The 66,843-nt window shown below is 58.5% G+C and overlaps 4 protein-coding genes and 1 long non-coding RNA gene across 10 annotated transcripts in view; 3 read left to right on the top strand and 2 right to left on the bottom strand.

The window, feature by feature from the left end:
* NT5M (5',3'-nucleotidase, mitochondrial) overlaps positions 1–1,920 on the bottom strand; it is a 15,498-nt gene extending 13,578 nt beyond the window's left edge. The window contains exon 1 of the mRNA XM_070061761.1: positions 1,567–1,920. Coding sequence (XP_069917862.1) covers positions 1,567–1,815 — 249 coding nt within the window. The 5' untranslated portion in view covers positions 1,816–1,920. The remainder of the gene's footprint in view (positions 1–1,566) is intronic.
* Positions 1,921–10,545: 8,625 nt separating this feature from the next.
* COPS3 (COP9 signalosome subunit 3) lies at positions 10,546–35,885 on the top strand. Of its 3 annotated transcripts, none has more exons than XM_002723323.5 (12): positions 10,546–10,773; positions 14,584–14,713; positions 17,301–17,413; positions 17,531–17,580; positions 19,589–19,681; positions 21,990–22,169; positions 24,774–24,914; positions 27,734–27,907; positions 30,738–30,824; positions 33,820–33,933; positions 34,528–34,608; positions 35,583–35,885. In XM_002723323.5, exons 1-12 carry the CDS (start codon positions 10,719–10,721, stop codon positions 35,634–35,636), a joined length of 1,272 nt encoding a protein of 423 aa, XP_002723369.1. In that variant the 5' UTR covers positions 10,546–10,718; the 3' UTR covers positions 35,637–35,885. The 3 variants fall into 3 exon arrangements, with proteins under 3 accessions (XP_002723369.1, XP_069917837.1, XP_051687008.1); XM_070061736.1 differs by having other exon boundaries at positions 10,635–10,773; positions 19,521–19,681; XM_051831048.2 differs by lacking the exon at positions 10,546–10,773 and adding an exon at positions 11,837–11,978.
* LOC127486810 (uncharacterized) lies at positions 35,358–39,458 on the bottom strand. The gene is made up of 2 exons (XR_007913394.2): positions 38,633–39,458; positions 35,358–35,785 (listed from the first exon to the last, which is right to left on the bottom strand). It is a non-coding gene; the product is annotated as an uncharacterized lncRNA (long non-coding RNA).
* A 156-nt stretch (positions 39,459–39,614) lies between these two features.
* FLCN (folliculin) lies at positions 39,615–56,838 on the top strand. Of its 4 annotated transcripts, none has more exons than XM_008251599.4 (13): positions 39,615–39,750; positions 41,975–42,167; positions 43,222–43,476; positions 44,887–45,033; positions 46,187–46,408; positions 46,845–47,005; positions 49,638–49,729; positions 51,409–51,599; positions 53,381–53,494; positions 53,735–53,858; positions 54,742–54,873; positions 54,977–55,082; positions 56,005–56,838. In XM_008251599.4, exons 3-13 carry the CDS (start codon positions 43,228–43,230, stop codon positions 56,204–56,206), a joined length of 1,740 nt encoding a protein of 579 aa, XP_008249821.2. In that variant the 5' UTR covers positions 39,615–39,750; positions 41,975–42,167; positions 43,222–43,227; the 3' UTR covers positions 56,207–56,838. The 4 variants fall into 4 exon arrangements, with proteins under 4 accessions (XP_008249821.2, XP_051687007.1, XP_069917831.1 ...); XM_008251600.3 differs by having other exon boundaries at positions 39,738–40,332; XM_051831047.2 differs by lacking the exon at positions 44,887–45,033.
* Positions 56,839–60,040: 3,202 nt separating this feature from the next.
* PLD6 (phospholipase D family member 6) lies at positions 60,041–66,175 on the top strand. The gene is made up of 2 exons (XM_051831049.2): positions 60,041–60,533; positions 60,638–66,175. Exons 1-2 carry the CDS (start codon positions 60,110–60,112, stop codon positions 60,880–60,882), a joined length of 669 nt encoding a protein of 222 aa, XP_051687009.2. The 5' UTR covers positions 60,041–60,109; the 3' UTR covers positions 60,883–66,175.
* The last annotated feature ends 668 nt before the right edge of the window (positions 66,176–66,843 follow it).

Genomic DNA, 66,843 nt, shown 5'->3' with positions numbered 1-66,843 from the left:
TCCCTGCTAATGCACCTGGGAAAGCAGTGGAAGATGGCCCAAGTGCCTGGGGCCCTGCCACCCATGTGGGAGACCTGGATGGAGTTCCAGGCTCTTTGCTTTGGCCTGGCCCAGTCCTGGCCATTTGGAGAGTGGATGGAAGATCTCTCTCTCTCTCTCTCTCTCTCTCTCTCTCTCTCTCTCCCTCTCCAATTCTGCCTTTCAAATAAACAAAATAAATATTGTTTTAGCCATGCTCACTGCCTCTGCCCTACTCACCTCCCTGAACAATGGGAGAATCAGGGAGACCCGAGAGAACATTCTGTCTGCAAGCCGGGCTGCTCCCTGCTGCTTTGATGTGACCACAGATACTGGGCCAACTTGGCCAAGAGGAACCCCCTCCCCCTCCCAGGGCTGTCCTGCTGTGACCCGTGCCTTTGGCATGGAAGCAGATCAGTAGGTCACTCCCAGGGCACCCTCCTCACTGCCCCCTGCCTCATACTGAGAAAACAGGAGCCCATCTCCTCAGCCCTGGGGTCCATAGGATCGTACCAAGGGCTGGAGAAGCCACAGTGCCTCTCCAGGTGGAGACGGAGAGAGGCAGGGGCCAGAGAGAGAGAGGGAGAGAGAGAATCTTCCATCTGCTGGTTCACTCCCCAGCTGCCCGCAACAGCCAGAACAGGACCCGGCCAGAGCCGGGAGCCAGGAACTCCATCTAGGTCTTCTAACACGGGTGGTAAGGGTCCCAGGTCCTGGAGCCCCCGGCTGCTGCCTCCCGGTGTGAGTCCTGGCCGGGAGCGGGAGCCGAGATGCAGGCTTGGAGAGTGGGACTAAGCACACTCCAGGCAGAGAGGGGCCCTCAGCTGGCTCCTTCTCTCACACCTGTCCCTCCACTGAGGCCGGAGCCAGAGAGCGCAGGGTTCTGGGATGGGGAAAGCCAGCCCCCTGCGCTCGGGATCAGGCACCCTGGGGTCTGGACCCCTGACTGCGCCCCCTAGTGGCACACTCAGGGCGAGCCTCCTTCTCCGCAGACTGCAGCCGGCACGTGGGGGTTTCTATCCAGCCTCTGTCGGTGGGGCGCACGGCCAGATCCCCTGTTCATTTTCCCAGAACGCTGTCAACTCGCAAGGTGAGGGGGATGGGGGTGGGGGTCCTCTCTCCTCTGTCCATCGCGGGGGCTGCGGTGGGGTGGCTCAGGACGGCCCGCATCTCCCAGCCTGACTACAGATCCACTGTGTGAGGTGGGGGCGAAGGGGCCTCCAAATCTCTCTGAGCCTCGGATGCAAAAAAGGGGAAAAAAAAAAGAGACTGGTTTAAAAAAAAATCCAATTCCTGGGAAAGGAAGAACGGGGGGTGCGACGAATGAGGACGTAGCGCATCGCGGTCCTGAGGGCGAATTCAGCCAGGCGGCGGTTGAGGAAGGGGTGCGCGCTCGGCTCTGCGAGGAGCCCCCCAAAACGGCGGCGGAGGCACCCGAGCGCAGGGCTGCGGCCGGCGGCGGCCTCGCTGCTCCCCCCCGGGACCCCATCGGACGAGGGACCCGCCCAAGGTCGCCGGGGCGCCCGGGCCGGGGTCTGGGGTGCTCACGCTCAGCCCAGGCCGCAGGCGGCCGTACTGCTCCGACACCCAGAAGCCGCGCCGCTCCTCCAGCGCGATGAAGGGCAGGTCGGGGAAGCGCGCGCGGAACTTGCGGAGGAAACCGCCCTCGAAGTCGGCCAGGACGCCGTCCATGTCCACCAGCACCCGCAGAGAGCGGCCGCCCGATGCTCGGCGCCGCCCCGCGGCCAGCGCTGCGCCGCGGGGCCGCCGCGCACACCAGCCGCCCAGCCGGATCATGGCCCGCCCGCCGCGGGCTGCGGGGCCCGCCCGGGCCGGCCGGCGGACATGACGGTGGCCGCGGACGGAGAGGAGGGGGCGCGCAGGCTCCGGCCGCAGAGCGAGGCCGCGGCGCGCGCCTTAAAGGGACACGAGCGCGGCGGAGGCGGGGCCGGGGCGTGGCTCGGGTTGGGGGCGTGGCTTCGGGGCGCCCCACCCCTCCGCTGCAAGCTTGCGGGCCCCCGGGACCTCGGGCAGCGGAGGATGGGGAAGCGGTGATGGGGATGATGGGAGGCGGGGCCGGGGCGTGGCTTCAGGGCGCCGGGGCGTGGCTTCTGGAGGTACAGGGGGCGTGGCTTCGGGGCATCCCACCCCGCCGCTGCAGGCTTGCGGGCTCCCAGGACCTCGGGCTGCGGAGGAAGGAGAAGCGGTAATGGGGATGATGGGAGGCGGGGCAGGGGCGTGGCTTCAGGGCGCCGAGGCGTAGCTTCGGGAGGTGCAGGGGCGTGGCTTCGGGGCGCCGGGGCGTGGCTTCGGGGCGTCCCACCCCGCTGCTGCAAGCTTGCGGACTCCCAGGACCTCGGGCTGCGGAGGATGGGGAAGCGGTGATGGCGATGATGGGAGGCGGGGACCAGCGGCTGATGCTTCAGTCCAACCTGCCGGGGCCAAAGGCTGCAGGCAGGCTCGGGGGCGTGGCTCCGGGGTATCCAGAGGGCGGGGTTTAGGCCTCCGGGGGCGGGGCTTCAGGGCGGGCCTGGGCTCCCTCTCGAGGATGGAGACCTGGTGATGGGGCTGATGGAGGCGGGGTCTGGCGGGTGATGCTGCACCCACCCTGAGCCAGCCAAGGGCTGCAGCCTGGGGGGAGTGGGTCCCTGGGGAGGGGTGCAGAATGCATTTTCTTACCTGTGCTTCTTTGGCAAACGCTGAGCGCCCCCTGTGTGCCTGGCGGTGGGCATCCAGTGAGAAATACAGCAGGAGGCAGCGTCCGGTGTAGAAGCACGTGCCCATGATCTGGCTCCTGGAGTTGCCTCTGCCTTGGGGCAACATTCACTGCAGCTCCTACCCGTGCCTATGCCCAGCCATCGCAGGGTCTTATTCTCGGAGGCTTTTCAGAGTGAGCTGCGTCTGCAATCAGTACGTGTCGCCCCCAAACACTGCGGCCCAGTAGCTCTAAATGAGTGCGGTGTATTTACGGGTAAATTTTACCAGTGAAAGCCGTGGGAGTTTTCACAAATGCGTTCGGTGGTGGGATAACGACATGCGGCTGCTGGCCAGCGTACAAAGCAATGCTGATACAGAACTATCTCTTCTCCCCCACAAAGTCCCACCTGCCTCTTGTCCATCCGCCCCTTCCCCCACTGTTCTCACTGTTTCCACCATAGATGAATTTTGCCAGTGTTAAACTACAAGTTAGGGCCGGCTCTGTGGCATAGTAGGCTAAGCCCCTGCCTGCGACCCTGGCATCCCATATGAGCGCTGGTTTGTGTCCCGGCTGCTCCTCTTCCGATCCAGCTCCCTGTTTATGGCCTGGGGAAACGGCGGAGGATGGCCCAGGTGCTTGGACCCCTGCACCTGCGTGGGAGACCCGGAAGAAGCTCCTGGCTCCTGGTTTCAGATCAGTGCAGCTCCGGCTGTTGTGGCCATTTGGGGAGTGAACCAGTGGATGCAGGACCCTTCTGTCTGTCTCTCCCTCTCTCTGTCTGTAACTCTGTCTTTCAAATAAATAAATGACATCTTTAAAAAATAAAGTACAAGTCAAATCAGATGCTATGTCCGAGGAGTCTTCAGAAGGTTTGTGGGAAAGCATATTATGAAAAATCGTTATGCATGAATTTCAAACACCTTGGCAGCAAAATAAATGCATCTTTTCATTCCACTTCCAGCAACTGTTTCTCTAGGTGTAACTGACCTCTGCCACTCAGTGTAGCGTCTTTTTAAAAAATATTTATTTATTGGAAACTCAAAGCTACAGAGAGCCAGAGGCAGAGGCAGAGAGAGAGTCTTCCATCCACTGGTTCACTCCCCAAATGGCTGCAATAGCCAGAGCTGGGCCGATCTGAAGCCAGGAGCCAGGAGCTTCTTCTGGGTCTCCCACGTGGGTGCAGGGGCCCAGGCACTTGGGCCATCTTCCAATGCTTTCCCAGGCACATTTGCAGGGAGCTGGATCAGAAGTGGAGCAGCTGGGACAGGAACTGGCACCCATATGGGATGCCAGCACCAAAGCAGCGGGTTTACCTGCTACGCCACAGCGCCGACCCCATAAATAAATCTTTTCTACAAATATTTAAAAAAAAATGGAGGCAGGCCGGCGCCGTGGCTCACTAGGCTAATCCTCCGCCTAGCGGCACCGGCACACCGGGTTCTAGTCCCGGTTGGGGCGCCGGATTCTGTCCCGGTTGCCCCTCTTCCAGGCCAGCTCTCTGCTGTGGCCAGGGAGTGCAGGGGAGGATGGCCCAGGTGCTTGGGCCCTGCACCCCATGGGACACCAGGAAAAGCACCTGGCTCCTGGCTCCTGCCATCGGATCAGCGCGGTGTGCCGGCCGCAGCGCGCCAGCCGTGGCAGCCACTGGAGGGTGAACCAACGGCAAAGGAAGACCTTTCTCTCTGTCTCTCTCTCACTGTCCACTCTGCCTGTCAAAAATAAAAAAAATAAAAAAATAAAATGGAGGCAAACAGCGATGAATAATTTGGTGTGATCACTTTAAACAGATAATTCTGATACTCCTCTCTTTGACAAGTGGCGCTTAAGCCCTGTCTCATTAAGTGTGTTATTTCCCTAAGGAATTTAATGCGGTGAAAGGTGGCATTGCATGATTCTAATAATAGGTCATCAAAGACATGTGGCTTCTTAGATTTCTTTCTTTATTTGAAAGGCAGAGCAACAGAGAGAGGGAGAGACAGAGAGAGAAAGGATCCTCCATCCACTGGCTCACTCCCCCACGTGGCTGCAGTAGCCAGGGCTGTGCCGGGCTGAAGCCAGGAGCCAGGAACTCCATTTGGGTCTCCCACTTAGTTGGCAGGGGCCCAAACACCCGTGCTGCCATAACTTGAGGACACTCAGGCAGCCGTGGGAGAGATCGCCATATAGAGGAACCCAGTCCCTCCAACCAGCCACTCGAGAGACGCAGAACTTCCGACAGCAGCCATGTGAACCTGCTGTCTAGGAAGCAGACCCGCTAGCCCCGGCCAAGCTTTCAGAGGGCAGCAGCCACTACTGACTTCTGGTTAAGACTGATTGGGGTGGCCGGCGCCGTGGCTCACTAGGCTAATCCTCCGCCTGCGGCGCTGGCACACTGGGTTCTAGTCCCGGTCAGGGCGCCAGATTCTGTCCCGGTTGCCCCTCTTCCAGGCCAGCTCTCTGCTGTGGCCAGGGAGTGCAGTGGAGGATGGCCCAGGTGCTTGGGCCCTGCACCCGCATGGAGACCAGGAGAAGCACCTGGCTCCTGCCTTCGGATCAGCTTAGCTCTGGCCGTTATGGTCATCTGGGGAATGAATCAGTGGATGGAAGACCTCTCTCTCTGGCTCTACCTCTCTCCATAAGTCTGTCTTTAAATAAATAAAATAAATCTTAAAAAAATAAAGAAAAATATATTTTTCAGGTTGTTCATTTTGCCTCCCTGTTGCATTTTAGGTCTTCTTACTATTCCGGATGTGTGTCTTTCATCTGATTGTGACTCACAATTTTTTTTTTTTCTCAGTCTTGTTTTTTCGTTCTAATGTCTCTGTGAGAACAGCTCTGTGACGTCCGACTGACCGATGCTGCTGTGAAATCACACTCTGCTGTCAGAGCTGAGAACGTTCTGCCTAAGCCAAAGTCACGAGGTGTTTTGTTTCTGGGCTGGTGCGGCGGCACAGTAGGTTAATCCTCCGCCTGCAGCCTGGCTTCCCACATGGGCGCCAGTTCGAGTCCTGGCTGCTCCTCTTCCAGTCCAGCTCTCTGCTATGGCCTGGGAAAACGGTAGAAGATGGCCCAAGTCCTGGGGCCCCTGCACCTGTTGGGAGACCTGGAAGAGGCTTCTGGCTCCTGACTTCATATGGGTGCAGCTCCAACTGTTGCAGACATCGGGGGGAATGAACCAGCGGATAGAAGACCTCTCTCTCTCTCTCTCTCTGTCTCTGTCTCTGACTCTCTGTAACTCTGCCTTTCAAATAAATAAATCCTTAAAAAAAGATGTCTTGTTTCAAAGCATATGGTTTTACATTTTGCATTTAGATCTATTGAGTTAATTTTTAAATAAGATTTGAGATTTAGGTTCGAGTTGACCTTTAAAAACAGAATATATATAACAAAGTTTACCATTGTAGCCATTTTATAAATTCATTTTGTATTTATTTGAAAGGCAGAGAGAGAGAGAGAGAGAGAGAGAGAGAGAGAGAGAATGAGAGAAACTTCCATCTGCTGGTTCACTCCCCAAATCCCTCAACCACCCGGGCTGGGCCAGGCCAATATCAGGAGCCCTGGAACTCCATCTGGGTCTCCCCTGTGGGTGGCAGGAGCCCAAGTACTTGAGACATCATCTGCTGCCTCCCAGGGTGTGTGTTAGCAGGAGGCTGGATGGCAAGTGGAGGAGCTGGGACTCGAACCAGGCACTCCAATATGGGATGCAAGCATCTCACATGGCAACTTAAGACACTGGGCCTTAGCAGAGTGGCTGGGACTCAGACTGGTGCTCTGCTGGGTCACCGAGAGACCCATCTGGGACAATGCTTTGTAAATGGCTGTGTCAGGATGAGTCTACGGAGACTTACAGAATGAAGGGGATCTGTTGGCTCTTTCTTGGCCACTTCTGTGAGACTGGATCCAGGGTCCCAGCGCCACAGTGGGACTGGTTTCCCACCAACTCTCTCTTCTGCACTTTCTGTATTTGAGATCTAAATTGGCCCTGTGGATCTGTTGGTTCCCTGTCTGCAGATTCAGCCAGCTGCATCTGTACGGAACACATACGGGTTTTTCTTGTCACTGCTCCCTCAACACCACAGTATAAAAACCATCCACAGCTGCTGGCGCTGTGGCACAGCAGGTAAAGCTGCCGCCTGCAGTGCCGGTATCCCACATTATGACCACAGTGGCTGGAGCTGCACTGATCCCAAGCCAGGAGCCCGGAGCTTCCTCTAGGTCCATATGGAATGCCAGCATGGCAGGCAGTGGCATTACCTGCGGTATCACAACTCCAGCCCCTGTATTGGGTATGTATTATAGGCATCGTTAGAGACACTTAAGGTACAAGGGTACCTCGAAACATTCCTAGAGAAATGGGATTAAAAGAAAATGCACCTTTGCCATGAACTTTTCTCAGGTCTCCGGTCACAGGAGGAAGTGTGCAGGGGGACAGGCAACGACCACTCCATTGTGCAGAAGTGACTTGAACCCCTCAGGCTTCCTGTCTCTCCCTCTATCTGTCACTCTGCCTCTCAAGTAAATAAATACATAAATCTTTTTAAAAAGTTAATTAAAAAAGAAAGAACTATGCATGGATTAACATTTTTGGTACCAACATTACACTTACCTTTTAAGTCTACTTTCCCATAACTTTTTGAAGGTATTCATATTAGCTTCACCCTAAAGATTGCTCCCCTCAGGGTGTCAAGGTGGGTACCAGAAGCCCCCGGGGCTGTGTGCTTCCTTCATCAACCCAGCAGGGAAGAGAGAGAGAGAGAGCGAGAGAGAGCGAGCGCATCCTTAACACAGAAGCCCTCCGCATACGCCACATGCACACGGTGTCTGAGACCCATTATGGTGGACATGAGCATGGCTCCACCAACTTGCCACGCCCAGTCCTGCAGCTCGCTTCCTTGGCGGCACATGGATGTCCAGGCAGCTCCACGGCCAGTGTGGGCCACTCTCCCCTGCTTTCAGGTCCTCACGTGGTGAAGGTGTTTGAGTGATGCACTTGCAGGTATCACTGGATCTGCAGACGCTTTGATTTTTCACAGCGGGACAAGCCATCCTCAACTGAGACGTAGACGTTTCCTTGCTCTGGCCCCACTGGCATGCCCCAGACGGCCACAACGGCCAGCACTGGCCCAAGTGGAAGCCAGGAGCCTAGAACTCCATCTGGGTCCCCTACATGGGTGCAGGGGTCCAAGAACTTGTGCCATCTTCTGCTGCTTTCCCAGGTGCAGTGGGCTAGATCGGAAGTGGAGCAGCCGGGACTCAAAACTGTGCCCACAGAGGATACCAGCGTTGCAGGCGGCAGCTTAACCACTGTGCCACAATGCTGGCCCCTGGCAGTACTCTTAGATGCGTCGCAGTGAGTGTGATTTGTATGTTGGATCACTTGTGGGCCACAATCCATACGTTGTCACACTTCAACGAGCATCCAATTATCTGCAAGGTTTGTTCAGTGGACTGGGTACTGCCTGCAGAGTTTGTGCCACAGGAGGTCTAAGAATTTGCATTTCCAGGAAGTTCCCAGGTGCTGCTGGTGGGGGAGCCCGATTTTGAGAGCAGCAACCACAATCTAAAGAGACAACACATTTCAGGGTACTGTTGGTAGCTGCGGCTGTTTTGGATTACTGGGCTCATAGCCTTTTCTTTCTCTGTAACATATTTTGGTTTGTACTGAGGGCCATATACCCCCACGGAAATGTGTGCTAGCAATCCTGATACCTGTCTTTGGTGTTGCAAGGTGGATCAGAGTTTGAGGATCAGTGTTTGCACTAGAACATCCAGATTGCTTCAGTCTCCAAGTACAAGTGTTTCCTTTTTTATGATTTTTTATTTATTTAAGAGTTAGAGCTACACACAGAGAGAGGGAGAAACAGAGAGAAGGGTCTTCCATCTGCCGTTTCACTCCCCAGATGTCCACGACGGCCAAAGCTGAGCTGATTCGAAGCCAGGAGCTTCTTCCAGGTCTTCTATGAAGGTGCAGGGGCCCAAGCACTTGGGCCATCTTCCACTGCTTTCCCAGGCCACAGCAGAGAGCTGGGTTGGAAGAGGAGCAGACGGGACATGAACCTGTGCCTCTATGGGATGCCAGCACTGCAGGCAGAGGCTTAGCTTACTGCGCCACAGCACCAGCCCCCCCCCCGCCCAGCACAAGTGTTAAAGTCATTCCTTTAATACATCTCACATCCACCAACTCAGTTCCATCTCCAATTGTCCAGATGCAATGCAATCACTCAAGGTACCGTCATCACTATTACAGTCCATGTCTACTACCGGAAGGGTTTCCTAACTGCCTCTCAGAAGTCAGCACATGGAGAGGGGCCGGTGCTGTGGCATAGTGGGTAAAGTCGCCACGTGCAGCACCAGCTTTCCATGTGGGTGCCGGTTTGAGTCCTGGCTGCTCTACTTCCAATCCAGCTGTCTGCTAATGCACCTGGGAAAGCAGCCAAGGCGGCTCAAGTACTTGCGCCCCTGTGCCCTTCTCACCCCCAATACGGGTGACCCGGATGGACCTGCCTTACACCCCCACCGTCCACCACAATGACTCCCTGAAGTCATTCAACGACTCCCTTGCAAACAGCAAGCTCCTTCCCAAGGCAGAGGCTTAGAACAGGCTGTCCTCTCACTCAGAAACACCCCTTCCTTCCCCGTGCGTTAATTCTTCTTTCTTCAGAGCTCAGCTGGTGGCATGTACCCAAGAAAGCCTTCCCTGTCATGCCAGGCCAGTCCCTGGTTTCCTCTGTTCCTTCAGATCACCCAGCCCTGTTTGCTAGGGTCTTTACGAGCTCATTTTCTACAGAAAGACCCGGAATGTTCCAGCAGGAGCTCAATAAATAGTTGTGGGATGCAGGTTTTTTTTTTTTTTTTACAGTGAGAGGTAGAGACAGAGAGAAAGGTCTTCCTTCCATTGGTTCACTCCCCAGATGGCCGCAACGGCCAGAGCTGCGCCGATCTGAAGCCAGGAGCCAGGTGCCTCCTCCAGGTTTCTCATGCAGGTGCAGGGGCCCAAGGACCTGGGCCATCCTCCATTGCTTTCCCAGGCCACAGCAGAGAGCTGGATTGGAAGAGGAGCAACCAGGACTAGAACCAGCGCCCATATGGGATGTCGGCACTGCAGGTGGAGGATTAACATACTGCACCATGGCGCCGGCCCCGGGATGCAGTTTTAAAACGTCCCGCTGTGCAATGTAAGGCTCTTAAGAGGGACCTGAGAGAAGCAAGAATGTTTGACCTCGAGACCTGGACGCTGACGACAGTATGGACAGTGGAGGGAAATTTCCCCAGCAGAAGTGACTGCAAGACGGGCACCAAAGTGCAGGGGGGAGAGGCCAGTGAAAGCACAGAACTTGCTCCAGGCGGGGCTGTGGCATAATAGATCAAGCCTTTGCCTGCAGCACCCACATCCCATATGGGCACGGGTTCGAGATCCGGCTACTCCCTTTCTGATCCAGAGCAGTTCTCTGCTAATGCACCTGGGAAAGCAGTAGAAGATGGCCCAAGTGCTTGGGGCCGCCCCAGAAGAAGCTCTTGGCTTCTGGCTTGGAGTCAGCCCAGTTCCGGCTGTTGCGGCCATTTAGGGAGTGAACCAGCAGATGGAAGATCTCTCTCTCTCTCTGTAACTCTGCCTATCAAATAAATAAGAAGCTTGCGCAGACACAGCTTCCCCAGGCCTAAACCCAGACTGCCTAGCTCCAGAGTCTGCGTGAGTCTTTATCACCTCACAAGCAAAAGCCTTGGCAATCTCCCTGCGAAGAATCTGGCAAAACGGAGACTGGAAAACCAGCGCTCCCCACCTCCATTTAAAGCGGGGGGGAGGGAGGGGTTTCACAGATGCACAGAGAGAAGCGAACTTCCGGCGCTTCGACAGGGCGCGGAAGTGTTTCCATGGAAACGGCAACAGGCTCCCGGCGTGGGGAGCTCTCGCGATGCTTGTACCGGCGGAAGTGACGTAGCCACACTCGAGGCCCTCTGCTGGATCGCGGCCGCCTTTTCCCGCGCGAGCTGCCTGCGCCGCTCGGGCCGCCCCGGGGGAAACATGGCGTCTGCCCTGGAGCAGTTCGTGAACAGCGTCCGGCAGCTCTCGGCTCAAGGTGAGGGCCCCGGCTGCGGGGCAGGGAGGGTGTGGGCGGGCACGGGGGACGGGCCCTGCATCCACAGGCGCCAGCGCGGACGGCAGGGACCGCCCATTGAGTCCCAAGCTGCTGCTTCCCCGGGGCCGGGCGAGCGCGGCCGAATGTGGCCGGGGCCCTCGTGCTTTGGAGCGCCGTTGTCCCCGCCCGCCGGCCTCCCTGCCCTCGAGCGGCCGGGCCCCTTCCTCCCCTTCGGCCCGGGGCCCCTTTTTCCACCGGGTGCTCCGCTTGACAGTTTGGGGGCGGGACTTCCGCCGTCGCCTTCCCGAGCGCCCATTGGCTCCCGGGGGCCTCCCGTGCCTTCGGTGATTGGCGCAGCGCCCTGCCGGTCTCCGCGGCGCTGGGTCGCCTCCAGGCTAGGCCTCGGGGAGCCGGCGGGAGGCGAGTTCTTCCCGGGCGCCTTGGCTGCCGGGCTCGCCTTGGCCGGCGCAGGCTCGGGAGCCTCTGCGCTTATTTTGGTCCCACGGCATGCCGAGGGAACTCGCGCTCGTAGGGCTGCATTTCGAGGCGTGGGGTTGCTCTCCCGATGTTTTGTTCTTTCACGTTGGTTATGTCAGCATCTGAGACAGCAGGGCTCGGGGTTAGAGCAGTTAGATGCTGGCCGTGACGACCCTGTGCGAGTCCCGTGGTGAGGGTGGATGGAGAGGACCCCCGTGGGAGCAGTCGGGACCTGGGGGAGAGGGTGCAGTAAATGCAGCTGCGAGTGATTGCCGGTAGCCGTTAGGTGCAGGTTCTCAGGAGCTGCGTGACCTTGGACGAGCCACCGTTAACCTCTTCGGGCTTTTTTTTTTTAGACACAGCTAGAACCTTGCATGGGCGCCTGGGGTGGGGCTGGGGGGAGGCGGCCCCGTGTGCCAGGCAGAGGGAAATGTGGGTGACCTGACTCGGACCTTCCCGTGAAAGGAACGCGGGAAGTTCCTGCTTTTCTGTCGGGAGGCCGCATCTGTGGCCGGACACGGCTCGGGTGCGCGCAGTGGCGCCTAAGCCTCCGTACTCGGGGCTCTCCCCGCGGCCCCAGCAGTGATTTTGTGGGCACCCAGCGCGTCCCGGACCGCTGTGACTGCGTTCCCAGCTGTGAGCGCCCACCAGGGCCAGCTGTTCACGTGGAAGGAGCCCTTTCCCCCCGACCAGCGAGGTCTTCCCCGCCCAGCCTGTGCCGTCTGGAGGTGATGCCCTGCAGGATGGCAGCTGTTTGTTCGCTCTGGGTTTGCAAGCACGTGTGGTAGTGATGGGATACTAACTTTGTTTTTGGTCAACTTACTCAGTATAAAAGTGTCCTGGCCCGGCCGGCGCCGCAGCTCACTAGGCTAATCCTCCGCCTTGCAGCGCCGGCACACCGGGTTCTAGTCCCGGTCGGGGCGCCGGATTCTGTCCCGGTTGCCCCTCTTCCAGGCCAGCTCTCTGCTGTGGCCCGGGAGTGCAGTGGAGGATGGCCCAAGTGCTTGGGCCCTGCACCCGCATGGAGACCAGGAAAAGCACCTGGCTCCTGGCTCCTGCCTTAGGATCAGCGCGGTGCGCCGGCCACAGCGCGCCGGCCGCAGCGGCCATTGGAGGGTGAACCAACGGCAAAGGAAGACCTTTCTCTCTGTCTCTCTCTCTCACTGTCCACTCTGCCTGTCAAAAAAAAAAAAAAAAAAAAAAAGTGTCCTGGCCCAGAAGCCCCCGGAATTAAATGATCAAATACCCTGCTGCAGTTGCTGGGTTTCAGGCTTTCTGTTATTTTAAGTGTTCTTTTAAAAATGGGAAAAAGACCCAGCTACTGTATAGACATACCGGAGCAGGAGACTTGAAGTTAATGTGCTTGGAATTATTATACGCCTACCACCACCACCAGAGAGACAGAGTGTGGCCAGGGCGCCAAAAAATAACCATTAAGGGGTGGACCTTGGGGCACAGTGGGTTAAGCCGCTGCTTGCAGAGCCAGCATCCCATATAGGTGCTGGTGTGTGTCCCGGCTGCTCCACTTCCGATCCAGCTCTCTGCTCTGGCCTGGGAAAGCAGTGGAAGATGGCCCAAGTCCTTGGGCCCCTGTACCCACGTGGGAGACCCAAATGAAGCTCCTGGCTTTGGCCTGGCCCAGCTCTGGCTGTTGCAGCCATTTGGGGAGTGAACCAGCAAGTGGAAGATCTCTCTCTCTCTCTCTCTCTCTCTCTCTCATTCTGCCTTTCAAATACATAAAACAAATCTCGAAAAAAAAAAGTACTTGTCAAAATCTATGGGTCTGCCTTACTAAAGTGCCGGTGCAGGCCTCCCTGGCTTCTGTAGCTGTTAACACAGCGTAGTGGTGGGGGGGACAGATGGATGGATGAAGTAGCAGCTTAATTCACAAGCTGGTAAGCGGTGCTGCCTTCTGACGCTGGAGGAAACGGGACAGTGCCCCCCCGGGTTGCTCTGAGTGACTGACCACCGCCAGCCCGTGAGGTAGCAGAGAACAGCCACCCACTAACGGGAGAGAGGGTTGAGGTCACAGCCGTTGGGCAGGTCGCAGAGGGTGTGGGGGCGAGAGGTGGAGACCCACACGTGTGCGCAGACTGAGCATGGACTCTGGGCTTTCTGAGCGTCGGTGAAGTAGAAGGAGGTAGGTGAGGCAGTCTGGGGCATTTGGACTGCCTTTTTAAAAAAAAAAAAAAAAAGATTTATTTATTTGGAAGACAGAGTTGACAGAGAGAGACACCCACAGAAACAGAGATCTTCCGGCTGTTGGTTCGCTCCCTAAATGTCTACAACAGCCAGGTCTGGGCCAGGTCGAAGCCAAGAGCCAGGAATCCCATCCAGGTCTCCCAAACGGGTGCAGGGGTGGTAGGAACTCAAGTGCTTGGGCCCCCATCTGTTGCCTCCCATGTATTTTAGCAGGGGCCTGGATCAGTTCGTGGAGAGTGGCCGGGACTCGAACCAGCACTCCAACAGGGGATGCAGATGTCGCAAGCAGCAACTTAACCTGCTGCACTACAGCACCTGCCCCAGTTTGGGCTTCTTAAAGCCACTGGAGTAATGTGACTGAATTGTGCTTTAGAAAGATCAGACAGTGGCCAGCGTCGTGGCATAGTGGGTGAGGCTACTGCCTGCAGTGCTTATGGGTGCTGGTTTGTGTCCTGGCTGCTCCACTTCCGATCCAGCTCCCTGCCGTTGGCCTGGGAAAAGCAGTCAGTCCCTGCCACCCATGTGGAGACCCAGATAGGCTCCTGGCTCCTGGCTCTGGCCTGGCCCAGCCCTGGCCATTGTGGCCATCTAAGGAGTAAACCCACAGGTAGATCTCTCCCTCTTCTGACTCTCAAAATAAACAAATCTTAAACAAAACAAAACAAAAAACCCAGGAGAACCAATATGGGGTATCGGTTGGAAGAGAAAAAGATTGAAGTGAATTAATGATGTAGTCCAAGCAGGAGATGATGCAAATCTGCATTAAATGCAGGGACAAGGTGGGCGGGGCAGGGAGAGGGAGATGGAGCTGAGGAACTGGAGTCCATTAAATTGTATGTGGTGACCTTTGGGGCGCAGAGAGGTGCTGAAGCAGTGTGTGTGTCTCTGGCCTGGGGGACTAGAAAGGGGGCCGAGGAGGCACTTTGCGGGGCCACAGGGAAGTGGAGGTTTGGTGTCAGCTCTAGTTCCGAGACCATCTGCAGCTGTTCCCCCTCGTGTCCCCCCCCAGCCCCGGTCCGCAGTGGAGGAGATGTGTAAGACGTCCTGTCCTGGTGCTGGAGCTCCGAGACTGGCTTGAGCTCCTTCAGTTCGCCTGTGCCTGACTGATGATGAACTCTTCCTGTTTTCCAGGGCAAATGACTCAGCTCTGTGAACTGATCAACAAGAGCGGGGAGCTCCTTGCGAAGAACTTATCGCACCTGGACACTGTGCTCGGGGCCCTGGACGTGCAGGAGCACTCGCTGGGCGTCCTCGCCGTCCTGTAAGGGCCCCTCCTGCGGCTTCGTGCTTGGGAGAGCCGCACCTCCACGTGCCGGCCCCCGGGCCCCGGGCAAGGGGAAGTTGTGTCCGAGGAATTACGTGTTACTGCTTCCGCTGATCGCTGCGTCTGATATTTTGTTTTTGTCTTCCCTGTTTAATTTTATTTTATTTTCACATTTTGTCTAAATGGCTGTCAGTTCTGGGTTCCGTAGTGAGCACTTTTATTCACGCAGTCCGCAGGGTCGTCCCCATTTTCTAACTTGGAAGGGAACAGGGAGCGATGGGCCATGGTGGGCCATGTTTGGTGAAGCTGTCGGTGACCCCAGACAGAGGCACCCTGTCTCTGTTCACCCGAGCGTGGGCCCCTTAAGACCGGGTGGCGTAGGCTTGGTTTCAGCGGGGGCTCCTTAACCGCCCTATGCTGTAAGCCTCTTCTCTTGGTGCTGTGTCATGCTCAGTTGGGATCTTGGGAGGAGGGTGACGATCCAGTTGTGTGGGTGCACCTGCCACCTTTGGGTCCTCCGCAGCCACAGGCAGCTCTGTGCACCAGTGAAGGTGTCCGGCCATCCACCGGCGGCAGATGGTGCTGTGGGGAGTGCCCGTAGAGGTTTCTGTGGCCCATGTTTTCTTATTCACATGACAGAGGGGCTGGCACGCGTGTTTTGTACGTGCACGTACTCCCGTGTGGAGGGCAGAGGGCGTGTACCTGCAAGCACCCTGACGCGTAGTGGTTGCCCTGGGTAATGCGAGGGAAGAAGGCAAGCCTGTGGCCGGGGCTGAGGCGGGGGCCGCCGTGCCTCACTGAGCTGCGTGAATCCCTAGGGAAGTTCTTGCTGGCACGTTGCCATCACTCAGGACGTTACTGCAGGGGTCCTGCGCGGTCAGGGAGTGCTGCGCAGAGTCTAAGTAGGCAGTCCTATCCGCCTCGATTTCCTTGAAAGTAGTCTCGGGAGAAGAAGAGCTTGGCGTGTCCTTACCAGCAGTGGCCTAGTGGTGGTAGCGCATATGATTTCTCCAGGCCTCTTGGAACATTTCTCGTGGTAGTGATGGCTCCATCGGCTGCCAAGGTGCCCGGCACAGCTCAGCTCAGCTCTCGTCCTCCTCCTCACACCCCTCTCCCTCCTATGCTGCCGTCAGCCGGTTCTGTTGGGCTTCCTTCCAGACAAAGTGGAGCCACAGCTTTTTCCGAGTTCTGAGCCTGCCTCAGCCTCCGGCCAGCCCACAGCTCTTGTTCCTTGTCCCCTTCAGTACGGTCTCCAAAAATTGGGAACAGCAGCGACTTTATTTGTTTGTTTTGGTTTCCATTGGTTTATTATTTGAGAGAGGCAGAGTTACAGAGAGGCAGAGGCAGAGAGAGACAGAGAGGTCTTCCATCCACTGGTTCACTCCCCAACTGGCTGCAATAGCCAGGGCTGGGCCAGCCCGAACCCAGGAGCTTCATCTGGGTCTCCACGTGGGTGGCAGGGGCTCAGGCAGCTGGGCCATCTTCCACTGCTTTCCCAGGCCATTAGCAGGGAGCTGGATCAAAAATGTAGCATCCAGGACTTGAACTGGCTTCCATATGGCACACCAGTACTGCAGGTGGTGGATTTACCTGCTATGTCACAGTGCCAGCCCCAGCAACTGATTTTTAATTAATTAATTAGTTTGAAAGTCAGAAACAGAACTGCCATCTGCTGATTTACTTCCTGAATGCCTGCAATAGCTGGGGCAGGGCCAGGCCAAAGCTGGGGGCCAGGAATTCAATCCAGGTCTCCCATGGGGGGGTAGGAACTCAACTACCTGAGCCGTGGGTGCTGCCTCCCAGGGTGCACATTAGCAGGAAACTGGAATCAGAAATGGAGGTGGGGCTCAGCCTCAGGCACTCTGATACGGCAGTGGGTACCCCGGCAGTTGGAACTGCTGGGTCAGTTTAGTGAGCGAATGGTCCTTGCCACACTGGAGCACAGAAAACAATATGAAGACGTTTTTGGTTAAAAGATTCTCCACAAGGGACTGGCATTGTGGCGCAGTGGGTAAAGCCACCACCAGCGACGCCAGCATCACATATGGGTTCCTGTCTAAGTCCCGGCTGCTCCACTTCCAGTCCAGCTCCTGCTGTGGCCTGGGAAAGCAGCAGAAGGTGGCCCAAGTGCTTGGGCTCCTGCACTCACATGGGAGCCCCGGAGAAAGCGTCTGGCTCAGCCCTGGCTGTTGCAGCCATTTAGGGAGCGAACCAGCAGATGGAAGATTGATCTCTCTCTGTCTCCCTCACTCTGCCTTTCCAATAAATAAATAAACAAACAAACAAATAAATAAATATTTTAAGGCTCCTTCAGAAGTAACCTGATGTTTGACCTCATTTCTGGAGGCTTCTGTCTTGAAAGTTCTTCGTTTTTAGTGTATTTTTCTTAACTCCTACTGTACGTGTCTGTGTCTGTGTCGGGTCATACACGAGAACCAGGCCAGGAGGATCCATGGATTCTGGTTCTTCGTTTTAAAACGCACCATTGCCCCTTTAGTTTGCCCGTGTTGGAGGCAGGATGAGCCCCTGGCATGAGAACCCCGTGCGACATCAGGGGAATTGGATTCTTTTCTGCTTCTCCTAGGTTTGTGAAGTTTTCTATGCCCAGCGTCCCCGACTTCGAGACGCTGTTCTCCCAGGTCCAGCTCTTCATCAGTACTTGTAACGGCGAGCACATTCGCTACGCAACCGACACCTGTAAGCTGGTAACACCTGCTTTTTGCTGAGTGCATTTTCCCTTTCTGGTTATTGATATCTTCCATATTTTTGTGTGTGTGTTTTTTTTTTTTTTTTTTTTTTTATCGTTCTGTCTAGTTGCCGGCCTTTGCCATCAGCTCACAAATGCACTCGTGGAAAGAAAGCAGGTAAGAAATGTCACTCGAGCAGTCATGGTTCTGTTGTAAATGTGTCTGCTGTAGGCGGTGAGCTAGGTCTGTTAGACTCGAGGTCAGCGCCACGCAGCCCAACACTGGCCGCGTGTGGTCGCTGAGGGTCCGCACGGCCTTGGCAGCGGGGACAGCCAGCCCCTGTGGTGAGAGGTGCTCAGAGGCTCAGGGAGACGTGGGGCCTCCGCGAGGACACTGGGGGTGATTCTTTCTGGAACTCCCGGCTAGTGCCCCTTTGTGTTATAATACTGGTTTATGCTTAGTTTTTTTTTTTTTTCTTCCAGTTTTTAATTATGACTTAATTGGAACCTTCCAAAAAGCTGCAAGAATAGTACAGGAATTCCCGTGTATGCTTCATCCAGACTCTCCAGATGTTAGCATTTTGTTTACCACACTTATTATTCTCTCCCCCCTCCACCCCATGAACTGTTGGGAAGGAGATTGCAGGAGTGCTGTCGCTTATCCCTGAAGCCGTCAGTGAGTGCCTACCGAGAATCAGGCCGTTCTCTCCCGGCACAGTACACTGGCCGACACTCAGGGACGGCCATTGCTGCACTGCTTGGACAGACCTGCAGGTCTCGGTCAGATGTTGCCAGCGGCTCAGCTGGCGCCTTTTTTTTAGCACTGTATTTTTTTTTTTTTTTTTTTTTTTTTTTTTGTAATTTGTTTATTTTGTTAGAGAGGCAGAGAGAGAGAGAGGTCTTCCATCTACTGGTTCACTCCCCAAGTGGCCACAACGGCTGCAGCTGGGCCAATCTGAAGCCAGGAGCCAGGAGCTTCTTCCGGGTCTCCCACGCAGGTGCAGGGGCCCAAGGACTTGGGCCATCTTCTGCTGCTTTCCCAAGCCATAACAGAGAGCTGGATTGGAAGTGGAGCAGTTGGGACTTGAACCAGTGTCCATATGTGATGGTGGCACTGCAGGCAGAGGATTTTCCTGCTACGCCACAGCACTGCCCCCACCTTTTTTAAAAGATTTATTTATTTGAAAGAGTTACAGAGAGAGAAAGAATCTTTCATCCGCTGGTTCACTCCCCAGATGGCTGCAAAAGCTATGGCTGGGCCAGGCAGAAGCCTGGTGTGAGGAGCTTCATCCTGGTCTCCCACATGGGGGCAGGGACCCAAACGCTTGGGCTGTCATTTGCTGCCTTTTGGGAAAGACAGCTGGATTGGAAGTGGAGCTGCTGGGACACGAACTGGTGCCCATTTGAGACACTGACATTGCAGGTGGCTTAACCTGGTACACCACAGCGCCGGCCCAGCTGGTGTCGTTTCTAACAACAGAAAGCCTTGGCTCTCTGCTCACCTTCTGTCACTGCGTCTGTAGCCTCCTTGAATCCGGGACGGCTCTCTGGCCTTTATCTTTGGTGATGCTGACAGGAGTTATAATTTGGAAATGAGTTTCATGATAAGTGGTTTGGAGAAGGTTAGAAACAGAACTGGTGGCTCTTTTGTAGGCGTACTAACTAAACTCTTTGAAAGAGATGGCTTTAAAAAAAAATCTTTATTGGAAAAGCCAGAGAAGTCAGGTGACTGTCGTAGGGTGTCGTCTTTGGTTCAGAAACGGACCGTGCCTCACTTGAAGCCTGCTCTGGTCACTCGGGGCAGGAGACAGCCTGTTTGTAGCTGGTGGTAGCTTGCTGTGGGTCAGGGCTAGGCTGCCCCAGGCGACATGCCAGCACTGTGGGCACCTGAGCCACAGGCCCTCACCTACTGTCAGTGACACGGACGTTTTTGTTGTGGTATAAAGTGAACAGCATTTGATGTCAGAATTGGAGCTGAATTACCTGCATTTTCCAAGAAACAAACCGAGATGGTGTTTTTCTGACTGAAATGGGGGCAAGAGATTTCCTGAGAGGATGCGGGAACCTCCAGTGGCTCTCAAAGGAACCTTTCAATTAGTGTTGTTTTTTATTTGTAAGTGCCAACCTAAGATCCAATGTGCTGCCATCTTTGAGAACTTGTCTGAAAGCGATGTCGTTTCTGACAGCCCCTGCGAGGAATTGGCATCCTTAAGCAAGCCATCGACAAGATGCAGATGAACACGAACCAGCTGACCTCCATCCACGCCGACCTCTGCCAGGTGAGCAGCCGCGGGTGGGCCGCACGCCTCGCGGCACCCGGGCAGGTGGATGAGGCAGTTTGGTGTGGTGTTTCTCTGCTGGAGAAGCTGAGATTCCCAGGCGCATCTGTCACGCCGGCAGGGTGTGCCGGGCGCAGAGGACAGGATGGGGCCCGGCTAGTGCGCTGGTCCCCCAACAGGGTAATTGGTGGCGTAGTGGTTGAAGACAAAACCCCAAGTAATTTTCTTTTAGGGAAATTGTGGGAACTGACCATATACAGTGGTAACTCCTGCACCTAAATGAGCCCCGTGAATCTTACTTTGCATGGTTCAAAGTCGAGAGGGCAGAGGGAGGCGATGTGATGAAGACTGCCTACCACTCTCGCCGGCTGCTTCTGTGTTCAGGAAACTCGCGCTGGCTGCTGCTGCGTGTCCCTCCAGAGACACTTGGTGCCCATATAAGCAAATGCGGCCGTATCTCTTTTTCTACACGGATTCTGTCTGACAGGCTGTGCAAGCTCATGTGGACCTTTTTTTTTTTTTTTTTTTTTTTTAAAGATTTATTTATTTTTCACTTGAGAGTCAGCTTTACACACACACAGAGAGAGAGAGAGAGAGAGAGAGGGGTCTTCCAATCCGATGGTTCACTCCCCAGATGGCCATGATGGCTGGAACTGCGCCGATCCAAAGTCAGGAGCCAGGAGCTTCTTCCAGGTCTCCCATGCAGGTGCAGGGGCCCAACGACTTGGGCAATCTTCTGCTGCTTTCCCAGGCCATAGCAGAGAGCTGGATCGGAAGTGGAGCAGCCGGGACTAGAACTGGCGCCCATATGGGATGCTGGCACTTCAGGCCAGGCCATTAACCCTCTGCGCCACAGCGTTGGCCCAACCTTTTTTTTTTTTTTTTTTTTTTTAAAGATTATGTATTGGAAAAGGCAGAGTGATGGGGGCAGGGAGGGTGTACCTTGTTTTTTGCCGTGTAATGTATCTTGGAGACATTTCCACAGCTGTGCTTTATAGTTGTGGAGTGTCCCATAATACAGGTGTACCAGGGTTTAACCAGTCTGTAGTGGGTATTTCATGATACACGGGTTGTTTCAAACATATGTTACAGCCACGTGAAGTTACGCTTTCCTTTATTTTTTTTTACTCTGTTTAAAAAAATGTGATTGCACACAGTAAGCCCTGACCTCACACCTGCAGCTTGGTGAGTGTACGCATGTCTGCTCTCACCACTGGATGTATGTGTGCCTGCAGAAGTTCCTGCGTGTACCTGAAGGATGCAGAATTCAAAACGGCATGGGCATTTGGCACGGTGGTTTCGATGCTGCTTGGGGTGCCGGGGTTATAGTCCCACTCTGCTTCTGGTTCCAGCTTCCTGCTGATGCACACCCTCAGAGGTGAGGGCTCAAGTCTTGGGTCTCTGCTGTCCACGTCAGGAGCCAGCTTGAGTTCCAGGCCTCTGGCTTCGGCCTGGCCCAGCCCTGGGCATTGCAGACATTTGGGGAGTGAACTAACGGATGGGAGAGCTCTGTGTCTCTGTCTCTCTGCCTTTCAAACAAATAAATAATTTATTTTCAATGTTTCTTTTCATCTACTTGAAAGGGAGAGTGACAGAGAAAGGGACAGAGAGACAGATCTCTATATGTTGATTCACTCCCCAAATGCCTCAGATAGCCAGGGCTGGGCTCAGCTGAAGCCAGCAGCCCAGAACTCTGTCTGGGTCTCCCACACAGGTGGTAGGAGTGCAAGCACTTGAGCCATCGTTTGCTGCCTCCCAGGATGGGTTAGCAGGAAGTTGGGTTGGGAATGAAGTAGCCAGGACTCAAACCAGGCACTCTGGTATGGGATGCCAGCATCCCGGGCAGTGGCATAACCCGCTGCACCACAGCGCCCACCCCAACAAATAATAATTTATCACAAAGTTGAGAAGGATCAATAGAAGCAAAAGCTTCTGTCTTAGTCCCATCATGCAGGCGTGTTTCTGTTCCACCAGCTCAGTGAAGAGAACAGGATACCCGGTTTGCCTGTCTGTAAAGATGCGCGTGGTTGGATGAGTTTCTAAGCTATAACTGAGCCTTATCTGTGTAGCTCTCTATTTTCTGTTCATTTTTTCCGTTCAGGCCTGCCCTGCCTTACACTGATCAGTTGTTTTTAAGATGCTATTTTATTCTCTGTTAAGAAAGTGGAGTCGTGTGTTGCCATTTAGGTAATTTCTGTCAGTAAGGTAGGAAACAAAATAACATTTTCTTGGAGTTTCTAGAATCTGTGTCTTCCTTCTGCTAAAGCCTGCCAACCTAAAATCATGACTTAATACAAATTGTTCACAGCTTTGTTTGCTGGCAAAATGCTTTAAACCTGCCCTTCCGTATCTTGATGTGGACATGATGGACATTTGTAAAGAGAACGGAGCCTATGACGCGAAGCACTTCTTATGTTACTATTACTACGGAGGCATGATCTACACGGGGCTGAAGAACTTCGAAAGAGCGCTCTACTTCTACGAACAGGTAGTCACCCCTGCGTCCCTGAGCCTGCCTTGACCCTCAGGTTCACAGTGGGGGGGCCTCCGAGTGGGAGGCCCCTGTGGGCCTGGGAATGGTGCTGGCTGGCACCACGCGCTGGGGGGCGGTGTGATGAGTGGATGCTGGTCAAGGCTGCACTGCCTCCACCCCAGCTCACTTGGGTACGTTACAGTCTCTTCGCAGACCCCTCTGCACGCAGGGGAGAGGTTGGACTGAGTCATCGCTAAAGTGTTATCCTAAAACCATGGGCGGTGCTGTGTTAGGTTTTGTCTGCTGAAGTGTATAAAGTGTTCTCATGGTTCACGATTCAGAGGGTGTTACAGAGCACACCCACCTTGACTGTGTCTGCGTGATGAAACGTGGAATATTCTGGAGGTTTACTGAAAGAGATGAATGTTAATGTGCTGGGATAAATTGGGCAGACATTTGTCAGCTCGTGTTAATTCACAATGTGTGTTAAACAGGTGACCTGCAGAGTGCTCCCTGCTGGGTTGGGGCACTCCCACGTGACACTCAGTATGCACACTGTATACACACCGTGGCTGTGAGCAGTGTTCCGGGGAGTAACAGAGGAGAACTGCCCAGGGCCTGGGGTGGAGTCCTTGTAGGGTGCGTCTAGTCGGGTTAAATCTTCAGGCTGCCTTCTCTTCAAGTTACGGTCGTGTGTTCAGAAAATGGCAGAAACATCATATAGAGCTAATGAATGTATTATCACATTCAGTCCAAAACTGTAATCCAAACAGGCTGTTGATCTGGAGACGTCAGGGGGATGTGGACATTGAAAAGCAGGAGAGAGTGTGATGCAGTGTGCTTGGGAAATGTTTCCGGCTCAGATAGTTAAAATGCTAAGAACAAAGCACCTTTGATGTGTATGGACAGAATCCTGTTACCTGAAATCATACTTAGTCCTCAGCTGTGGCCAGGTGGTGAGTTTGTCTCGTGTCCGTCCACCTCACGCAGCTGTGGTTTAGGGATATGCCTGCAGTTGTAGATGGTGGTAGCACCCTGATCTCCGAAAATGATCCTGATTATAGCTTTAGAAACCATTCCTGAAGGATGTTCTTAGATCCTACAGCGCTGTGTAAGGTAGAGTGTAAAAGTAGCTCCGTCTTCTCATACCCTCCTGAGGTGAACCCGGTTAGTTCCTAGTCCCAGAACGGGTGGAGATCTTTGCAGACACATAGCTGAGAAGGGACTAGAATCCAGAGTATGTAAAGGCCTCTTACACGTCAACACTAGAAAGAGTAAAATTTGGAAATGGGTGATGGATTTGAGTCGGCGTTTCTGCAGAGCAGGTAGATAGATGGCCATCGTAAGCTCACAGAAGGGCATTCACCATCTATCGTCATGGAAATGCAGGTCAGAACCAGTGTCTCATACCTTGGACCAGGGGGTCTAAAAATTGTGAAGACAGCCAATGGCAAGTGTAAGTATGGCTGAGGATGTGGCGAATTTAGAACCCTTGTGATTACTGATGCCACTGTAGGAACTTTTGCTTTGGAAAACAATTCAGCAGTTCCTCAAAACTTTTAAGCATCCGTTCTATGTGGCCCAGCTATTTCGCCCCCTAGGATCCGCCCGAGAGAGATGAAGGCGTTTGTATATGCTGTGTTCATAGTGGCTTTATTCCTAGTGGGCAAAAGGTGGGACGAGCCCAAACGCCCATCAGCTGAGGAGTGCCTAAAACAGTGTGGCATAGACACACAGTGACGTGCTATTTAACCAGGCGCAGGAAGGAAGGGCCCATCCTTGCCGCAGCGAGGGTGGACCTGGAAGAAACCGGGCACCAGACCGCACGCTGCCTGGTGCCCTATCCATGAGGCACCAGAATAGGCGACTCCACAGAGACACGAAGGACAGTGGGGGTGGGGGTGGGCTGAGGCTGGAAGGAATGGGAGATGACTCTTCTGAACAGGGGTATGAAAACGCCCTGAAGTCAAGCAGCCGTAGAACATAGTGAATTCACATGTCCTCAACAGCCAGGACTGGGCCAGGACGAAGTCAGGAGCCAGGAACCCAAGTATTTGGACCATCACCCACTGCCTTCCCAAGTGTGTTGGGCCAGAAATGGAATGGCCAGGACTTGAACCAGTGCTCTGATATGGGACGTAGGCGTTGTAAGTGGTGCCTTAGCCCGCTGACCACAGTCCCTGTCCCAGAGTAGTATACGTTAGAAGGGTAAATCTTGGGCTGGGTGTTTGGTGCTTGGGCTGTGTGCTTACCCTCAGTGGAGTACCTGGGCTCAGTCCTGGCTCCACTCCTAATTCCAGTCTCCTGCTAATGGCACTCTGGGAGGTGCTGGCTCCAGTAAATGAGTTCCTGCCACCCCTTGAGAGAGCCAGACTGGGTGCCAGGCTCCTGGCCTCTGCCTGGCCCAGCGCGAGGTGTTGCGGGCATTCGAGGAGAGAGGCAGTGAATGGAAGATCTCTGTCTGTCTCTCTGCAAACTTTATACTGTGTGTATTTATGTATCAATAAACCTGGTATGAAAATAGCAGTGGGACATTCGGTAGAAGTGGTGTGTAATGGGGGCGCTGTCTGCAGCCGTGGTGTGCTGTGTCCTCACACAAAGCTTTCTTCTCTCGCTCAGGCTATTACTACTCCTGCCATGGCCGTCAGCCACATTATGTTGGAATCATATAAAAAGTATATTCTAGTGTCTTTGATATTACTTGGGAAAGTACAACAGCTACCAAAATACACGTCCCAGATCGTGGGTAGATTCATCAAGGTAAGTTTTAAACATAAAGTTGACTTTTTTTTTAAAGGCAGAGTTAGACAGAGAGAGACAGAGAGAAAGGTCTTCCTTTTTCCGTTGGTTCACACCGTAAGTGGACGCTATGGCTGGTGCATTGTGGCCGGCGCGCTGCACCAACCCGAAGCCAGGAGCCAGGTGCTTCCTCCTGGTCTCCCATGCGGGTGCAGGGCCCAAAGACCTGGGCCATCCTCCATTGCACTCCCGGGCCACAGCAGAGAGCTGGACTGGAAGAGGAGCAACCGGGACTGAATCAGTGCCCCAACCGGGACTAGAACCTGGGGTGCTGGCGCCGCAGGCGGAGGATTAGCCTAGTGAGCTGCAGTGCCGGCCTGAAGTTGACTTCTTACGCAGCGTGTGAAGTACACAGAGACGGGGTAACGGCAGACGTGTGTGATTTTTTTTGGAGGGTTGGTGCTCCCCAGCAGCCTCAGAGGAGTGACGTGCCCTCAGCGGGCGCCGGGGCTGCAGTTCAGGCAGGACCTTGTTCCCTGTGGGCTGTTCTCCGGAAGCTGCTCGTCCTGTGGGCAGGCCAGCTCTGCCGGTTTGGCTCCTACAGGGGGCGACTTTGTTTTCTCCTTTGTCTTCATTATGTTCAGCAAAGCACTGAACAAGCAGTGCTGACCAGCCCAAGTGTTGGGGAACCTTATGAGAGCGCATTTTTTAAAATTTATTTGAGAGGTAGAGTTACAGACAGTGAGAGAGACAGAGAGAGAGGTCCTCCGTCCTCTGGTTCACTCCCCAAATGGCCACAATGGCTGGAGCTGAGTCGATCTAAAGCCAGGAGCCAGGAGCTTCTTCCAGGTCTCCCATGTGGGTGCAGGGGCGCAAGCACTTGGGCCATCTTCCACTGCTTTCCCAGGCCACAGCATAGAGCTGGATGGGAGGAGGAGCAGCTAGACTAGAGCCGGTGCCCATATGGGATGCTGGTGCTTCAGGCAGAGGATTAATCTACTGCGCCACAGTCCAGCCCCACGAGAGCTTTTGAGGAAGACCATAGTGCTGCTCACTGAACTTTTGTCCCAGTTCTCACTGCTCTGGGACAAGAGCTAAAAAATTACAATTTTATAAAAATTTTACATACATACTCATGATTTTTATTTCCGTTATTATTTTTTTTTTTTAAAGATCTGTTTACATATTTGAGAGGTAGAGCATCAGAGAAAGAGAGCGAGCTTCCATCCGCTGGTTCTCTCCCCAAATGGCCACAACAGTCAGGGCTGGGCCAGGCTGAAGCCGGGAGCCTGGAGCTCCATCCGGGTCTCACACTGGTGGCAGGGGCCCAAGCACCTGGGCCACCCTCTGCTGCTTTTCCAGCTGCAACAGCAGGAGTTGGGTGAGAAGGAAAGCAGCCAGGATCCGAGCCAGCACCCAGATGAGGGGTGCCAGTGTCACAGTGGCGGCTGCACCTCTGCGGCACCACGCCTGTCCAGCGGAGCCGTTCAGAGGGGTCATAAGCTAACGGTCGTTGTGGCGACAGTTCCGCCCGACCATCCTTGTGCAGAATCCGGATGTGAGGGCCCCAGTCGGAGTCTCCTGTGGGGAGCCTGCGTGCTGGCCTGTTGAAGACAGCCAGGCAGCCTGAGCCCGGGAGTGGGTGGTGGCACTCAGAGCTCCGTGCTGGGCTGCTCACAGGCGAGGGGTGGCTGAAGCAGGGCCCTGCCCTCCTTGGAAGAGCCCCGGGCAGGGTGGCTCTGGGCAGCCATGATGATGGAGCGCGCCTTCGGGTCAAGCCGCCTGCTTTGGTGGGAACGCTGGGTGTCAGCCGCCCTAACTAGTGATTTAAGATGGTTTCTTGGCCGGCGCCGTGGCTCACTAGGCTAATCCTCCGCTTGTGGCGCCGGCACATGGGGTTCTAGTCCCAGCTGGGGCGCCGGATTCTGTCCCGGTTGCCCCTCTTCCAGGCCAGCTCTCTGCTGTGGCCGGGAGTGCAGTGGAGGATGGCCCAAGTGCTTGGGCCCTGCACCCCATGGGAGACCAGGAGAAGCACCTGGCTCCTGCCATCGGATCAGCGCAGTGCGCCGGCCGCAGCGGCCATTGGAGGGTGAACCAACGGCAAAGGAAGACCTTTCTCTCTCTCTCTCACTGTCCACTCTGCCTGTCAAAAAAAAAAAAAAAAAAAAAGATGGTTTCTTAAGTGGTGAAAACACAGACTGTAGAGCCAGAGAGGTGGGTTGAGTCCCGCCTGTCACTGTGGGTGCTGCTTCCTGGGACAGTTCCGCATCGTTCTGCCCCGATTTAAAATTGCACACAGGGCATAGCGTGTATAAAACACCCACAGCAGCTCAGGCCCTTGGTCGGTGCTCAGCCACACCTGCGCGCATGCTCCAGTCTTCCTTGTTGCCAGAAGTGGCGTGTGTAAGTGTGTGTGTGTGTGTGAGAGAGAGAGAGAGAAAGAGAGAGAGAGACGCGAGGGGAGTTGGGAATGGGCGGAGTTGGCCCGCCTTCTGAGGCTAGCGCATCGATAGAACAAGACAGCTGCACTGAGGGAGGCGGGGCACGCACGCCGTGACTGAGCTCAGTGGCCGTCCACCTGCCGTGCGGTTCCCTGCTCTGCACCGCAGACTTGATCCGCGGGCCATCACTCCACAGCGCGACCAGACACTTGCTTTGGATAAGTTACGGCTGGTTCCGGAGCGGGTGTTGCTACCTGACTGTGGTGCGGAGTGTGCTTGCTCAAAACACAGTTTTGTAAGCGGGTGGGTTTTGTGGGTTTTGTTTGTTTTCTCTTCCTGTGCACATTTCCGTCCTCGGAAGTTTTGATCTGGGTCTCTCCCCCGCTTCAAACCCTTCAGCCCCTCAGCAATGCCTACCACGAGCTGGCACAGGTGTATTCCACCAACAACCCCTCGGAGCTCCGGAACCTGGTGAACAAGCACAGCGAGGCGTTCACCCGGGACAACAACATGGGGCTGGTGAAGCAGTGCCTGTCCTCGCTGTACAAGAAGAACATCCAGAGGCTGACGAAGGTGAGGCGGCCCCCCCCGCCCCCTCCCCCACCCCGTGCTGAGGACGCAGGGGCGGGGCTACAGGACGGCCCGGTGACCATGCCAAGACCTGCTTTCTGATTGGTTTTCCAGAGCTCGATTTGTATCTCTGGGTCTTCTCCGGGCTAGAGCAGGCTATTGGAGAAGAGGAGCGGGTGAGGAGGACGGGAGGTGGGCCGTGGGGCTGCCCTGGGAGGCAGGCAAGGTAGCCCCGGAGAGGTCGGCAGTGCCATGTGGGCAGTGAGGGGGGTTTCAGTGACACAGGCCAGGGCGGTCCCAGCGGCTTGGGAGCCTCAGCTGCGCCGATCTCTGACTTGCACACAGTAGACTCGGACTGCTTGCTTAGACCACGGGTGTGTGCGCTCGACGTGTAGGATATTACCTGATTCTTATTTTTCAGATGTTGATAGCGATGGTTTTTGATTATAGAAAACACACTTATCACCAGGTGTTCAAACAGTATGGGCAACATACAAAGGAAAATGAAGCCTACTCCCACTAAGAGTAGCTCACACGCGGAGGACTGCTTTTTCCTGTCGAGCCTCCTGTGGGCCGGTATCCAGTAGTTCGCGATGCAGCGGGAAGTGTGACAGATCTGTACCTGTGCGTCCCCTGCCCCCTGTCCGTGGTCGCGGCTGGGAAGGAGGCTGTGTTGCTGGTAGGATGATGGGCTTGGCAACCTGAGGACCCAGGAGGGGGACCTTTCTGGAAGCCGGGAAGAGTGGCAGCCAAGTTGTGGTGGTTGTAGAGGTAGTGGAATGAGATTGCCATCAGCTGCCCTCAGGGAGAGAGCGGGGACCCACCCCACTAGGTTACTGAATACAGGCAAGATTTCTAATCTGTGAGTGTCCAGCTCCCTACCTCTGTGCCTGGGAAGGCAGTGGAGGATGGCCAAATGCTTGGGCCTGGCTACCCGTGTGGGACCTGGATGGAGCTCCTGACTCCTGGCTTTGGGCTGGGCCAGACATGGCAGTTACAGCCATTTGGGGAGTGAACCAGCAGATGGAAGATCAGTCTGTCTGTCTTGCTCTGCCTTTCAAATAAATAAGTAAGTCTTTTTTGTTTTTTTTTTTTTTTGTTGTTGTTTTTCATTAAATGTTAAAATAGCGGTAGGCATTTAGGCTGCTGGTCAGACGCCCGCATCTTCCATTGGAGTGCCTGGGTTCAATACCCAGCTCTGGTTCCGTTCCTGATTCTAGCTTTGTGCTATGGCAGACCCTGGGAGGTAGCAAGTGGTGGCTCAAGTAGTTGGGTCTCTACACCCATGTAGGAGATCTGGGCTGGGTTCCTGGCTCCTGGCTCTGATACTGGCCATTGCAGGCATTTGAGGTGTGAACCAATGGGTGGGAGGTCTTTCTCTCACTCTGCCTCAAGCAAATAAGTTAAAAAAAAAAATTAATGATTTATTCATTTGAGAGAGTTAGAAGGAGAAACAGAGTGAGAGATTTACCATCTGTTGGTTCACTCCCCGGATGGCTGTGACAGCCGGGGCTGGGCCAGGCCAAAGCTAGGAGCTTCATTTGGGTCTCCCACGGGATGCCAGGGCCCCAAGCACCTGGGCCATCTTGCACTGCTTTCCCAGGCCATAGCAGGGAGCTGGATGGGAAGTGGAGCAGCTGGGACACAAACCGGTACCCGTATGGGATGCCGATGTCACAGGCGGTGGCTTTCCCTGCTGTGCCACAAAGCCAGCCCCTAATTTAAAAATATTTTTTTAATCAAAATATTAATGAGGGTAAAAGATGCTACATGTTCAGCAAGATGTTAAGTTGTAGAATCGCAGATGAAAGTTGAATGAATTAGAATTGCTGACAGACATTGAACAAGGCGCCATCGCTGCAGAAACCATCAGTTAAGGGTCTGGTGTCTACTAAGCAGGCGTCGCTAAAACAGGGAAGGTGTCCAGATGGTTACTCCAGGGCCTGGGTCCTTCACCTGCCGAGTCGTGGTGGGTTGTGTCACGTTAGGCTTATGGGCAGCGCCTAGGGGACCTGGGTGGCTAAGGGGCGTGTCTCGTCCAGAGGTCGCCTCTCTGGTGGTGGCTGTTACACTTGCCCTGGTGGCCTAGTGCCAGAGTAGTAGAGGGAGAAGGCACTTAGCCCGATTTGCTGCGCACGGGCATTGCTGCCGTGTGCACTGCTCTGCCTTGCCCTTCTCTCTGTCCGGCAGTGTTCGTGGCATGGATTCTTTCTAGTTTGTTGTTTTTTTTTTTTTTTTTAACCAACCACATTAGAAGTCTGTCTCACTGCGGTGCTCTGTCCTTACCCAGACTTTGAGTAGGTGTGCAATGTTTTGCGGTGGTGAGCACCATTAACAGTGCATGCCTGTGGCCTCATATAGATAGGGAAGTGTGTGTAGGTGAAGCCATGAGTGGCCTAAGGCGGGTGCTGGCTGCTGGCTGGGCATCCGAGTGGGCGTGGCTGCCGGCCTGGCTGGGGAGGTTTCCCAGACTGGTGCCAGTGCGCAGTGTGGTCAGACGTGTGGAATCGCGGTGCAGTGTCACGTCGTGTTTTCCTGGTGATGTGAGGCAGGGTGGTTTTCACGTGCTGGGGCCCTCTGACTTCCGTGTTTGCAGTCTTTGCTTCTCACAGCTGTGGTTTGCCCTTTCCCTCTTGTCTGCGAAAGTGCTGTGTGCCTCTGTGTGGGGCATGAGCCCTGTCATTGCTGCTCTCAGCAGCTGCGGCCAGCGCAGGTGGGTGGGTCCATCTCTAGCTGTCTGCACCTGTGACGACACGCCTTGCCTCTGTCCACACCGTGACGACATGCCTTTCTCCTGCTGTTCACACAAGCGTAATTCTGCTCTGACTTTCAGACCTTCCTCACGCTGTCCTTACAAGACATGGCGAGTCGCGTGCAGCTCTCGGGTCCTCAGGAGGCGGAGAAGTACGTTCTGCACATGGTAAGTGGACCTCCCCTGTCACAAGTGAACTGGGCCTGTGTGTGCTTGGGAAGTAAGAGGCGCTCGTTCCGGAACAGCGAAGCAGGAGAAGCCAAGCACCCCTTGTCACCGGTCCCTGCATAGGAGGCCCAGCGTGGCGTGTGTCCTGTTTGCATCCGTAAAGCTCATGAAATGGAAGGGTCAGGTGGAGGAAGGAGCATCAAGTGGGGCCCCTCCCCCGCTGCATCAGGAGAGCCAGCAGTGCCCCCGCCCCGCGCTGTCCCTGGCCGCTGCTCTGTGCGCGGTCTGGGGGTCCCTGGCCACACCTCGAGTAGGCGTGTAGGATGCTGGAGCGACACCCGGAGCTCCACACCCATGGACACTGACCGTTCCCGCCGTGCCCCTGTGAGTTCCGCCAGGAGATGTGACGTCACAGCCTCTGGGGGCAGCGGCGAGGGTCACGCAGGGGGCTGCCCGGCTTGAGAGGGGCTGCAGGGGCGGGGCTCTCAGGGCAGGCAGCTGCCCAGGGAGGTGCCAGGAGTGCGCAGCTGCCCCTCGCGGAGGGCCCCGTGAGCCTCCCACCCCCAGGAAGGGGCAGCCCCGGCCTCCGCCGATCGGAGCACGGCCTGGCTCCTTGGGCCCTCCTGCAGGCCCACTCACTGTTGGGAGCTTACAGCCCGCCCTGTGGTGAGTGTGGCCCTGGGCTTGGAGCTGTGGCTCACCACTGAACCACCTCGCCCTTCTGGGTGGGTGGACGGTTGTCACAGGAGTGTGCTGTGGGGAACGCAGGTCCACATTCATCTGGGTGCCTTCCGTCCATTTTTTAAAATTGTTTATTTGTAAGGCAGAGCAACAGAGAAAGATAGAAACATCTTCCATGTGTTAGCTTACTGCTTTAATGGCTGCAAAGTTTGGGGCTGGGCCAGGCCGAAGTCCGGAGACTGGAACTCAGTCCGGTTCTCCCCTGTTTTTGTTAGGGACCCAAGTACTTGAGTCATCTGCTGTACGCCAGCAGGAAGCTGGATCGGAACAGGGCAGGGGGGCCAGTGCTGTGGCGCAGCAGGTTAAAGCCCTGGCCTGCAGTGCCGGCATCCCATATGGGCACTGGTTCTAGTACCGGCTGCTCCACTTCTGATCCAGCTCTCTGCTATGGCCTGGGAAGGCAGTGGAAGATGGCCCAAGTCCTTGGGCCCCTGCACCCATGTGGGAGACCAGCAGCTGTTGTGGCCATTTGGGGAGTGAACCAGCAGATGAAAGACCTCTTTCTTTCTCTCTCTTTCTCTCTGTAACTCTGCTTTTCAAATAAATAAGTAAATCTTTTATTTTTTAAAAAAAGAGGGGCCAGAGGCCGGCGCCGCGGCTCACTAGGCTAATCCTCCGCCTAGCGGCGCCGGCACACCGGGTTCTAGTCCCGGTCGGGGCGCCGGATTCTGTCCCGGTTGCCCCTCTTCCAGGCCAGCCCTCTGCTGTGGCCAGGGAGTGCAGTGGAGGATGGCCCAGGTGCTTGGGCCCTGCACCCCATGGGAGACCAGGAGAAGCACCTGGCTCCTGGCTCCTGCCATCGGATCAGCGCGGTGCGCCGGCCGCAGTGTGCCGGCCGCGGCGGCCATTGGAGGGTGAACCAACGGCAAAAGGAAGACCTTTCTCTCTCTCTCTCTCTCTCACTGTCCACTCTGCCTGTCAAAAAAAACAAAACAAAACAAAACAAAAAAAAAGGGGCCAGTGCCATGGCTCACTTGGTTAATCCTCCGCCTGTGGCGCTGGTGTCCCATATGGGCGCTGGGTTCTAGTCCCGGTTGCCCCTCTTCCAGTCCAGCTCTCTGCTGTGGCCTGGGAAGGCAGTGGAGGATGGCCCAAGTGCTTGGGAACCTGCACCTGCATGGGAGACTGGGAGGAAGCACCTAGCTCCTGGCTTCGGATCGGCATGGTGTGCCGGCTGTAGTGGCTATTTGGGGGGTGAACCAACGGAAGGAAGACCTTTCTGTCTGTCTCTCTCACTGTCAAACTCTGTCAAAATAATAATAATAATAAAAAAGGGATTCTCTATCTGCTGGTTCACACCCCAAATGGCACCAACAGCCAGAGTTGGCCAGTCCCGAGCCAGGAGCCTCCTCCGGGTCTCCCATGTGTGTCCAGGGGCCGTTAGCAGGAAGCTGGATCAGCTTAACCCGCTGCACTGCAGCGTCGACCCCAGATAAATAAGTCTTAAAAAGAAAAAAAATGTGAAGGGGCGCTCTGCCCACGTGGAGCTGTTCCTGTCTGATGTGTGCTGGCCTCTTTGGCTGGCGTCTCGCCCAGGCCAGCTCAGGCAGCGCTGTTGCACTGTCCAAGGGCGCCCCGGCCCCACCCCCACCCTGTGCAGCCGTTGCTCGGGGCCGGGGAGACCTGCTGGGGGCTCGTGTTGGCCTCTCACGTGCCACCTTCGTGGGCAGGATTTGGCTTTGAGGTCCCGTCCCGTAGTCGGCCGTGAAAGGAACAGCACAGACCTCGGAGCCGCCTTGGAATCTGAAGCGCGGGGAGACCCCTCCTCCCCTGGGGTGAAAGACGCACCCTAGGGTCTCTTAGAAAAGCAGCGGCAGGACAGACTGCCGCTCAGGGAAGGGTGGAGACTGCCCGAGAGCATTGCACCAGTGCAGCCAGACACTAAGGGCCCGCACGATGCAGAAGGCAGATCCGGAGAGAGAGGCAGAGGCGTGGTTCCAGGAGCTAGGAGGCGGCAGTGGGGGTGACTGTTCACGGGCGTAGGGGTTCCGTCCATGGCGCTGACAGTGCTCTGGAGACAGCCATACCGCGTGCCGGCGAGTTGTGCTCACACGGGGCTTCAGAGTTCACCGTGGTGAAAAACAGCTCCCAGCCAAGGGGAGATTGCGAGAGTGTGTATATGTGTGTGTGTGCGCGTGTGGAGGGAGTGTGCTGTGCAGCCCGCAGCATCTGTGCTGCTCTGTGCTCGCCCCGACGCCGCGTGGCCGGAGGCTCACGTGGTGTCTGTGTCCACGCGGCTTTCTCTCTCTCCCAGATAGAAGACGGGGAGATTTTTGCAAGTATCAACCAGAAGGACGGCATGGTCAGTTTCCATGACAACCCTGAGAAATACAACAACCCCGCCATGCTCCACCACATGGATCAGGAGGTGAGTGTCGGCGACTGCGGTCAGCCCAGGACGGCAGTCTCAGGCCAGGCTGCTTAAGGTTCCCCGGCCGTGAAGAGATGGTTTCCGGCTGCCGCCCCCACGCCTGCCGTGACGGCTGCCCGCACTGGGGCGCTTCGGAGCTGTGAAATCCCAGTTGTTGGTTCAGAAACAGCGGCCCCCGTTCAGCAGCAGGGTCGGGGGCACCTGGAGGAGGGCAGGGGCAGAGCCCGCGGCCGTGGTGCCCGGGATGTGAGGGGCTTGTGCAGGCAGCCTGTGCCCCTGCCTCTGAGGAGGGAGGTGGCTGAGCCAGAGACCCGAGGCAGCACAGGGAGCTGCCCCAGGATGGCTCGGATGCCGCCACCTCCCCGCTTTTCCATTCTGTTTCAATGAAGAACCCTGAAAACCAGCAGTGGTCTTGGTACTCGTGTGATGGCAGCTGGTCGCCACTTCGTGTGGTTAAGCTTGGGGTTCCCTGTAAGCGCCCGGTGATCAGGTACTTCCTGCCGGCCTGTCGGGCGGGAGGCGGTGCTCGCACGGCCCCTGGGTGGTGGTGCCCCTGCCGCTGACCCCGGCCGCCGTGTGTGTGTCCTGCAGATGCTGAAGTGCATAGAGCTGGACGAGCGGCTGAAGGCCATGGACCAGGAGATCACAGTGAATCCCCAGTTCGTGCAGAAGGTGCCTCGGGGCCCTCACTCCAGCAGGGGGTTGGGGGGAGGCCTTGCCCTCGGGAACAGGGACTTGGTTTCAGGTTGCCCAGTGCTTTGTTTTTCTTTTGAAAGATGTATTTTATTTATTTGAAAGGCAGAGTTACAGAGAGAGAGATCTTCCATCCGTGGGTCAATCCCTAAATGGCCACAAAAGCTGGAGCTGGGCCAGGCTGAAGCCAGGAGCCAGGAGCTCCTTCTACGTTTCCCACTTGGGTGCGGGGCCCGAGCACTTGGCCAGCCGCGGCGGCTTTCCCAGGGCATTAGCAGCGAGCTGGGTTGGGAGTGGAGCAGCCGGGACTCGAACGGGCGCCCATTTGGGATGCTGGCACTGCAAGTGGCAGCCTAACCTGCCACACCGTGATGCCAGCCTGTGCCCAGTGTTCTTGGTAAGCTTGACCAGACGGTCGGCAGAGGGAAGGCTGTTCGGCACAGCAGCTAGGATGCTGTTTGGGATGCCCACGTCCCTCATCGGAGTGCCTGGTCCAGCTGCTGGCTCCCCCGAGTCCAGTCCAGCTCTGTGCTGATGTGAACTCTGCTTGGGTGCCTGCCGCCTGTGTGCGACACCCAGGTGGAGAGCTCCCGGCTCCCGGCTTCAGCCTGGCCCAGCCTTGGCTGTTGTGGGCATTTGGGAGTGAGCCAACAGATGCAAGATCTGTCTCTGTTTCTCTGTATCTTTTCTGTCTACATTTCACATAAGATGAAATAAAACAAATGAAACAAAAAAAAAAAAAACCAGAAATCCTTGTTTAAGAGCATTTTCAAAGCACAGCCTGGACATGTGTCTTTGGTTGCCAGAGTGGCTGCAGAAGCGCCGGCTGCCGTGGTGCACAGGGAGGCTTTCCCCTGGCAGGACGAGGCGGGAGGAGCTGGCGTGCTTGCCCGGGGCTGGGGAGAACCCGACCCCGGCCAACCTAAACCCCTGCCCCTGTCTCCCCTTTGCAGAGTATGGGCTCACAGGAGGACGATTCAGGAAACAAACCATCCAGTTACTCTTGAAGCTCACATCCGCCTGGGCCACAGGGGAGGCCGTGGCCGTGGCCGTGGCCAGTACGAGGAGGACAGCAGGGAGCACCAGGCCTGTTCCCCCGGACACTCAGTTTTGTTGACATCTTCAGCCCCATGTGCTTTCAAGACAGGCGTTCTCTCTGCAAAGAAAGGAAGAGAATGCCCAGTCTCTCGTGGATTTATTTATCCTCAGATTATTGTTATTGCATTAAATCTGCCTTTTTGTTTTAGCTGCTTGAACACGGATGTGTCTTCTGTAGCACTCTCTCCCCTGTGTAGTTTCAAACAAGCATTCATTGTGAACAGGAACGGTTGCATCTTGGGAATATTTGAATTGAAAAGTTGTTACTGACGTCCTTTACGACGTGCGCTCTGTAACGGGAGTGGCGGCTGACCAGAGGCCCTGGAGCCTTCCGTGGGTCGCGTGCCTGCCAACGGGAGGACGGAACTCCCTGCCCTGCGGCCTGGCCTATTTCTGAGACCAGCGGCAGGCCCTCCCCGGCTCCGCCAGCGTCTGCGGCTGCGTGTGGATCCTGGGATCCGGGCCTGGGCTTCCGTGCTGTAGCCCAGGACGTGGTGGAGGCTGGGTAGCGGGCGGTCAGATTGGCCGGTCCTTCCCCAGAGGCTGTGTCCCGTGGTGCGAAAAACAAAATCGTTCTCGCTGTTTGTAAGCAAAGAAGCCGACACCTGCGGAGGACTGGGGGCGGCTGGGAAAGCCCCGGGCAGCTGTGGCCGGGTCCAGAGGGCGGGGTTGCACCCAGAGCCGGTGCGCGAGCCTCCCCTCCCCTCCCCTCTGAACTCTCAGAGCATCCGGCTCCCGAATCCCCGCTGCTCGCGTCCCTGGCACCTGCGCCCCCACGGGCCTGCGCCACGTCCCCTCCCGCCGAGACTCACGCCATTCCTTCCTCGTGGGGGAGGCCACCTCGCACTCAGTGTGCAGGATCGCTCCAGAGAGGCTTCCCGCAGCGAGGGCTGGGCCTCTGAATTCTCTCGCGCCGAGGCAAGAACTGGGATAAACCCAGCCAGGGACCCCCGGCCCCGACGACACAAGCGGCTTAAGTAGAGAGCCCTGCCTGTGGTCCAGCGTTTCTAGCGCTCGCCGGGGAGCCCCTCCTGTGCCAAGTTGGGTTCCGGTTCTCTCCCGTTAACTTGCTCTTCAGAGATGAGCGAGCGGGCTGGTTGGTTCTGAGTGTCAGGATACAGGATACCATGTGGCAGAGGATGTTAACTTGCCTGAGCCGTTGGCAAAGTGCCCAGAGGAAATGTGACCGGGTAATTCTGGCTTTGGGAACAGCTGTCTTTTTTTAGGCAGATGGATGACTCAGTGATGGTAAACAGACAAAATCCCACGGCCGGCGTGGCGCACTGCAGCACTGGCAACCCATATGGGCGCCGGTTCTAGTCCTGGCTGCTCCACTTCCGACCCAGCTCTCTGCTATGGCCTGGGAAAACAGTGGAAGATGGCCCAAGTCCTTGGGCCCCTGCACCCGTGTGGGAGACCCGGAGGAAGCTCCTGGCTCCTGGCTTTGGCCCAGCCAAGTCCTCAGCTGGTGATCATTGGCAGCCATTCTGGGGAGTGAACCAGGAGATGGAAGATCTCTGTCCTCTGTCCTTCTCTCTGTAATTCTGCCTTTTAAATAAATAAACCATAAAAAGAAATCCTTCTGCGACCTCTCTTAAAACTGAAACTTTTTTTTTTTTAAGGTTTATTTATTTGAAAGAGTTACACAGAGAAGGAGAGGCAGAGAGAGAGAGAGAAAGTCTATCTGCTGGTTCATTCCCCAATTGGCCGTAACAGCTACAGCTGCTCCAATTTGAAGCCAGGAGCCAGAAGCTTCTTCCGGGTCTCCCACCCGGGTACAGGGGCCCAAGCACTTGGGCCATCTTCTGCTTTCCCAGGCCACAGCAGAGAGCTGGATCAGAAGTGGAGCGACCAGGACTTGAACTGGTGCCCATATGGGATGCCAGCACTGCAGGTGATGGCTTTACCTGCTATGGCGCAGCACCGGCCCCAGCTGTTAAGTTCTTACAGATTCATGTAATTTGAGTAAGCATCTCTAAAGGGTAGGCAGCCATTGGGATACCGGCATCTGGCTCCTGACACAGCTGCTCCGCTTCCGAACCAGCTCCCTGCTAACGTGCCCGGGGAAGAAAAGCGGCAGAACTTGGCCCCAAATGCCTGGATCCCTGCCACCCATGGGGGAGACCTGGATGGAGTTCCAGGCTCCTGACTTCAGCCAGGCCCAGCCACGGCTCTCTGGGGAGTGAACCTGTAGATTCTCTCACTCTACCTTTGCCTTTCAAATACATGAACTAGATCGTGTGTGTGTTGGGGGGAAGATGGCAGCTAAAGCCTGGGGAGTTGGGAAAGATACTAATGGCCCAAATCAGGCTACTGTGACTGAATGGCTTCCCCTCATTGGAGCCTCATCAGCCGATGGCATGGAAATAGTGGAATCTGGACCGGGACTGAGAAAGGGAATTCCTGGAATTAAAGTTCCAAGATGGGGAAAAAATTGTCTTTAAGCTTAAAACGTCACCAATGAGTGTTCGTTTCAGTAACACCTTTTGGTAAGAGAAAAACCAGGAAAAAACATTCCCAGAGTTTGAGAGACCAAAAACCTGATGGAAACAAGACTGTGCAATTAGTGAATGTAGAGTAATTAAAAAGATTTGAGATTTATTCAAGTATCAAAGGCAGCGTTAGAACGAGGACAGACGGAATCTTCCCTCCGCTGGTTCACGACCCAAATAGCTTAGCGGCAACAGTTGGGGCTGGGTCAGGCACGAGCCAGGAGCTTCCTCCAGGGCTCCCACCTGGGCGCAGGGGCCCGGGCACCTGGGCCACCTGCTGCCGCCTTCCCGGGCATATTAGGGAGCCAGATCAGAAGTGGAGCAGCCGGTACCCCTATGGGACAGCCGCACTGCAGGCGGTGGCTTTACCCGCTAGACCCTAAAGAATGGAATTTTTAACCCTGAACTGTCACCTTTATTCCTTGGAACAGCAGAGAGAGACAGGGAGAGCTTCCATCCGCAGGTTCGCCATCTGGATGGTCGCAGCAGCTGGGGCTGGGCCAGGAGCCGCGCACCCTGCGTGGGTCTCCCACGTTGAGCAGGGACCCTCCCCGAGCGGAACCCGGGCAGCGCCCTAACCACGGCTCCAAACGCCCGCCCCTCCAGGGTCTCCTGCACTCTCCAAGCATCCAGCGAGCTCCTGCGTGGCTGACAGCCGAGGAAAAGCGGAATTCCTGGCACGGCTGCGCTTCGGCGGGCCCCGCTCTACCCTCGATTCGGCTCGCTAAGCGCAGCGGCGGGGCTGACCGGGATCAGGGGAACGTGGGTGGCGGCCGCCCCCGACCCCGGGACCTCCGCCCGGGCTCCGTCACCCCCTCAAGCCCGGAGGAGCACCGGAGGCGCCACGAGTTTTACAGACTACATTATGGAATAACTGATATTCGGTCAAAACAAACAATTTCCAAGTGTGGCTCCAACGGTTCCGCGCAGGGAACCGAGTCCCGCGCATGCGCACCGGCGCCCAGCCGCCCAAGCCGAGCACCGCCCCTGTTGCCTGACGGCCGCCGCACCTTCCACCCTCTTCGCGAGGATGGGGTTTATCAGCTATTTAGTGAAAACCGGCGGTGAAACTAAAAGGAGTTACAGCAGGTTTTTACGTTCTCGTCTTTATTTTTCTGTCTTTTGTGGGCAGAAAGTCTAGGATTGGCTCTATTTCCCCCTCAAATCTTTTTGTTTGGTTGGTTTTTACATTTTAAGCACCCCCACACGTTTGAAATGGTTTTGTCCAGCAGCGCTTGCGGGTACGGTTTAAACCATTCTGTACTTCTCTGAGAGGGGGAGCGGCGCAGCGGCGTGGAAGAGGAAGGTGTCGGGTTGGGAAATTCCCGCTGCCACTAGACTTCGGAGTTACGGGGGCGCGGGCCTTCGTTCCCAGACCCAAGGACCTGGTGGGGCCTCGCTCGCCTCGCGGTGCGGGGTGCGCTCGGGCAATCCGGGCGCCCCCGCGGCGGGCATGGGCGGATGGTACGGTCCGACCCAGTCACGCGCCTCTGGCTTGGCGCCGGGGCAGCCTGGACTGAGGGGACCGCGGGTGAGTGTGGCCGCCCGGGTCTGGGCGTCTCCCCCTCGGGGTCGGGCCCGCCGTGCAATGCGGCCGCGACCACCTGTCCCTTAGGGCCGGCTCCGGCCTCACCTTGACCTGTCCGGCGGGGACGGCGAGGGCCCGGCCGAGTGTGGGGCGGGCAGCGGTGGGCGAGTGGCTTGGGGCGTTGCGGAGAGCTGGCGATGTGGAGGGAGCGTGAGGCCACATCCTAGCTCCTCGCGGGAGGAGGAGGAGCCGGGGCCGTTGTTTGGTTCCGATTTGACGTTGCCCTGCCTCTCTCCCGGTGCCCGCTGCTCCAGCGCCGGCCCGGGTTTGCCCTGGAAGACCGCAGTTCTTCCTAGGGTTGGTGGACGTGGCCGAGAATGCTTGGTCCAGCGAGGTCAGCAGGGGGTGAGAAGCAGCGTGCCGTGGACACCCGGCGCCACCCCGGTGTCCAGCCAGGCTGGTGGGGGGGACCTTTGTCACTGCAGAGAAAGGCGGCAGCCGGTGGCACTGGCTTATCACTGTTGTCATCGCGTCCTTGAGTAACCCTGGCACGTGACCTTGTGTCTGCTGTCCGCGACAACCTAGGTGAGGGCAGCAGCAGTGGTGCCCGCGGGTTCCAGCCGGAAGGAAGCCCCGAGGGAGACCGGTTAGGGGCTGCTGCATGCTCACTGCGGGTCACCTGGCCCCTGCTGGATCTGCGGGGGCTCCTTCAACCCCCTGTGGGCCTCTGGGATCCTAGGGAGCTGGGGGGGGGGGGCGGTGGCAGGGGGGGAGAGTGTGGTGTGGCGGTCCCGGCCAGGCTGAGGAGTCGGGACACCTGCTTGTAGGGTGTAGAGCTCACTGGGCAGGGGAGGCTGGAGTGGAGCTAGAGGAAGGCAGTGGAAGAGAGCTTTATTTGAAAGTCGGAGTTACACAGAGAAGGAGAGAGAGACAGAGAGAGGTCTCCGCTGGTCATCCGCTGGTTCACTCCCCAAATGGCTGAAATGGCTGGAGCTGGGCTGATCCGAAGCCAGGAGCTTTTCTGGGTCTTCCACGTGGGTGCAGGGGCCCAAGCGCTTGGTTCATCTTCCACTGCTTTCCCAGGCCAGAGCAGAGAGCTGGATCGGAAGTGGAGCAGCCGGGACTCAAACCGGTGCTCTTTGAATTGGGTCTGGATTTTTTTTTTTTCCTGGGCCTGGAATACGTTGGGTGACAACGTCTCTGGTGCCCGCTCCGGCCTAGGCAGGCTGGAGCAGGTGTGCGTGGGGTGGGGCAGAGGGCTGCCTTGGTCTGGGTGTGTGGCTGGAAGGAGCCTTTTTTTTTTTTTCCTCCAAGGAAGGCGTGGCCCCCTTTCCAGGCTCTGGGGCAGGGCATCTGTGTCTGCTTTTGTTTTCCATCCTATTAGCCCTGCCTTGACCTCCTGGTTCCAGTTCTGGTTCTGGTCCCGGTCTGGTCCATGGTCACCTCCCATGTCTCCTCGTCCGCTGTGGGTCTCAAAGCCCTTGACGAATGTTCTTGACCTCACTGTCATGGAGCCCCTGGGTTCTTTCTTTAAACTCAGTCCATCGGCTCCTGTGCCACTGGACTGTCCCTGCGGTGGGCACCTCCATCTACTTCCTGTGCTGACGGCTGTCACCTCCCCGTGGGCAGCCCCTAAACCTGTTTATTTATCCGTCACGTGCTCTTTGGGTGCCCTGTGTGTCGGGAACCGCTGTAGACACCAGGGGACAACGTCTCTACCTGCTGGAAATTTTATTTTTATTTTTTAAGATTTGAAAGGCAGAGATATGGGGGGGAGAGAGAGAGAGATCAATCAATCTTCCATCCAATGGTTCGCTCCCCAAATGGCTGCAACAGCTGGGGCTGGGCCAGGCTGAAGCCAGGGGCCAGGAGCTTCTTCTGGGTCTCCCACGTGGGTGCAGGAGCCCAAGCACTTGGACCATTCCCAGGAGCGTTAGCAGGGAGCTGCATTGGAAGTGGAGCAGCCTGGACTCGAAGTGGCACCGATACGGGATGCTGGCACTGCCGGCAGACGCTTAACCTCTGTGCCACAGCGCCGGCCCCAGGAAATCTGGTCTTTGTAAAGGGGAAGTACACACAACCTGTTAGGAGACAGAAATGAGGCAGGGCGGGGGCAGGGCAGCTGTCCCGGGTGGGCTGGCTGGGGAGGCCTCGGACCGGGTACAGGGCAGGGGCAGGGCCGCGGGTGCCTGGGACCTTCTCCCCAGCCCTGCCCTCTCATCTGCAGTCGGTGTGGCCACGGCCTGCTCCAGGCGTCCCGGCTGAGCCTCGGGCCGTCTGCACTTGCGTCACCTGCCTCTGGGAACACCTCGGGCCAGGGGCCGGAGCCTCCGCTCTCCACGCTCACTCCCGCCCGCTTCTCTTCCGTTTTGCCTCTGCCATTGCCAGCCCCTGCTGCGTCCGGGTCCGCGGACGGCCAGGTGGGTTGCCATTGGTGGGCAGGCACGGGTGTGGGCTCTGTTTCTCTGACCTTGACCTCTGCTAGGGCACCAGTGACCTCCCTGTTACTTTGCAGGGGATCCCTGCCCACTGTTTTTTTTTTTTTTTTTCTGTCCAAATTGTGCTAAAATGCACATAAAGTGGACTATTGTCAGCACGCAGCTGTGTGTTGCTGAGTGATGGAACCGCCAGCACAGGCTGGCTCCAGTGCTGTCCACATGCCGGGCTTAAACATGAACTGCCCAACCCCCTGGCACCATTGCCCCTTCCGTCCCTGTGGATCCCACCACTCGGAGCCCGAGCCCCACCCCCACCCCCAACTTGGATGTGTGAATTTCAAAGTTCTTTTTGCACCAAAGGAAACTTTATCCTTCCCTTCCAGAGGTAAAGTCCCCCGTACAGTCTCGTGTCAATTGGGCATTGCTTGTCCTTTTGTGACGGGCTCCTGTCACCGGGCTTGCCATGCTGTGAGCCAGCCTGCACGGCCTCTTCCGCTGTCGTCCAGGTCTCCTGTGTCATGTTGGAGCCTCACTCTCCGAGGCCCCAGGGGTCTGCATCCTGGGGCTTCAAGACCCCTCCTCTGGGGGCCTCTGCCAGCCCCACTGGCCCCTCGGAGCACTGGACTGGGCAGGTTCCCGTGCCCCTCCCCGGGGAGGGCTGCTTCCTCGTCCAGACTGGGAGGCGCTCAGCAGGTGCGTGCTGGGCAGGGGTCCACTTGAAGTCCACTTTATGGACCTCTCAGTCGCCCTGGAGTTTGCGGGTCCCTGCAAGGGTAGCTGTCCTTCTCCTGTGCTGTCTGCCCCGGGGCCCTGTCTCAGTTCTGCCCGGAGGGCCTTTGGTGCGGCCATTCACCCCCACGCCCCCTCTCGTGGCTGCCTCTGGGCCCGATGGGATCTGGCTTCCGTTGTCTGTGCTGCCCCTGACGTGGCGCTGGGTGCAAAGCGGGTGCTGCCCCAGTGGTGAAGCGGGAAGTCCTAGAGGCGCCGGGGAGGTTCCGTGGGGTGCCTTCTGCTCACGGTGTCCCCTGCTCCCCAGGGCACCATGAACGCCATTGTCGCCCTGTGTCACTTCTGCGAGCTGCACGGCCCCCGCACACTCTTCTGCACGGAGGTGCTGCACGCCCCGCTTCCCCAGGGCGCCGGGAGCGGGGACAGCCCCGGCCAGGGCGAGCAGGCCGAGGAGGAGGAAGGCGGCATCCAGATGAGCGGCCGCGGCCGCGCCCACAGCCCCGCGGAGGGGGCCGGCGCCGAGCCGGGCAGCGCGGGGCCCAGGAAGTCGGACATGTGTGAGGCAAGTGCGCTCCGTTCAGGGTCTCGGGGAGGCGCGGTCCCCCAGCAGGCCTCCTCTCAAGTGGCACCCCGAAGGCATGTGCGTCTCTGTGCCCCCAAGTGCTGCCGTAGCTTTCCTAGCCGGCTCTGTGCTGAGTGTCGGCACCCACACGGCCCAGCCACAGCCCTGCGTCCCCTGGCGCACGTGCTCACCATGCCCCGGCTGTGAGCCTGGGGGAGTGGGCCTCAGCACCCCGGCAGATCAAGGCTCTGCTGGAGGCCCTGAGGTGGGCGCTGGGCGCTGGACGTGGGCATTGGACCTGGCCCTGCTTTAGGAACAGGCTGAGTTCTGTTGGTTTTTCTGAGAGGCAGGCGCTGTATCAGAGCCTCATCTATTGCTGCTAATGCCCATGAGGGGTCCTGGGGAGAGGGGAGCCCTCAGACACTGGCAGTGGGGGCCCTAGGGGGCTCAGCCAGCTTCCGGAGAGGCCTGGAGCCAGGGTTGGGGTTCACCTTGGAGGAGGCCTGCACCTCTTGGGCAGGGCCTTGCCTCGGGGCCCTGCTGTGCACGGCCCTGGGGGCCTGGATGCCTCAGGCTGCTGGTGGCCTCCGCGGGCTGCACGGTCCACTCCTGCAGCAGGCAGTGTGGCAGGCTGTTCCCAAGCCTCTGCCTCCAACCCTGTCCGTGCGGGGCCCCTGCCTGTGGCTGGGCCGAGTGTGTTCAGGACCAAGGACAGAAGCTCAGTGGCTGTGGACAGGGCTCCCGAGAGCAGCACAGCCCCGTGCCCTCAGGCCAGCCACAGTCCACCCCAGCCTCAGCTTTGTCTTCTGTGGAATGGGGTTTCTCACAGGGTTGCAGCTTAGATAGAGCGACGGACCTGTTCACAGAACCTGCCGCTCACATAAATAAATGCCTGTTCCCACCGACCTCTGACCACCTTGGGGACCTCTTGGTCCTGCTTTTCCTGTCCTGGAAACCTTTAACTCCTCAGATGAGTGCTAATCTAGGAGCCACTTATTCCTATGCAAAAATAGAGTTTTCTTTCGGGTTTATTTATCTGAGAGGCGGAGCTACGGAGAGAAAGGTCTTGCATCCCCTAGTTCACTCCCCAGGTGGCCGGAACGGCTGGGGCTGAGCTGATCCAGAGCCAGGAGCTTCTGGGTCTCCCATGTGGGTGCAGGGGCCCAAGCACTTGGGCCATCTTCTACTGCTTTCCCAGGCCATAGCAGAGAGCTGGCCTGGAAGAGGAGCAGCCGGGACACGAACTGGCACCCATGTGGGATGCCGGCGCCGCAGGCGAAGACTTAGCCTGCTACGCCACAGCGCCAGGTCTAAAATTAGAGCCTCCTAAATGCAGCTTGGCTTGGAGTGGGCTTGAGAGTTTGTCGGCTGCCCTGCAACTAACAGGTCTTCTCCTGCGGCCCCGGGCAGGGCTGCCGCTCTCTGGCCGCGGGCCACCCGGGCTACATCAGCCACGACAAGGAGACTTCCATCAAGTACGTCAGTCACCAGCACCCCAACCACCCCCAGCTCTTCAGCATCGTCCGCCAGGCCTGCGTCCGCAGCCTGAGCTGTGAGGTGAGCCTCTCTCCGGGGGCGGGCCCGCCCCTGGGAAACCCGCTTGTCCGGGTTCAGTGATGGTGGGGTAGGGGCGGTAGGGGAGATGCGTGTCTAGGACTCGGAGAAGTCATGTCGAACTGGCCGGGGTTGCCGGACTTGCATTTGTGCTTTGTGTCTCGTTTGCTTGTTTCTAAGGTTTATTTTATTTGAACGGCAGAATGATAGGGAGGGAGACCTTCCATCCGCTGGTTCACTCCCCAGATGCCCACAGCAGCCAGGACTGGGCCAGCCGAAAGCCAGGAGCCAGGAACTCCATCCTGGTCCCCGCTCTGGGTGGCCCAGTCACTCAGCCACGTGCACGCCCCATCCCTGCTGTGCTCCGGGCCGGCTGCGTTGTGCCCTCCCTCCGCCTTCTCACCGGGAGCTGCTGGGCCCTTGCCCTCAGCTGTTCTCTCATTTTACTGTCCTGTGATTTGTCTGTGGGCAGGCGGGTGGCCTTGTCTGCTGGGAGATGTGTGTTAGGTGTGTGTCCATGGGGAAATGGGGCGTGAGGAAGCTGCTTAAGCCCTCAGGTGGTTTGGCACTGGGTGTCCAGGTGAGTCAGCTACCACCGGGTGTGGGGCAGGTGGGATACTTGTGTAGCCGTCACTTCTGGGCACCAGGTCGTGTCCTGGATGCTCCACTTCTGATCCGGCTCCCTGCTGATGGCCTGGGAAAGCAGGAGAAGATGGCCCAGTGCTTGGGCCCCTGCACTGGTGTGGGAGACCTGGAAGAAGCTCCTGGCTCCTGGTTTCAGATTGGCCTAGCTCTGGCCACTGAGGCCACTTGGGAGAGGGAACTAGCAGATGGAAGCCCTCTCTCTGTAAAAACTCTGCCTCTCAAATAAATAAATAAATAAATAAGCCTTAAAAAACAGAGCACTCAGGGCTCAGGGTGGAGGACTCCAGGCGCCCGCCTCGGGTGCTGGCCAGGTGTCCCGTGGCACTGATGTCGTGTTGGGGAAGTCTGGTCATGGGAACTATGAGTTGTGGTGTCTGCCTTCGTCCCCACGCGTCCCGCTGTCCCCCATGACTAGTCCGAGTCAGCAGCAGGCCTGGGCAGGGCGCTCTGCCTCGATTTGGCTCACGCGGGGAAGGGGCTGGCTCCTGGAGTTCCCGTGGCTTCCCCGCAGGTCTGCCCCGGCCGCGAAGGCCCCATCTTCTTCGGGGACGAGCAGCACGGCTTCGTGTTCAGCCACACGTTCTTCATCAAGGACAGCCTGGCCCGGGGCTTCCAGCGCTGGTACAGCATCATCGCCATCATGATGGACCGCATCTACCTCATCAGCTCCTGGCCCTTCCTGCTGGCCAGGGTGCGGGCCATCATCGACGAGCTGCAGGGCAAAGCCCTCAAGGTGAGCGCTGGTGCAGCCGTGGGCTCTGAGCGCTCTGGGCTCCAGGCTGCCGCCAGTGCCGTGAGCTCCCGCCGTCTCGGCACCGGGCCAGCTGCACTCAGGTGGTGGCAGCGGCGTCCCCGCAGCGGGCCTGTTCCCGGGCACTGTGGCTGCGGGAGGGCCGGGCATGCGCTCGTTCTGGGCGGAGCAGCTGCTTTACCTGCTGGAGCTGCGGGGCTGGCTGGCGACCCTCGTCCATGCGGGGACTGAGGCCTCTTCCCAGGGGGGATCCCTGGGGGCAGGGCCCAGGGCTACCCCAGCGGGAGCCTAAGGAGTCCTTTCAGGAGGGGGCCGGGGACATCCTGCCCGGCTCCTGGGCCCCGCCCCCCGGGTGGCCCCGAATCCGGATGGGGCAGCACACGGTGTGCTGAGGCGCCCTGGGGCCTTTGCGTGGCAGGTGTTTGAGGCGGAGCAGTTCGGGTGCCCACAGCGCGCGCAGCGGATGAACACGGCCTTCACGCCCTTCCTGCACCAGCGGAACGGCAACGCAGCGCGCTCGCTCACGTCCCTGACCAGTGACGACAACCTGTGGGCGTGCCTGCACACCTCCTTCGCCTGGTGAGCACCCGGCCCGCTCCCAGTCCTGGGCAGGGGCGGGAGTGGGGTCTCCCTGCTGGAGTGAGAACCGCTCTTCTCTTCTGTGCGGCTGGTTCTGCCTCAGGGTCTCTGAAGCAGTTGGCTGCTGATTTTCAAGTTTGTTTTTTTTTTTTTTTTTTTTTGATACGTGAAAATTACATTTCTAAGGTACAGCATGATGTTTTGGTCTGTGTGTCTCTTGTGGGATGGCTAAATCAAGCTGTCAGACACGTGTATTCCCTCATACACTTGTCCTGTTTTGCATGATACGAATACTTGGAATCTACCCTGTTTTCTCCTGTACTTTATTTTATTATTTTAAGATTTTTTTTTTTCAGAGGTAGAGTTACAGACAGTGAGAGGCAGAGAGAGAGAGAGGTCTTCCATCTGCTGGTTCCCTCCCCAAATGGCTGCAATGGCCAGAGCTGCGCCCATCTGAAGCCAGGAGCCAGGAGCCTCTTCCAGGTCTCCTACATGGGTGCAGGGGCCCAAGGACTTGGGCCATCTTCCACTGCTTTCCCAGGCTATAGCAGAGAGCTGGTTTAGAAGAGAGGCAGCCAGGACTAGAACTGGTGCCTATATGGGATGCTGGCACTGCAGGCAGAGGATTAACCTACTGTGCCACGGCGCTGGCCCCTACTCCTGTATTTTAAATCATTTCCTTTATGGGAATTTTCAAACATAGCCAAAGTAAACAGCGCAGTACACATATACCATCTGGTTCAATTTTAGCAGTTACTAGCAATAAAAAATTATTTTTAATTGTTTTATTGGAACCAGTGTTGTGGCAAACAGGCCATGTCGCTCCTTGCGACAGCTGCATCCCGTATTGGAGCGACAGTTGGAGCCCCAGCTACTCTGCCTCTGATCCAGCTCCCCGCTATGTCCCTGGGAGGCGCCAGATGTTTGTTCAAGTCCCTGGGTCCCTGCCACCCATGTGGCAAGATGGAATTCCTTGGGGCCGGTGCTTGGCATAACGGGTAAAGCTGCTGCCTGCAGTGCCAGCTTCCCATATAGGTGCTGGTTCAAGTCCCGGCTGCTCCGGTTCCGATCCAGCCCTCTGCTATGCCCTGGGAAAGCAGTAGAGGGTGGACCAAGTCTTTGGGTTCCTGCACCTGTGTGGGAGACCCAGAGGAGGCTCTTGGCTCCTGGCTTTGGATCGGCACAGCTCCAGCTGTTGTGGCCAGTTGGGGAGTGAACCAGCGGATGGAAGACCTCTCTCTCTCGCTTTCTCTCTCTCTCTGCCTCCTCTCTCTGTGCGACTCTGACTTTCAAATAAATAAATCTTAAAAAAAAAAAAAAAAAAAAAAAAAAAAAAAAAGATGCAGTTCCTGGCTCCTGTGGCTTCAGCCTGGCTGTTGTAGCCATCTGGGGAGTGAACCAGTGGATGGAAGATCTCTCTGTCTGTCTGTCTCTGTGTGTCTCCCTTTCTGCTAGTCTGCCTTTCAAATAAATAAAATAAATCTGTAAAAATTAATTATTAATTAATTATAAGGATTTTTCAAGCTAAGGTTTGATAGGAGGGGGCTTGACTATGAGCAGGAAGCTTTCTTTTTTAATTTTTTTTTTTTTTTTAAGATTTATTTATTTGAGGGCCGGCGCCGCAGCTCAACAGGCTAATCCTCCGCCTTGTGGCGCCGGCACACTGGGTTCTAGTCCCGGTCGGGGTGCCGGATTCTGTCCCGGTTGCCCCTCTTCCAGGCCAGCTCTCTGCTGTGGCCAGGGAGTGCAGTGGAGGATGGCCCAAGTGCTTGGGCCCTGCACCCCATGGGAGACCAGGAGGAATCACCTGACTCCTGCCGTCAGATCAGCGCGGTGTGCCAGCCGCAGCACACGGCAAAGGAAAGCCCTTTCTCTCTGTTTGTCTCTCTCTCTCACTGTGCACTCTGTCTGTCAAAAAAAAAAAAAAAAAAAAGATTTATTTATTTGAAAGGCACAGTTACAGAGAAAGAGAGGGAGAGACAGAGTTCTTCCCATCCACTGGTTCACTCCCCAAATGGTTGCAAAGGCCAACGCTGGGCCAGGCTGAAGCTAGGATCCAGGAGCTTCCTCCGGGTCTCCCACGTGGGTGCAGGGGCCCAAGCACTTGAGCCATCTTCCGCTGCTTTCCCAGGCCATAGCGGAGAGCTGGATGGGAAGTGGAGCAGCCAGGACTCAAACCAGTACCCATATGGGATGCTGGCATTATAGGCGGTGGCCTAACCCTCTGTGCCACAGCACCGGCCCCAAACTGGAACTCAAACCAGGCATTTGATGTGGGATGCTGGCATCCACATGGTGGCCTAATCATGGGGGCAAACACATGCTGTGGCTTTTTTTTTTTTTTTTTTTTTTTTTAAGTATTGATTTATTTGAGAGGTGGAGAAACAGAGAGCTTCTGTCCTCTGCCTCACTCCCCATAGCCTTCAGTGGCTGGGGTTGGGCCGGCATGAAGCCAAGAGGTGGGATTACAACACACGTCTCCCCACGTGGGTGGCAAGAGCCCGATCCTGGAGCCACCCCCGCTGCCTGTGTTGCGGTCTCAGGGGGGCCTCTCCTTGGTGTGTCCCTGTGGACCCCAGGTCCAGGGTGTCCTTTGGCGCGAAGGCCTCACGGCTGGCGCTGTGTTCCCCAGGCTCCTGAAAGCGTGCGGCAGCCGACTGACGGAGAAGCTGCTGGAAGGCGCGCCGACCGAGGACACCCTGGTGCAGATGGAGAAGCTGGCCGGTGAGGCTGGGGGCGGCCCCTCGCCCTCCGTGTTTCTGTTCACTTCCTGCCTGGTTTTGTTTGACGGGCACAGGAGAGACTCTGTTCCCAGGTGCGCTGGGAAAATCCATAGAGAGGTGTGTTGGAGAGAAGTGAGTGAGGAAGGTGCTTTTGTTTTGTTTTACAGATTTATTTATTGAAAGGCAGAGTTATTTGGGGAGGGGCCGAATGCAGGAACTTGGCGCTCCATCTGGGTCTCCCACAAGGATGTGGGGGCCCCGGTACTTGAGCCGTCTCCACTGCCTCCCCAAGCATGTTAGCTGGGAGCTGGGTGAGAATGAGCAGCCGGGACTCGAACCCGTGCTCTTACGCTGGTGTCACACACAGGCGGGGGCTTAACCCACTGCACTGTGGGTCCAGCCTCGGTCCTTTATGTGAAACTGACCACCAGGGGGTCCTGGCATGGTGAGCCCCGCTACCCAGGACCTCTCCATCCTGGCTGAGTTTTCCACCAGGGCAGACCGGTACCTGGGGGTCTCGGGGTAGCTGCGGGCAATGCCTTTAACCGTGCGGTTTCTCACGTGGGGTTGCAGAGAGAGCAGAGCAAGCTCAGAGCAGACCCAGCCTCGCACCCCGCCTTCTCGTCCTTGTGGGTCAGTTGGGCCGGAACCATTTACTGATGGTGCCAAGAGTCCAGGCTGGAGTGGGGGCGGGGCGCCGAGGGCTTTCTCACGGGAGGCGGGGCCTCTGCTGCTCCCGTGTGCCCTTCCCTGGGCCCGGCTGTGCTTGTTCTTGGGGTGCTCGGGAGGACTGTGGCTGAAGGAAGGGGCGTGTGCAGCCCTGGGAGGAGCCCCGGGCGGAGAGGCGCTCCACTCCGCCAGCGCTGCGGCTGGCCTGTGGTTCCTTTTTCTTTTCTTTCTTCTTTCTTTTTTTAGAAGATCGCTTGCTTGATTGACTTTGAAAGAGGGACAGGAAGGTTTTCCATCCTCTGGGTGATGCCCCCACAGCCCCATGACAGCCTGGGCTAGGCCCCGTCTGGGTCTCCCGCGTGGGAGATGGGAACCCAAGCACTTGGACCATCCTCTGCTGCATCTAGGCGCACTAGCAGGGAGCTGGATTGGAGCTGGAACAGGGGGCTGGCGCCGTGGCTTAGTGGGTGGGGCTGCCATCTGTGGTGCCGGCATCCTGTTTAGATTCCCGTCCTGGCTGCTCCACTTCCGATCCAGCTCCCTGCCAATGCGCCTGGGAAAGCAGCGGAAGGTGGCCCAAGTGCTTGGGCCCCTGCGCCCACACGGGAGACCCAGATGAAGCTCCTGGCTTCAGGTCAGCCCAGCTCTGACTGTTGTAGCCATTTGGGGTGTGAACCAGCAGATGGAAGATCTCTCTCTCTCCTGCTTGCTTTCTCTGTGCCTCTCCCTCTCTGTAACTCTGCCTTTCAAATAATTAAATTAAAAAAAAAAAAAGAAGAAGAAGTAGGGCGGCCAGGACCCGAGCCAGGGGTGCCAGTGGCCTAGCGGTGGCAGTAACCCACTGCACCATGTGCCTGCCCTGGTGGATTTGGGCTTTCCCAGGAGGACAGCCAGGGGTCAGCAGCCGGCTGGCCGGTGCCGCCATGAGCTCCGCGGGCTGGAGCGGTCGGGACGGGGGCGGCTCGCACCCGGAGGCCGCAGGTCGCATGAGCAGCCTGGTCGCCGTTCTAGACCTGGAAGAGGAGTCGGAGAGCTGGGACAACTCGGAGACCGAGGAGGAGGAGAAGGCCCCCGTGCTGCCGGGGGGCGCCGACGGGCGGGAGCTGACCAAGTGCCCGACAGACTCGTCCTTGCTCTCGGACCGCGGCAGCTGGCAGCCCCGCAAGCCGACCGGCTTCAAGTCGCTGCGGCACATGAGACAGGTAGGCGGCACCCGGCAGAGCCCCGGCTGCTCTCCTCCGCCGGCCCACCTGCCCTTGGGCCCGGCGGCTCGGCACCCAGAAGGGAGTCCTTGGAGAGGGCTATGGAGTGTGGGAGCCACAGGAGCAGCTATGCCGAGGGGTTGGCGTCCTGCCCACGTCCCTCTGAGTCTTGCTGTGCTGGAGTCCTCTAAGGGGCCGCGCCGCACGGGTCCTCTGTTGGCTGCAGCCTGGACTCCGCAGTACGCAGTGACGGTCATCCCCAGAAAACCCGCGAGTGCGGCCGTGGTCGAGATAGCCCGAGGCAGGCACGGCGGGCAGCGTGTGCGGGGCTCGCCAGTCCGTCCCACAGGAGGTAGCCCAGCTCTGCTGAGCGGAGCATGGTCCCCCACCCGCCTAGCCTGAGCAGCGGGTGTCGCCCCGCACGCCTCCCTGTGGTGGCAGATGCGAGCACGTGGCGCTAGTGGCAGGGCTCCCCCGCGGCATCCGGATGCAGCCACCCGCGCCGGCTGGGGTCTGGACTCCACGGGAGGGGACTGCCGTGGTACTGCTGAGGTTCCGAACAGCGCAAGCGCTTGTTTGGTTTTAATTATCCTCAAAGCTTGGCTTCCTAGAGACCATGAGATAGCAGGCCTTTCTTTTATTTGTATTTTAAAACACTGACTGATTTATATTATTTGAAAGGCAGAGTGACAGAGGGAGAGGCAGAGAGAGAGAGCGCGCGCACTTCCCTTCACTGGTTCATTCTGCGGATGCCTCTCGGAGCCGGGGCTGGGATGAGCCAGCACCAGGAGCCAGGGACCCCAGCGGGTGGCAGGGACCCAGTCACTGGGCTGCCATCTGCTGTCTCACGCTGGGAGGGAGCTGGATCGGCGTCGGAGCCAGAACTCAAACCCAGGCCCTCTGCTATGAGACGCCGGCCTCCAAGGAGCAGCTGAACCTAGGGCCGCGGCGCCCGCCCCAGGCAGGCCCCTGCTAAGAGGCCAGTGTGGGGGAAGTTCCAGGGCGCGGTGGGCTGGGGGAGGGCCCTGCGGGATGAAGAGGGCCCGCAGTCCTGCACAGGACACCACTGGGGTCCAGGCTCCTGCTGGCGAGGGCGCAGCCGTGGCCTGGGGTGTGGGGAAGGCCGGGTGCCCCTCCCTCTCTGGTACCGGTGCAGCTGCCAGTGGCTCAGGAAAATGGGGTGTTGTGAGGGGCTGGCACCATGATGTAGTGGGTGACGCCGCAGCCTGCAGTGACAGGTCCCATGTGGGCACTGGTTCGAGTCCCGGCTGTTCCACTTCCGACCCAGCTCTCTGCTATGACCTGGGAAGGTAGTGGAGGATGGCCCAAGTCCCTGGGCCCTGCACCCACGTGCGAGACTTGGAAGAAACTCCTGGCTTCAGATCAGCACAGCTCTGGCCGTGTGGCCATCTGGGGAGTGAACCAGCAGATGGAAGATCCTCTCTCTCTCTGCCTGTGCTGCTCTGTAACTCTGCCTTTCAAATAAATAAACTTTTATAAAAAAAAAAAAAATCAGGCGTTCTGAGAGAATGTAGATGGTGCCGAAGTTGACGGCTTTTGGCTTCACCTTGTTAAAAATAAAACCGGCTCCAAGATCTGAACGGGCGTCAGAGCCCGGGACCCCTCTTTTTGGTGCAGATCAGGGCACGTCCGTCTGTGCGCCCTCTTGATCCTGGCAGGTCACCAGGCTCCCTGAGCGGGTGACTTCTCGCATCCTTGCTGTACAGGGCCCCCCGGCGGGGGGGACTGCTGAGCGGCCAGCACTGCCCTCTGTCCCCCAGGTGCTGGGCGCCCAGTCCTTCCGCATGCTGGCCTGGCACGTGCTCATGGGGAACCAGGTGATCTGGAAGAGCAGAGACGTGGACCTGGTCCACTCGGCGTTCGAGGTCCTCCGGGTAAGCGTCTGCGCTGGGTGGCTGTGGTGGCACACGGCCGCCGCCCTGTCAGGGTGCGGGGGTGCCAGGTCCTGGGGCTGGGACTGCTCAGGAAGTGTGCACAGGGGCGTGCTAGGGGCTGGGAGCTGCTACAGCAATGGCTCCCTCTCCCAGCTGGCCCTCCCTTGTAGGGCGGGGCGGGGCGGGGCGGGGGCGGGGCTGGCATCGGGGGCGGGGCTCCGAGTGCTATGTCCTCTGCAGACCATGCTGCCCGTGGGCTGCGTGCGCATCATCCCCTACAGCAGCCAGTACGAGGAGGCCTACCGCTGCAACTTCCTGGGGCTCAGCCCGCAGGTGCAGGTCCCCGCCCACGTGTTGTCCTCAGGTGCGTGCCACGCGGCCCCCCCACCCCGGGGAGGGGAGGCTGGGCCTGGGAGGCGGCAGCACCCACGCTGCAGGCCCAGCTGTCTTCTGTCATTGAAGCCGGTGGGGCGGGGGGAGCTGGGTGACCTGACTGCGGCTGTGGCTGTGGTCACGGGGCGGGCACAGAGGGCGCGCACGCCCTGAGGATGGTCCCCAGGGGAGGTCGGCATCCTGGGACGCCGTTGTTGTTTCCTGGGCTCCTTGTTTTTTTTTTTTTAAGGTTTACTTATGTAGTTTAACTGCCAAGTCTGGGCCAGGCTGAAGCCAGGAGCCAGGAACTCTGTCCTAGTCTCCCACATGGGTGCAGGGACCCAAGCACTCAGGCCAGCCTCTGCCGCCTTCCCAGGCCATTAGCAGGGAGCTGGATTGGAAGCAGAGCAGCGGAACCGGAACCCGCTCTCTGATCCGGGCAGTGGGCATGCAGGCGGCCCCGGCTTGCTGGGCTGTCCGCAGCAGGCCTTCCATGGTCATGCCCGTCCCTGTGACATTCCTAGTTCCTCATTCCTCCTAGCTCTGAGCCTCCCCTGCCTTGGCTAGTGCAGCCGGGCTCTGAGCAGGGACCCGGGAGGTGAACCTGCAGCCCTCCGCCCAGGCGTGTGTGTCCAGCAGGCAGCCTGGGGCCGCATGCTGACTGCTGGGCATACCCGAGGCCCTGGACAGCCGCCCCTGCAGCACCAGGGGGCGGCGTCTGCCCTGGGTGGCGTTAGGCACGCAGGCTGTGGGCGCAGACACAGGCCTGGAGTGCCAACCCACCGCTGGCTATGGGGCCGGGTTGCCTGGTTGGTGGTGGGAGCGGCTGGGGGCTGCATCGTGTGGGTGTGTGAGGGCCGTGCCGTGCCGCGCAGAGTTCGCCGTCGTCGTGGAGGTCCACGCGGCCCCCCGCTCCACCCTCCTCCCGGCGGGCCACGAGGACGAGCAGCCTCTGAGCAAGTATGAGTTCGTGGTGACCAGCGGGAGCCCCGTGGCCGCGGACCGAGGTGGGTGCGCCAGCTGGGCTGCCCTCCCTTGGGGGCGGGCAGGCCACCCCCCCCGCCTGGCCTGGGGCTCACGTGCCCCCCCTATCTCCACCCTTGTCCCCAGTGGGCCCCACCATCCTGAACAAGATCGAAGCAGCTCTGACCAACCAGAACCTGTCTGTGGACGTGGTGGACCAGTGCCTCGTCTGCCTCAAAGAGGAGTGGATGAAGTAGGTACCCAGGCCGGGGCACGGCTGCCCGCTCGCCGCCTACAGCCCACGAGGCCAGGAGAGGTGGCCCAGGGCCTCCGTCCCTGCTGCCGAGGGCCGAGGGCCACAGCACATGGGGGAGCGCCCCTCCTTTGCTGCCCTGTTGTTCTGTGTAATTAGCTTTGAAATCTAAGTCGGGTAACAAACGTTCCTTTTTTTAAAAAAATTTTGAGAGACAGAAGCTGCCATCTGCCAGTTCACGCCCCTGATGCCTGCAAGAGACCTGGCTGGGCCAGGCGGGAATCAGGAGCCGGGAGCTCCATCCGGGACTCCTGCGCAGGAGCCCGGCTCTACCCTAGGCGTCCCTGGTGCCGGCCCCTCACCCCAGGGGTCCGTGCTGGCAGGAGCCAGAGTCGGGAGCCGAGCCAGGCACTTCCCAGTGGGCTGTGCGCGTCCCAGGCACCGGGCAGAACGCCACCCCTCTGGGCACCTGGCTTTATTTCCACCTGCCTTAGCCCTGCGCTCTTCCGGCACGTGCGTCAGACATCCTGACTGCCCACAGGACAGCGAGGCGTCTGGGCAGGCAGACGAGTTGAGGGAGCTGTTTCTTTCCCGTCTCTCTGCTGTTGGGGTGCACCGGCCCTTGTCCCCAGGGCTGGGGGCCATGGGGCTGGCTGCTCCCCGCCACAACCCGGAGTTGGAATCCCAGCCCAGCTGCAGGGCTCTGGCCGGTCCTGAAGCCGTTTGGCTTGCTCTGGTGGCCGGGACTGGGCCGGGGGTTCTGGGCTGGTGTGTGTGTGGCCAGGACTGGGCCGGGGGTTCTGGGCTGGTGTGTGTGTGGCCGGGACTGGGCCGGGGGTTCTGGGCTGGTGTGTGTGTGGCCCGCTCTGCTGGCCGGGACTGGGCCGGGGGTTCTGAGCCGTCACGTGTCTGGTCCCCACAGCAAAGTGAAGGTGCTGTTCAAGTTCACCAAGGTGGACAGCCGGCCCAAAGAGGACACGCAGCGGCTCCTGAGCGTGCTGGGCGCGGCCGAGGAGGACAACGTGAAGCTGCTCAAGTTCTGGATGACCGGCCTGAGCAAGACCTACAAGTCACACCTCATGTCCACCGTCCGCAGCCCCATGGCCTCCGAGGCGCGGAGCTGACCCGCGTCCCAGCCTGAGGGGCGGCTGGCATGGACCACGTCCTCTAGGGACGTGGGGGCGTGGGGATGGGGCCCGGGCCTGGTGTCGGGGCACCCGTGACGGGGAGGGCTCGGGGGCGCGCGCAGCTGGTGCCTCCCCGGGACTCGGGCAGAGTGGGCCCGTCCCGGCGTGGCTGCCCCCATGGCCGCAAGCCCTCTGCAGGTTCCCGAGCCGAGCGCGAGCTTTCTGGGTCTGCGCAGTGAGTCGTGCGCGTCCCCGCCCCGGCTCTGTGGGATGCGCGCCCGGAGGCCATGGACTTGTCTCCCGGGGGTGGGGGAGACTGCAGCAGCAGTGGAGCCGCCATCCTTCCCGCAGGAACACAGTGGGGGGGTGCCTGCCCCCTGCGCCGCCAGGGCTGCAGCCAGCAGTTCCCACGGTGCTGTCGCCTCTGGCGGCTTCACGCCCCACCCCCGCCCCACTGCCTCCATGGGCGCTCATGGCTTGGAGAGGTTGGCAGTTTGCTGATCTGTGTGTAGTTTGTTTTTGTGTTCTTATTTTAATTTATGTCTAACACGAAGACCAGGTTTCTATGACTGGCTCTCTGTAGGAGGCCAAAAACATTGAAACACAATAAAGTATTTTTCTAAGCTGTTGGTTTGGCGCCTACCATTTTCAGCCTGCTCAGAACACAGGACCCCAGGGTGGCACCGTGAGTGGCCAGCGCTCTGTGGCAGGAGGCGGTCTGAGCCGCGTCACCGCCTCCAGGCCCCCAGGGAGCCGGCCAGGGTTGGGGGAGGAGAGCACCAGGAGGCCCCCTGTCCGTGCACCCGGCCACCGGCTCGGCCCCAGGAAACGGGTTCTCGGAGAGACAGGAAGGGGGCTGGGCGGTGGCTGGGTGCCGTGGCACGCGTAGCACGGTGGAGTGACACATCAGTCATCTGCCCCGGCCCGCGCAGGGGTGGCTGCCGCGTAGCTCAGGCGGCCCCTCGGGGCAGGGCTGTCCCAGTCCAGCGGCCTGGACCGGAGACCTGGCTGCCCCGCCGCCCCGTGACCAAGCCTGGCCCCGGGGTGCTGGTGCTGTTCACGCCGCCGCGGAGAGCGCGAATGCAGAGGCGGCCGGGACTTTCGTCACTGCCCCCGGGGATGGCCGCACTCAGGTGAGCGGGTGCCCTGGTCACAGGTCTGGAGGTGGCAGTGGCGTGGACGTGTCATAAGTCCTGCTGCTTAACCCTTTGTCCCCAGGTGGAGCCACACAGGGTCTTCCTGGCTTTGCTGATGTACACGTGGCAGCCGGGCAGCCCCGGGACCAGGAACGCATCGCCGCAGCGCGGTGCTGGGGGCAGTGCACCCCGGAGCTGCCCTCCCAGTCCTGTCCCAGCGCCTCTCCGTGGAGCCTCACAGCCCCCGTAAGTGCCGAACCTTGAGTTTCTCCGTCAGTTCTAGGAAAACCCACAGGTACGTGGGACGTGGGGGCGGGGAGATGAGTCCAAGGCTGTGTGTGTCGGTGCAGAGAGCTTTGCAAATCGTTTTTCCGAGAAGACCCCTTGTATGCACGGATCTCCACAGACTCCCCGAGAAGCCTCTCCCCCGAGCTTTCCCTCTGCTGACGGGCATCACCCCTGTGCTGGGAGGCCCCCACTGTGATGCGCGGTCGGCTCGGGCGCGCGGGTGGGTACCTGTTGTCCTGCACTCACTCCCATCCTGTGGCTTTGAAGCTGCAGTGTCTCTTGCAGACGGCGTGTGCTACCTTCTTGCCTCTTTTTTTTTTTTTTTAATTTTAATTTTTTTTTTTTTTGACAGAGTGGACAGTGAGAGTGAGAGAGAGAGAGAGAGAGAGAGAGAGAAAGGTCTTCCTTTGCCGTTGGTTCACCCTCCAATGGCCGCTATGGCTGGCGCGCTGCGGCCGGCGCACCGCGCTGATCCGATGGCAGGAGCCAGGTGCTTCTCCTGGTCTCCCATGGGGTGCAGGGCCCAAGCACCTGGGCCATCCTCCACTGCACTCCCTGGCCACAGCAGAGAGCTGGCCTGGAAGAGGGGCAACTGGGACAGAATCCGGCACCCCGACCGGGACTAGAACCCGGTGTGCCGGCGCCGCTAGGCGGAGGATTAGCCTAGTGAGCCGCGGCGCCGGCCACCTTCTTGCCTTTTAATCCTGGCTGGCAGTTTCTAGTTTTTGACTGCGTGTTATTCTGTATGCATTCATGTAGTTACTGATAGAGCTGAATTTATGTCTACCATTTTGCTATTTTCTATAATGAACTTTTTAACTTTTTGAAGAACCCTTGTATTTGACACACACGCAGAGTCACGGCTTTTTTTTCTTTCTTTTTTTAAGATTTATTTTATTTGGAAGGCACAGTTACAGAGAGAGGGAGAGAGAGATCTTCCATCCGCTGGTTCACTCCCCAGATGGCCACAATGGCCAGGGCTGGGCCAGGCTGGAGCCAGGAGCCAGGAGCTCCATCCGGGTCTCCCACGTGGGTGCAGGGGCCCAAGGACTTAGCCCATCTGCCGCTGCTTCCCAGGCCCCAGCAGGATGCTGGATGGGAAGTGGAGCAGCTGGGACTCGCACAGGCGCCCACGTGGATGCCAGGTCACACGTGGCAGCTTAACCCGCTGTACTGCAATGCAGGCCCTTAACTGTGGGGGTGAACACCCCCCACCCTGCCTTGCTGCTGCTTTGTCTCCATCTTTTTGGTTGAAAAAGTGCTCTTTAGGACAACATTTTCTGATTCTTAAGAGCTTCTTTTTAAAAATTTATTTGAGAGGCACAGTTAAAAACCAAGAAAGGGGGAGAGGGAGGGAGGGAGGGAGGTCTTCATCCACTGGTCCATTCCCAAATGGCCACAATGGCCGGAGCTGTGCTGATCCGGAGCCAGGAGTCAGGATCTTCTTCCGGGTCTCCCATGCGGGTGCAGGGCGCAAGGACTTGGGCCATCCTCCACTGCTTTCCCAAGTGCGTTAGCAGGGAGCTGGCTAGGAAGTGGAGCAGCTGGGACTCAAACCTGCTTCCCTATGGGAAGCCGGCATCGCAGGTGGCGGCTTGAGCTGCCATTCCCGCGTGCTCAGAGCACAGCCTCACCCCGTGACACTTGGGGAGTCAGTCCTGGTCCTCCAAGGGGCCCTGAGAAACCGGGATGTGGGCACGGATGCGGGTCACAGCCCACAGGCGCACGACGGGGTGGTCCCGCGTGCCCACCGGGTTGCGCCTCCTGGCCGTGGGGCACTGGCAGCCTGCCAGCCCGCTCCGCCTCCCCTGCCCAACCGCAGCCCCCGGCAGCCACGGCGCAGCGTGGGGAGGGCGACCTGCCCACCAGAGCGCAGCGCTCCTGCGGCTCGGGTCCTCAGGACAAGGAGCTCGCAAGCCCGCCCCGAGCGCCCCAGGTTCTCCGAGGCACCAGGGACTCGGGCGGCCCTGGGGGCTCCCGCCCTGCCGCCGCGGGGTCACGCCCAGCCCTCCCGGGTGGCCACGGGGGTGTGCCCGCGGCTGGGTGGGGGCGCGTACAGGGCGCTGGGGCTGATGCGGGACAGCCTGGTGAGCCGTGGACCCCCTGCGCTCCCCCACCCCGCCCCCGGGAGCGCAGGACCTGCCCGGCGATGGTCCTGTGGCCGCTTGTGACTGGACTTACGCAAGGGTGCAGCTCGCAGGTGCCTGGGGGCGCCGGGCGCCTGGCGGGGCAGCCTGGCGCGCAGGGTCCTGGAGCACGTGGGGGGCGTGGCCAGGCATGAGGGAGCGAGGGCGGGAGCCAGCACGTGGTGTGGGCGTGGCTGAACACGTGATGCGAGGGCGAGGGCGGGGGCAAGAGCACAACAAGGGGGCGTGGCTGAGCACGTGCGGGGGCGTGGTCGAGCACGTGCGGGGCGTGGCAAGGCGCCCAGGCCCGCGGCGTCGTCGTCGTCGTCGTCGTCGTCGTGTCGTCGGGCATGGGGCGGTTGGGGTGGCGGGCGGTGGCGGTGGCGGCCGCGGGCCTCTCGCTGGCCCTGGAGGCGTTGCCCTGGCTGCTGCGCTGGCTGTGGGCCGGGCGGCGGCGGCCGCGGCGCGAGGTGCTCTTCTTTCCGTCGCAGGTGACCTGCACCGAGGCCCTGCTGCAGGCCCCGGGCGCGGCGGCGGCGGCCCCCGCGGGCTGCCCGTGCAGCCTGCCGCACTGCGAGAGCTCGCTGAGCCGCCTGCTGCGCGCCCTGCTGGCCGCCCGCGCCAGCCTGGAGCTCTGCCTCTTCGCCTTCTCCAGCCCGCAGCTGGGGCGCGCCGTGCAGCTGCTGCACCAGCGCGGGGTGCGCGTGCGGGTCATCACCGACTGCGACTACATGGCCCTCAACGGCTCGCAGATCGGCCTGCTGCGCAAGGCGGGTAGGCCGGGGGTGGGGGCGCCCGGAGGGGGGGGGCGGGCGGGGCCCGGGGGTGCGCGTGTGCGCGTGCGCCGTGCGAGGGGGCTTGCTTGGCCGGCCCCGCAGGGATCCAGGTTCGCCACGACCAGGACCTGGGCTACATGCACCACAAGTTCGCCATCGTGGACAAGAAGGTGCTGATCACGGGCTCGCTCAACTGGACCACGCAGGCCATCCAGAACAACCGGGAGAACGTGCTGGTCATGGAGGACCCGGTGTACGTGCGCCTCTTCCTGGAGGAGTTCGAGCGCATCTGGGACGAGTTCAACCCCGCCAAGTACACCTTCTTCCCGCAGAAGCAGGCGCGCTGACTCCGGCGGGCCAGGGGCTTCGCCGGCTGTGGCTGGCTCCGTGGGGGCGGGGTGGGCTTGTTAAAAGGGGAATCCCCGCCGTGGGACCCCCCCAGGACGCCCCCCCTGGGCCACCAAGTTGAAGCCCGGGGTGCGGGGCTGGGGGGCCGGGCGCCCTCGCCCCGGAGCGCGCTTGGTCTGGGAGGGGGCGCCCGTGCCTCCACGGCCCGAAGCCGCCTCCAGCTTGGCGGCCTTGACGTTGGGTCTGCGCGGTGTGCGGGGCGGGGGATGGGGGGGTGGGGGCGGGGCGGGGCGGGGCGGCCTCTTGGCACCGGAATAAAGCGCTCTTGTTGTCAGCTGAAGCGCTCTTGTTGTCAGCTGTGCGTGCCGCGTGTTTGCCCAGCCCAGCCCGTCCGGGCCCCTGCCCGCTGCGATCCTGCGCGCGCCCCCTTAAACGGTTGGGTCAGCTCCCCCAGGGCCCGGGCCGCCGCCTCCCCGCTTCCTGGGCTGAGGTCAGGGCGGCGCTTTGACCAGGAGGCCCGGGAAGCCGCCTGGTGACTGTTTGTACGACGAAGCTCCACGTATCCACATATCCTAATGCGTTTTCAAAGATCGGTTGATTGACTTGAAGGGCGGAGTGACGGAGAGGGAGAGACGGGGACCTGCCACCCGCTGGGTCACTCCCCAGATGCCCTCGACGGCTGGCGGTGGGGTCAGGGCAGAGCCAGGAGCCTGAGGCTCCCCCCACCCCCTCCCCGGGCTCCCACGCGGGTGGCTCAGCAGGGGGCTGGGTTGGAACCAGCGGGGCCAAGTTCTCCTCTGCGACACTTGTGGCGGTGGTGAGGCGGTTACTGCGCTGGCCTTAGCCCCGCGACCATGCAGTGTGCGGGTGCAGCTAGGCTGCCTCTTCAAGCCCTGTGTCGGTTTATTGGGTTGTTGAGCGGCGGGGAGACACGGGGAAGAGGTCTTCCGTCTGCTGCCCATACCCCAAATGCCTGCAGCAGCCAGGGCTGGGCCAGGTGCGAGCCAGGAGCCGGGAACTCAATGCAGCGCCCCCTCGTGGGCCATCGCTGCTGCCCCCAGGGTCTGCATTAGCCCGAAGCCTAAGACCGCCTGCAGTGTTGGCATCCCATATGGGCGCCGGTTCGAGTCCCAGCTGCTCCACTTCCAATCCAGCTCTCTGCTGTGGCCTGGGAAAGCAGTAGATGACCCACGTCCTTGGGCCCTGCACCCGCCTGGGAGACCTGGAAGATGCTCCTGGCTCCTGGCTTCAGATTGGCTGAGCTCCAGCTGTTGCGGCCGTAGGGGAGTGAACCAGCGGATGGAAGACTTGCTCTTGCTCTCTCTCTGCCTCTCTTTCAAATAAATAAATTTAAAAAAATAATAAGGCACCAACTTCACTCTAGAAGCGCGCAGCCCCAGGGATGGTCGGGCGTTAGCAGAATCCGGGTGGGTGGATGGTTTTGTGTGGTCCGTGAAAGAGGCTCCAGGACCCAGACTGCGGCCCTCGGCGGGAACACGGTCCCCATCTGTTGGGGTCCCCTCCACACCTGCCACGTGTGTCCTGGGTGGGATTCATGGCCCGGGGCGTGGCCTCTGGGGGGTCTGGCTTCTCCATTTACATAATGCCTTGGGAGTTGGGCGCTGCGGCTGTTCGAGCGCTCTGCTTCCCTCTGCGTGTGTGCGTGCCTAGGAGCCGGGTCGTTGGGTCACTCGTGCTCGGTCACTCGAGGAGCTGCCAGGTGTCCTGCCGGGCCTGGTGGTCTCGCCTTCCCGCCGGCACCACCCGGCTGCCTGGGCTCTGCAGGTGCGCCGGGCAGGCGCCGCCCCGACGCGCTCTGGGTCGCTTTCCAAGGAAAGCGTGGTCTCATTCTGCGCCGTTCTCGGGCTTGTCTGTTTGCTGGAGCTCCTTGTCCGTGCTGGATCCGCGGCCCTCCCCTAACAGGAAAACCGCTCAGCAGCAGGTGAAGCCGCCCACAGAGCTTCCTGCCACTGCGCCCTGGCTCAGGCGCCGGCCCGGGCCAGCTGCAGCAGGCTAAGCCACCGCTCGCAATGCCAGTGTCCCCGTACGGGAGCGCGGGGTCGAGTCCTGGCTGCTCCACTTCTGATCCAGCTCCCTGGTTTGCTTTCTGATTTACTTTAAAGGCAGAGTTACAGGGGCAGGGAAGAGATCTTCCACCCACTGATAGACTCCCCAGATGGCCACAATGGCTGGGGCTGGGCTGAAGCCAGCAGCCAGGAGCTTCTTCCCAGTCTTCCACTTGGATGCGGGGGCCCAAACACTTGGGCCATCTTCCACTGCCTTCCCAGGCCATAGCAGAGAGCTGCATGGGAAGTGGAGCAGCCGGGACTGGAACTGGCACCCACACGGGATGCTGGTGTCACAGGTGGCGGCTTTACCCGCCACGCCACAGCACCAGCTCCCGGCTCTCTGTTAAGGCCACTGGAGGAGCAACAGATGATGGCCCAGTTCTTGGGTCCCTGTTACCCCTCTGGGGAGGCAGGATGGAGTTCCTGGCTCTTTGCTGGCCCAGCCTGGATGGTAGCAGTGGCCATTTGGAGAGTGAAACAGCAGATGGACGATCTGTCCCTTCCTGTCACTTAAAAAAAAAGTGCTTGGGCCCTTGGCTACCCACGTGGGAGACAGAGTTCTGGGCTCGTGGCTTCGGCCTGGCCCAGCCCTGGCGTTGCAGGCACCTGGGGAGTAAGCCAGGGTTGGACACGCGCACGCGCTCACTCTCTCTGTGCCATTCAAGCGTATTAAAAGAAACAAATGGCCGGCGCTGCGGCTCACTAGGCTAATCCTCTGCCTTGCGGCGCCGACACACCGGGTTCTAGTCCCAGTCGGGGTGCCGGATTCTGTCCAGGTTGCCCCTCTTCCAGGCCAGCTCTCTGCTGTGGCCCGGGAGTGCAGTGGAGGATGGCCCAGGTGCTTGGGCCCTGCACCCCATGGGAGACCAGGAGAAGCACCTGGCTCCTGACATCAGATCAGCGCAGTGCTGGCTGTAGCGGCGGCCACTTGGGGGGTGAACCAAACGGCAAAGGAAGACCTTTCTCTCTGTCTCTCTCACTGTCCACTCTGTAAAAAAAAAAACAAAAACCAAAACAAAACAAAAACACAAAAAACAGACGGCTTTGCAAGCGGTACCTCGGATTCTTCGGGCGATCTTGCTCTCCCGTGGTACTGTTTGGGGCGTCTGGTCAGTCTGCCACCTGTGCTGCCATGGCCAAGCCAAGACCTGCTCCTGGGTGCCCCCGGGGGCCTCCCCATCACCTGCCCCTGGGTCTGGGGCCGACTCCACCCTCTGCCTGCGGGAACCCAGGGCTGAGCAGCGCCATGCACGGCTGGGCAGTGTTCCCTCCCCAGTGGCCTTGGCCGCTCTGCTGTCCAGGCATCCACGGGGGGTGTGGTGTTGGGGTGGGGGCGGGGGGCCTGGGTGCGTCCTCACGCAGCAGGGAAGCTGAGTGCGCCTGCTCCAACCCAGCCTGGCTGCTCTGGGTTCCTTACGTTCCCACCCAGGGTCTGCATCAGCGGGTCAACTCCTGGGGGTGGGGGAGCAGCTGAGGCTTAGATAACGATGGGCGAGCTGTCTCCTCTCTAACTCTGCCTTTCAAATCCGTAAATCTTTTTACAATGTTTAAAGTTTTTAACAAATTTATTTGAAAGGCTGAGTTACAGGGGCAGAGTTGGGGCACGGGGGAGGGGCAGACAGACACCTTCCATCTGCTGGTTCTCTTCCCAATTGGCTAAAGTGGCAGGTGCACTAGCAGGGAGCTGGATTGGAAGTGGAGCAGCCAGGACTCGAACCGGCGCCCATATGGGATGCCGGCACTACAGGTGGTGGCTTAACCTGCTATGCCACTGTGCTGGCCCCTTTAAAGATTTTCAGGTTTTTTTTTTCTTTTCTTTTTCTAGCTTTTTGAAAGCAGAGCGAGCAGAGATAAGAGACACAGATCTTTCATCTGCTGGTTCCCTTCCGAAATGACCACAACTGCTGGGGCTGGGTCAGGCTGAAGCCAGGAACCCAGAACTCCATCTGGGTCTCCCGCCCGGGTGCTCCAACCTGGGCTCCCGGCACCGCAGGCGGGTGCTCAGTTCCCCGAGCCCCAACTGTTTGTTGTTGTTTTGTTTTGTTTTAATTAGAAGGCAGAATGCCAGGGAGAGGGAGCTCTGTATCTGCTGGTTCACGCCCCGGATGCGGAGGCTGGGTCAGGCTGAAGCCAGGAGCTTCTTCCAGGTCTCCCACATGGGAGCAGGGGCCCAAGGACTTGGGCCATCTTCTACTGCTTTCCCAGGCCACAGCAGAGAGCTGGATCAGAAGTGGAGCAGCTGGGTCTTGAACCAATGCCCACATGGGATGCCGGCGCCACAGGCAGCTTCTTTACCTGCTGCACCACGTCAGCCCCCCTCTGCTGCTCACTCAAAGTGGACTGATGGGGCTGGCGCTGTGGCGCAGAGGTAAAGCCGCCGCCTGCAGCGCCGGCCTCCCGTTCGGGCGCGGGTTCACCTGGCCCAGCCCCGGCCGTGGAGGCCATTTGGGGAGTGAACCAGCGGATGGAAGACCTCTGTCTTGCCTGTCTCCACCTCTCTCTGAGTCTTCCAGATGAGTAAAAGAAATCTTTGGGGGGGGGGGGGGAGAGCTGATGGATGATGGGCGGAGACGTGATCTCGCTGGCTCCGGAGCCTGGAATCTGGGGGCGGCGACCGAGTTCGCGCTGTCCCCGGCTTCCACGCCCTTCTCCGCACGCCCGGGGTGACCCGCTCGCCTGTTTCAGAGCAATGAAGAGCAGAATACACGGTTTTTCGTAACAAAATTCCCATGAACTTTTCTTAGACCTTTTATTAAGCAGTAACCATCCAGAACTTGGCTTTGTACATTTGGCTATAATAAATTATTTTTTAAAAAAAGTATTGCAAAAACCTTTGAACAACCAGATTAGGGCTCTGAAAATATGTATCTGTATATGCCATGTGGGATTTTTTTTTTTTTTTTTTTTTGCTAGTTGATTTCTAAACCAGCGGGGTCAGACTTCGATTTTTTCTATCTGAATAAAAGTTGGATGTCGGCGCAGCGGGTTTCACAGGTGCATTACAACCAGAAAACCAGGGCAGGCACACCGCGGCGAGGACACTGTTTTATTGAGCTCGGGGCAGTTGGGGGGCGGAGAGGGGGGGTTGTTTTTTAAACAAAAGCCAAGACTGCTGTGGGCAGATGGGGGCAGGCGTGGGGCGACGCGGGGTCTCCCCAGTCCGGAGTCTCCGCGTGGAAGTCCTCATTTTACCACGCTAAGAACCCAGCCCGGGCCGCGGGGGGGCCCGCGAGGCAGCAGGCGTGCGTACCTCAGCAGGTAACGGGCAAAGGGCGATGCAAAAAACTAGTTTATTGTGCAAGAGTTTAAGTGAAGGCCCGGGGGTTTTACAGAACGCAAAGCGGCGGCCGCACCAACGCCACCGGTCACGCGAGGGAATAAATACTTGGACGTGGTCGACAGGAAGAAACAGGCCTCAAAGGGAGCTGTCCCAGCAGAGCGAGCCGGGCGCCGCCCCGCCCCCTCCTCCCGCACGCTGGGTCACTTGGAGCAGACGCCTTCCCTGCACGTGGGGTGTGGGCTCCCGCACCCCACCCTGAGCAGGCCTTGGGCGCCAAGAAGCCAGGGGGCCACCCACACAGCTGCGCTCCGTCCCAGCGGGCAGTAGTAAAGCCGAGTCCCGAGGTCTGGTAACATCCATGCCGCGGCGCAGGTGCAGGTGCAGACATGGGGCAGACATGGGCCAGCGCTGCCCTGGCCGAGTGTGCGCAGTGGGGCCGCGAGGGTGCACGGTGGGGGGGGGGCGTCTCCTCTCCACCCCCCAACCAAGCCCCTACCCAGGGCCTCACCCTGAGGCTGTGGCCTCCATGGCCAGGATACACGTACAGCCAGACACGCATCTCACTTCCTGCCTCCCAGGGACCCCAGGACGTCACCACGGGGCTGGGCCGC

The sequence above is a fragment of the Oryctolagus cuniculus genome, chromosome 17 (genome assembly GCF_964237555.1).
Source record: "Oryctolagus cuniculus chromosome 17, mOryCun1.1, whole genome shotgun sequence".
In the NCBI taxonomy this organism is placed as follows: Eukaryota; Metazoa; Chordata; class Mammalia; order Lagomorpha; family Leporidae; genus Oryctolagus; species Oryctolagus cuniculus.
The sequence above is the reverse complement of the archived record's forward strand: the minus strand, read 5'-3'. Positions and strand labels throughout refer to the sequence as shown.

Coding starts and splice junctions, on each gene's coding strand:
- COPS3 (XM_002723323.5), top strand. CDS start 10,719: ATGGCGTCTGCCCTGGAGCAGTTCGTGAACAGCGTCCGGCAGCTCTCG. Junction 27,908..30,737: donor ACATCCAGAGGCTGACGAAG/GTGAGGCGGCCC, acceptor TCTGACTTTCAG/ACCTTCCTCACGCTGTCCTT. Junction 30,825..33,819: donor AGAAGTACGTTCTGCACATG/GTAAGTGGACCT, acceptor TCTCTCTCCCAG/ATAGAAGACGGGGAGATTTT.
- PLD6 (XM_051831049.2), top strand. CDS start 60,110: ATGGGGCGGTTGGGGTGGCGGGCGGTGGCGGTGGCGGCCGCGGGCCTC. Junction 60,534..60,637: donor CGGCCTGCTGCGCAAGGCGG/GTAGGCCGGGGG, acceptor CCGGCCCCGCAG/GGATCCAGGTTCGCCACGAC.
- FLCN (XM_008251599.4), top strand. CDS start 43,228: ATGAACGCCATTGTCGCCCTGTGTCACTTCTGCGAGCTGCACGGCCCC. Junction 46,409..46,844: donor TGCAGGGCAAAGCCCTCAAG/GTGAGCGCTGGT, acceptor TTTGCGTGGCAG/GTGTTTGAGGCGGAGCAGTT. Junction 53,495..53,734: donor CGGCGTTCGAGGTCCTCCGG/GTAAGCGTCTGC, acceptor TGTCCTCTGCAG/ACCATGCTGCCCGTGGGCTG.